The following is a 72,089-nucleotide window of genomic DNA, read 5'->3' as shown; positions in this document are numbered from 1 at the left end:
TTCCTGAAGGGCACCGGTTGCTGGAACTAGCATGTAGTTTGCAGATGATTTATTGTAATATTATTTTTATGTCTATTCAATTCTAAAGCTTCCTCTTCCTACCAGTAAAGTGCAACAGTGTATCTTGTACCCAGGCTGCTTTGTTGTAGGTCATTTCTATGTATTACAAAGGTTGCAGCTGAATACTTCAGTCCCAAGTTTTGAAGCTTTTAAACTGGCTTACATGGAAACTGTTTATGAAACACATGATTTTTTTGGCCTCTCTTCTAGCAGGAACGTTATATTCAAGAGGAAGGGAAAGTCTGTCACAGTATTCTAACTGTGACACAGGCTGTGGGTGACAGTATGTGAATGTCTTTTTTGGTTGAATCCTTTGCTAATGGGGACTTCTTTGACTACCCTACTGCAGAAGGAGGCTAACCCAAACAATATTGGAACCTTCACCCAAAGTCTCTGTTCTCAGACTGTAACTCATTGACTTGAATCAACTCCGAGGTTTACTTTACCAAGATCTGACCTTGAAGTGCAAGAAATGTATAAATATTTTGTTTTAATGAGTTTGTCAGTTTAATCACTGTACAATTAGAATCTGATTGCTTTCTGAAGCTGTTTGGGATCCTTCAGATGTAAAAAGGGATACCAGAAAATAACTTGGTAAGTACCACTTAATATTCATTTTCTTCAATAGCATTTCTCTCACTTCATAGCTATTTTTTACATTTACTGGCTACCCAGTTATACTGAGAAGATGTATAACCACATTATTAAAAAAAAAAAATAACCCCACCACTCTGTCTCAGGGTATTGATGTTTAATCATTCCCAGTTTTGCTTGTTGTTTTTAGGTCCTAATGAGCTTTCCTTGAGTTGAGAGTCTGATCTCCCTGTGTGCTGAAATTGCGTTGCTGATCTCTAAAATGTTGTAGATTCTCAAGTGGCCCATGCAAAACACCCTTTCCACACACCAACAGCAGAGTATTGTTGTTGTCGGATGTGCTGGAGAGCACAATGAGGCCTTCATTTTAGCCTCATGAAATAATTGTTTAGGTATACCCTTGAGCTACCAGCTGCAACTGGAAAAATTAATCTTTTGAAGAGGCTGTGGTAGTGAAGCTTTTACATGTGAATTCAGTAACTTTAAAATTTATCTTACCATACAGTCTTTAAAGATATAATTACTTACCTTCTCATTTGAAAAACAGCCTCATAAAACACTCTGACAGTTATCTGATTGTATGGGTGATTCTTGTGAGTAGGCCACAATATGATACTGAGGAAAAAAATGTGTGGAGTGATATTTCACTGCTTTGGAAATGCCATAATATCTTCAGTGAATGTAGAAGAACATTAAAAAGCTGGAGCTTGATCAATTTATGAAGGATTATAAATTGTGATAGCAGATGGGGGGGACTTGATAACCATGGAAATCTTTCAGCTCTTAGTCCCACAAAGGTCATGACACAGGGAAAAAACTTTTGAAAGCCAAAGTAATTGAAATACTTCTGTTCTGAAAACAGCTTAGCAACTTCAGCATAATTTTTTGCATTCATGAATCGCAAGGCAAAAACTTTATTTTGCTGTGATTAAAGAAGTAATGGTAGGTGTCATCCCAGGAACAGGTCAAAAGAGTATTATGCCTGAGAGGAACAACTTACTTTCCTGCTTCTCCCCTTATTTTAAGACTGTAACATTATCAATGTGTTTTCCCTCTCAAAACTCTGAGCTGTACAGTAAAGCGTATTTTAAGGTGGGAACTAAAGTTTTTTTGCTGAAGTCGTGGCAGATGCATTCTGGAGTCAGTTCCCTTCATACCAAGGATCTTTGAGGGTGGGATAGAATAGAAGAGGAAGTTGCTGTATCCTCTATTACTTTTCTTTGTGGACAGGTAGGGAGAGGCACAATCCTGCTCTGAGTTGCTGAGGTGGGCGAGATGCAAAAGAAACTGCTGGCCTCCAAGAGTTGTACTCAGCTTGGAATGGCCATTTGCCAAATGCAGAGTTGGATGTTTAATCTTGGAGAAATAAACCAGGAAAGCAATCTTTTGAGAAACCAGAATTCTTCCAGTTCCAGAGGAGGAAAGGATGTGAAAAGTTTATTTTAAGAAAACAAAGAATTCTTACTAATTTATTTGCAAAAAGAGATATGTTTCTGGGAACGTTTTGACTAGTGATCATGTTCAGTATGACTGTTGAGTTTTTGTCCACTTCTGCTAGCATTTTATGTTATGTTTCCATACATCTCCTTTATCAGTTTGTGTCCCTTATTGGAGCACAGTGGCTGTCAGGCCAGGGAATGTTTCTCTTACATTTGAAAGGAGGTTGTAGTGAGGTAGGTGTCAGACTCTTCTCCCAATGAACAAGTGATAAGACAAGAGGAAATAGCATCAAGTTGCACCAGAGGAGGTTTAAATTGGATATTAGGAAAAACTTCTTCACCAAAAGGGTTTATCAAGCATTGGAACAGGCTGCCCAGGGGAAGTGGCAGTCACTATCCCTGGGAGTATTTAAAAGACGTGTAGATGTGGTGCTTAGGGACATGGTTTAGTGGTGGACTTGGCAGTGTTAGGTTAATGGTTGGACCGTTCATTGATACCCATCTACCTTAATTTCACTGAAAGTCATCCTAGCATGCAACTGGAAGGAAAAATTCAGAATGTTTAATGAGAGACAGTTGAAGAAATCCAGTGAGACAAACTAAGATGAATGAACGTGTGGGAAACAACTACAGTCAAAGAGAATAATATGCTGCATTTTGAGAAATATAAACAAGTAGGATGGTAGTAATAAAGTGCTTGCACAGAGTAAGCCAATTGCCTAGAGCTGGGTGCCCAACAATAGTTAATTTGGGAGATGAAGCTATTGTCCCATTGCATTACTTTCTTAAAGGAGACAAGAAAAACTGGTCTGGCACTTTTGAAAGGCAAGGCAGGAGCTGAATCACTATCATGAATGACTCTGTTCAGAACTTCTCACTTTTCTTGAAACTGGAAGGGAATAACCAAACCTGAATGAAAAAATAACCCAACAAACCCTGAGCAGAGTTACTGATGCTCTTTCATGAATGCTTTGTTTTTTCTCTTATAATGGAAATTTTTTGGTTGGTTGTTTGCATGATTATCTTACAAACATGTACTCCAGAAAATCATCTGAACTGGTATAGGGTATTGTACCTTATAGCTGTCTTCTAAAATGCAAAATGGGAAGGCCATGTAAATGAATCTATTCTATGTTTTTAAAAGTGTGTATTCTTCTTTCAGATGTATTGACTAGCATGTTACTAATAACAAGACAACTGAGCTTGTATGTGCTCTGTGAGCATGTTTCAGTTTCCAAAAAAGTTCTTAAATGTTCTGAAACAATATGGGCTTTGAATCTAATTGAGATGAGCCCAGTGCTGGATACTTCTGGAGGAGGACATAGTTCCCCAAACCCCTTTTCCTATCAAACTGTAGGATTTATGTATTGTGTGATCTTTCTTTCTCTTTTACATCTCTTTTTTTAAACCTGTATGCTATACCCTCTTTCTTGAGCCTCTTAATAAAAAGTGCTACAGTAGCATGCACAAGCAGCAGGCATTTTATGATACAGAATAATTGTTTTAAGATTATCTGTAGGACAGTAGCTGGAACAATTGATGCCTTTGGATGGGATTCCCACTTAGGTAAGTCAGGAGTGAGATGATGCCACAATCTTTCTTCCCGTCAGCATGCTCACAGCCTGAGCAGAGAGTGCAAATATAGGATATTATTTGTGTAGGTGACCAGGTCACAACAACTGTGCCTCCAAACTGCTGCCCAGGTGGATGTTTAGCATTTAATACAAAGAGTAGCCCAATCCGTCATCTTCCAGTCACCCCCTTTTTACAGGAGATCAGTATGCACGTTTTCCATCTCCTAGAATGTTTAAGCAAACATTAATTACAGGCCTGCTTTTAAGAAGTTTTGAAAGACCAGTTTTGTATGAGTCAGGAGAACAGCGGTTAGGTAAATGCACGTCTGTTGTTGCTAATTTTTTTTATGTACCACGAGTTTTGACTCAGCATCCTTCCCCAACCCTGACTCTTGCACAGTTAATAGCAGGAGGGTGTTCACAGAAAAAGAATCTGTCCCTGGGGATGTGCTGTGTTTGTCTCTTGGCATATGGATAATTATTTTCTTGCTCATACACGTAAGTTTATACTCCAAGTACTCTTTAAAGCTTCTTGAACTCCTGAGTGTCACTATTTTTAATCTATCTCCATTCTATTTCCATTCATCCATCACCATCTATCTTCATGATGCATAGCATGGAGCCATGATAAAAAGATTGAAAATATATCTTGGGCTTATAGAAAGATTCCAGTATGATAAAAATAACTTCTGACTTACTATGCTTATAATAACTTCTCTATATATTTTGATTTTTTTTTTTCTTATTTATCAGTTATGGTAAGGAAAATTGCTCATAGCACATCCCACCTGTATCTGGGAATTCAAGGACTCGTGCACTTTACTTTTCATTGAACTGCATACATGATTCTGACTTGTGGATTAAAGGTGAAATGAAATGGCTACAGAGTTTTTAGAATGGAATAATTCCCCAGCCAAGTTACGCAGTTACTTCAAGTGAAAGTATGTTCGTATGTTTTAGGTATGGCACTTGTGGGGTTTGAACATGAGTTTAGAAATACCTGTTCAGTAAATCTACCTCTGTATTAAGTATGGAGCAGCTTGACTCCTAGCAGCAATGTGTATTGGCTTGTATGTGTACTGGTATGAGGGGCGGGGGTGGTAATAGGCTTTTTTAACATTGCTGTACATTACAGAATAGGCTGATTAGTGTTTTAATCAATGCAAATCATACAAGTCTATCTTTTGTTTTCCATCTATTGTTTTTCTTTATTTCTTCCCATCCCTTTTTGTCTGGGGGAAAAAGAAAAGGCAGCTTGGTTTTGTTTCCTTCAGTTCTGCTATTTCCATCTCCCTCCAATTACTCTGCTCTGGTAAACCAAACGCTGTTCTGCAGGAACGATACTGGAACTGGAGGGAGCGATGACAGACTCCAGTCTAAGTGGCCTTACTTAACGGCATCTATCCTTTTTCTCTGCACTTCTCTCTAATTTTTCTTTCCTCTTGCTTTGTCATCTCATTTATTTCTGTAGCTCTTCTTCCATTGTCAGACATGGAACATAGTGCTTTGTACTTCTAGTTCTTTTGAACTGGGCAATGACAACTACTAAAAGCAAATGGATGGTAGCAATTACTTTACTGTCTTAATTCTGCACTGCTTGGAGCACCTGCAGGATAAGTATCAATGAGAGCACAGCAGGCATCTGGATTGAGTATCTTGATACAAAACAATGATTACAGTTTTTGTTTTTCTGATGTTGGGAGAGAGAGAGAAATTTAAATTCTATGTAAGTGTGATCAGAAAATGGGAGGCTGAAAGCCTAAACCTTTATTTAATAATTGTAAGTGGTAAAGTCAACTTACTTTGAAATATGAAATGGCAGCAAAAAGCTACTCCTGTTTCAGGCCTGCCCTGGATCATGCATCTTCTCCAGATATTTACGTTCATTAGAAAATTATTCTACTGGAAGAAAAGAAAGCTTTAAGGACTAGGGTTAGCAAAGAAGAAAGCTGATAGGAGTTTTGCACTGTGTAAGTACTTACTATGAGAAAATGATGTGGTAAACTTGATAAAACTGTGTTTAAAATAGCCTTCTTAATAATCTAATTCTGGAGTGAAGAGGAGCCTTGTGTACATCCGCCTCCCTGCTTGGAATGCTTGCTCTACTCTTACCTCAGGTTAAGTAGAAGAGGTGGAAGGGAATTTGGGGTTGAATGGCACACAGGATTTTTTTTTTTTTTTAATAAGCAGAATTAGGAGGTAGGGTCTAGGTAAAGGTTATATTAGTTAGGCAGTCTGTTCAGGTCCTTATGGATTTGTCCACCCAATTTCTGCTTGCCTTTGTTAAATTGGAGACATCATGCTGTTTCTTCTGCTGTTGGTTGACTTTTGTTGTACTAAAACTTGTACAAATTCTGCGTTTATTGAATTCGTGTAAGACTTTCCATTGATGGTGTGTGAGTATCCATGGTGAGAGGGCCTCTCTTGATCTAACTGAAAAATTTTAGATAGCTGCTGCCCCTTACTTTACTGAGCTCTCTGGTATTGTCCCATCCCAGTGCCACTGGTGCCAACTGTGGCTTTAGTCATGGAACTTGAAATGTTTGTGGGTTTTTGTTGCTTGTTGTTTGGGGTTTTTTTGGGTGCAGATGCGGGGAGGGGGGCTGGAAAAAAACTTTGATTACTTCTGCTTGGTCTGTTCCTTTTTACACCTCTTGATTTTACCCATTTTATTTTTATCACATAATACCTTCAGCAATGTGGTGGATTGTCTGCAGGAGATCAGCTGACACCAAATGATCAAACAACTAAAAACATTATTCTAGATATAGAGAAAGAAAATTGTCCGGATCGTTGTTACAGGTAGTTTTGAAAGAGTGGGAGAAATACATATATACAAGTAATTGTGACTTAGAGGATCTTAGCTATGTGCAGAGTGCATCTGCATTACTCCTGTTTGGTGAGTCCAGACTGGAAGTTTCTGCCAGTTAAAGAACATGGCAAAGATACTTTTTCCTTGTGGAGGCAGGATGGAAATGGAAAACGGCGTAGTGCATTGTGCCAGGGAGTTGTTTGAGTTGTTGTGGTTCACAAAGTTGGAGAAGGCTTTATTGCTTTTAAAGTCCTGGGCTTGAGCTGACAATGCTGAGCTTTGCTCTACCTCTTCAGACTCCCTGCTATGTATAAAAGCATCTGCCAGCAGGAGAGAGGCTACTGGCTAAGCTAACTCTGACAAAGGGCTCTGTTCCCATCCTGGCTGAGAACAGAACGTGGAAGAAGGTTTTCTAGGTTAGTAAAAATAAAAGCAGCTACCACTCCTCACCTATTACTGTGGATTCTTTGCTCTGGTTGTTTCCTGTGGATTTTGGTGAGTCTTTTGAACACTTAAGATGTTCTCGTAAGTTGCATTTAGCCAGGTATGGCAACGCTTCAAAACCAAACAAAAACTTCTGTATCGACTCTTAACTCTGTTTTGTCTGAAGTGATTTGGTTCTTTGGCAAAGAGTTCTGCAGAACTAGGATTTTGGTACTTTCATTAAAATTAAATGATTGGAGGACTAAGGTAGAAATGAAGAGAAGTATTTGAGTTTTGGAGTCTTCTCTGCCCACTGACTCTGTCTTCACCTTTTGGATTCTGAACCACTAAGCAAAAAGTCTCTGGAGCTCTTCATGTTCAGTGACTTCTTTGAGCCTGCTTTGGCTTAAACAAATTACAACTTGACCAAATGTAGGCCAACCCTGTGTCAGTTAATGCTCTTTTATACCATATGGAAGGCCTGGATTTGATTCCTCTTTCCAGACTTCTTGCTCTTTTGGGGCTTAGCCCTGCAAAGTGCTGAGTTGGCCTTGGTCCAGCAAGACATTTAAACATGTTTACTTCTGCAGGCACGGAGATTCTACATCAGTTTGATGACAACGTTAAGCATGTGATTGCCTTTTCTTTGTTGGCTTGTCAGATTGCAGGACTTTGAAACAGTTAGCCTTAGAGTGTGTCCCTTGAAAAATTTAGTTTAAAGGAGGAGCCTGGAAGGAAGGGCAATAGTAACAAATAATAATAAAAACAAACCTTTAATAGTTTTTTTTATTCTGCTTTGAGAAAGGGAATCAAGTTGCTATTAAACTGAACAGGACACGTCATGCTGGGTGAGACCAAGACTCGTAACAGAATAATGCATGAGAGTAACAAAACACATCACTGGATTCTTGAATATGTTAAAAGTAAAAGCATTGTTGTAAGATACTGTATGGATACAGTCATTGATACTGTTAAAAATTAACTACTTGAGAGTGATGGTAGCACTGGAAATTATACATGCTGCTGTTGCCTGTGACTTTTTAGCTATCCAGATTAATTTACCTGTGGGTGTGCATGATAGGTGTATTTACAATCCAGGTTAGATTTTGAAAATCTGCAGAAAATCTGGCTTTAACGCTTCCAGAGTCAGTTTGTCTCTGGTAATGGTGCAACCAGTTTTGCCTGACACAGAACCAAAAGTAATAAATGGTTGCTGTACAGAGCCACCTTGGGCAAGTGTTCCTGGAATGGGAAGCACTGGGAGGCTCGGCACAGAGGCGTCCATTCTGCCCGAGCTCAGCTCAGCTTCATCTGCAGTCATTATTAGTTTTCGTTCTGCTGTATGTAAGCTACTGTCCTGTAAAGCTTGTGTAATATTAGGTTTTGAGAAATATTTGTTATAACATAATGTAGCACCATGCAAAAATGTGGGGTGGACTTGGTTTGGGAAGGGTACCACATCTGATAGGTAGAACACTACTGTTGGAGCAAAGTGTTTTGTGTTGCTGTTATTTGAATTGTTCTGCAGGAAACAGTTTGCATCCAGTAGTAGTAATGCTGAGCCAAATCTTGTAATTAAGCCAGTATTCCTGTGGACTGTTGTTAGTTTTTGGGTTCATGTAATCACTCTTGGCTTGAAAACACAAGTTTTGTGTTTAGAATTAACTGTGGTTTATGTAGCAGGACTGACTTCTCTAGTGCTTTCACTTACAAGCTTGAAAGATGGATGCTGCAGGAGAAAATTCAGCCTAAGTGGAATTTAAGGTTGGTGTTTGGATACCTCTTCTAATTGCTTAGTGTTTCTTATCTAGAATTGTCAAAGGCTTATCTCAACTACTTGAGCACACAGCTAAATTGTCATAGAACCATTTCAAGTATTAGTGCACACTTTAAATTACTGCAGTGAACCAGGCAGATACCTGAACTTGCACCATTGCAAATATGCTTTAAGATGCTGAATACTTGAAGCTGACTTCCTATTTCCAACTTGCACTTTATCAACAAGGTGATTTGTAACATGTAAATGTCATTGATACCTCTGCCTGGAATTTGGAGGCTTTGCATAATTCTGTTCCTTGCTGCTAACTAATTCACTAGTCAGTTGCTTCTCATCTGATCAATTTGTATTTCGACAGTCCTATCAGCAGTATTCGTCTTTGATAGACTAAGATATTTCTCTAAAACCGGCAGGCATTCTGTTAAACTCATGATCTGAAGTGGGATACTGAGCAGAGACTCTGTGTAAGAGGTTCACTGCCTAAATACTTTTGGAAGATGAACTGACTTCCATAAGCAGTCAACTTTTTGGCGTTCTTCACCACACCTGTGCTCTCCAGTATCAGTATTTGAGGCACCTGTCTCTAGTCTGAATATTGGGAAGTTGTCTGTATAGTCATGGCTAAGTGTGGCTTTTTATGGATGCTTTGTCTTTCTGTAGTTGTGCTGTGCATAGCTTTCAGAATTCTGTTTTGATCCTACATTTCTGTGATACTGCTTCAGAGGAATGGACAGAACATAGAGGTAAAGATACCCAATTCCAGCATTGTTTCCGTAGTAGAGAACTGTCAGCTCGCCTGGGGGGGCGGCAGGGTTGGTGTTTGGTGTTTGTTGTGTTTTGTGTTTTTTTTTGTTTTTTTTTTTTTAATTTTTCTTACTTCAAATCATTCAACTCTCCAAATCATTCAACTCTCTTGATATCTCGATACCTCTTGTCTGATTATGGCAATCTTGCAAATTAAGCTCCTGCAATAAATGTAGGATAGCAAGAAGCTTGGCTATAATTCCTAGTAACAGTAATGCTGATGTTCTAGTTAGCATTGGAAGATGCTTTAATGAATTCAAAGTGTGAAATCTTGTGTTCTCAGCTGTAAGAATTGTCAAGAGGTCAGGAAAATTATAAGCACAGATTGGTCCAGTATGATATGCCAGTACTATAATTCTATCTTCTTGGATGGATACAAGAGGACGCTAAATAACTGCATGAACTCTTTATATTGTCTAATGAAAAAAATGTCTATTTTTAGAAGTGATTCCTGTAGCAGATTCCAGCAGGAGAGAGGATCTTTGAGAGGACAAGCAGAATGAAGCTGGTTGTTAGCAGCATATTTCAAAATGATAATTTTATTAGTGTCATTTTCTAAAGATAATGGAATGAAAAATTTGTGGGGGTTTTATTGGGGTGGGATTTTTTGATTATTTTAATTTTTTTTTTCAGTTTGGTGGTTTGTTTGGTTTTTTTTAATCCTCTGTCTGGCAAAGAGGAAGTTTCAGTATTATTTTGGTATGATTATCTTGTTTTGTCTCAGAAGTAAGATGCAGCTGGTGAACACAGGGAAAGGTTGAGACTATACAGATGGAGCATTTAGGGAGGATTTCTTTCATGTGACAGTGAGATGTGCAATGTCACTCATTATTTGAATGACTTGAAAACAATAAATTATGTGTGCCACATTGTCTTAGAGTACGGAATATATTCCAAAGATCTAAAATACTTAGAGAGTGGAAAGTAATCTGGATTTTATCGATAGGTCCCATGAGGCTACATTCTAAAACTGCTTTCAAACCATGGTGCTGTTCTCCAAACTTTCCTGACATTCTTCTGTGGAGGATCAAGTCAGTTCTTGAATAACTCTTAATTAAAATAACTTGCTTAAGAAAAGCAGACCCAATGTTATTTAAGCAGTAGTCTCTCTGGAGAGCAGCATGGACTAAACACTGCAATGTTTTACAAAGCTGGTCTCAAGATCAAATTCTACATGAGTCTCTGTTATGGTAATCTGTTGTTTTGAGGTTAGATTTGATTATTGCTAGTACTATAAAAATATCTTCAAGTAAGACTTCATGGCGTTTCTGTGCAGGTGAATAATAATACAAGAATGAGGGTGGAGAAGGGTGTATGCCAGACTCATTTTCCATAAAAATTTAGTAGGATAAATTATTTAAAGCTTTGTCTTGCATTGAAATTCTGTAAATTGAGCCTATGAAGAATTAAAAAGATCAGAGAGAACAGGAGTTGGTTACAGCTGAGCTGGATTAGTTTTGTGCCTGGATCTTTGTGCTATGACTCTTAGGTTTCCTCTTGGTTGTTTTGAGTTGAGAGAGATGTGAAAAAACATGATATGTGCCCAACAAAAGAAGAGGCTACAGCTGCCAGAAATTAGGAAGAAATCCATCTGGTTGCAGAAGCTGACCTGAGCTGTCCCTTTGTTTTCTTGACCTGTCATTGATTCTGCTGTACATGATCAAGGGAAAATATCCATAGTGCAGAAAGTGCTTGAGGTTTCCAAACCGCCTTAATTCAGGTTGAGGATAGCGACTTACACAAACCATTCAGATCCCTGCCATCATCTACCGCTTGGAGGATGTGGCAAATGGTCACTCAGAATATTGCACATCTCTCCTAACTGTGTGTTGACTGTTGAAGAACTACGAATTTCTGAGAGCGTGTCATGGTTACTTCTGAATCTTTAATGTGCACTAGTGCTCTCAATCTCACAATGTAGAATACTATTTTGAGAACATAAGATGCATGTTAAACAACTTCAATGATTATCCTAAAAATGCAGGAAGTAACTTCTATCTCTGTCTGGCCACAGCGGGTCAGCCTCATGTCCCATAAGTGGGATTATATTTTGTGCTGCTTTGCACAGGAATGGGGATGTGGACATGTTTTTTAAATTAAAATTTTCAAGGTGTGTTGTTCTGCTACAGGCTGTATCCTTCCTCTATGCTTCTCAGCTGTTTTTTTCAATACTGGTGCCACTGGTTTTTTCATGGCAATAAATATAGTTGTCTAACATTCAGTTTTCAACATACTCTCTGCTCTTAATGAATGTGATCATTTACACAGTGTCACTGTAGTATTGGCATGCTAAATAATTTAGTGAGCTGTGGCAGGTAGATAGCTCTGCGGTGTCTGTGTTACTATGGCAATACATTTGCTTAATGTAAATATTAGTCATTCTGACCACATGAATCTCAGGGCTTCTGACATTATTAGCTGTGTTTAGGAGGTGGGAATCTGCGTATCTGAAATAAAAGTTGTTCTGGAAATATTAATAGTTTAAAGATTACTTTCCTTTTTCGTAATTCCTTCTGCTTTCTGACTGAGCTACATAATCTATTGATTGTAATGAACAGAGCAGAACATTTCTCCCATTTCTTTATCATAGTTGTAATGCAGCTCTATTATAAAGAAATATATAACTGTATTCTGATCCTTTACAAATTCAGCCGACTGAAATGAAAGGAAATAGGATCTTGAGGTCCATCAAATTTGCTCTCGGTCACAGAGTCCAGGCAGTTCTAGAAGCACAAGAAATAAAATCAGACTTGGAAGAAAAATTCCTGGGGTATTAGATCTAGTTCCATGGCATGAAAATGGAGCTAGATGTGGGAGGCTCTTCCATCCCCTTTATGGGTACCACTGTGTATAGAATTACTTAAGAAACCCCTCATTTGTCAAAAAATTAATGCATGAGCAATATATTAATGAAGCTTGTTTCTTATGTTTTTGTAGATGGTTTTCTAGTCCGTCTTTGTGGACCGTTTCCAGGGAAAAGGAATTACTTCCTACAAAGTCTTGTCTCAAAGGCCAGCTTATTCCTGATTGTATGAACTATTCTTTGTCTGTTATGATCTGCCAGCACTTTTGATGCAACTCTTGTGGTTTAGCTCAGCCTGCAACTAAACGCCACACAGCTGCTCATTCACTCACCCCCACCCCCAGGGAATGGGGAAGAGAATTAAAGGAAAAAAGGGAAAACGACTCATGGGTTGAGATAAGAACAATAATAATAATAATATAAAACTTAAAGTAATAATGATAAAAATTATATAATTGTATAATTGCTAACCACCCAGTGACCAATGCCTGTCCCGTCCCCGCAAATGATTCCGAAACAGGTAAGTCCTGACACCACAACCCCAGATAAGTGAGAGGCCCGAGAAGAGAACAAGAGCGAGATAACACTCCAAGAGTTCAAGAGAGCCCTTGGAAGAGAGTTCCCAGAAGAGCAAAAGCCCTTCTTCCCAGTCAACCCTCATCTATATGCTGGGCATGACTGCATAATATGGAATACTTCATTGGCCAATTTAGCCCTCAATCCTAAGTGTAAGTTCAAATCATAAAGAGAGTTGTGGGTCCTTTGTCCTGACTGTGCTCCCCCCCAGCCTGTTGTGTTCCTGCACACTGGCAAAACCTGGGAAGCTGAAAAGTCCTTGAGGTCTCTGTGCAACTATAAACATCAGTGCGCTACCAACATTCTTCTCATAATGAATCCCAGACTAAATCCAAAACACAGAGCTCTTCTAGCTGCTAAAAAGAGAAACTAACTCTCTCCCAGTCAAAACCAGGACAGCAACAAATACAAGAGGTAAAATAATTAGACATTCACCTTTTCTAAGTGTGATATGGCATCACAATTCATCAGCTGATAGTCCATATATAACTTCAGTCACTTCAAACTGCAAATATTGAATGTACACTAGTACTATTCATAACATTTTATGTACTGTTTTAAACTTTCTCTTGTTAAACTGCTAAACTTAAGATCAATGTTGAGAAGAAGATTTGGCTGGAACGTGCCCCACCCCATGTTTAGAATTGTCCCCAACCTTCCTGCCAGACCTCTGTAATGCAGGAGAAAGAATCACAGCAAGCAATGAGCAATGTCTTTAATTATTTGTAGGGTAGATGATACTGGAGGGTTCTTTGTGCTGCAGTCTGACATCAGTGCTCAGCACCTGTCTGTGTTTAACTGTCAAAAAAGAAAATAATAAAAAATGCAGTAGTAGCCAAGCACAGACTTCCGAGTTCTTTGTATTCCACCGAAAAGTCTTTGCTGGACTTGCGTAAGTGTTCTGTATTTTTTGTATCTCTGAGATGGAAAGACTTTTGCTGTCAGTGCTTACATGTGAGGTAGAGCTCCTTACTGTACAGGAATACAAACTAGAGTTGTTAGTTGCCTTTCCTTGGCACTATTACTCACTAATTCTAGTCTGGAATTCAGTTAACATAGGAAGATTAATTATTTACCATTTATATCTTTTCCTGACAAGACTGCCCATGGGAATACAGTGCTGCTGACTGTCTGTTTTTTAAAAATATAATGTGCTTTAGAGGCATCTCTTGTTTATAGATGAAGATAAATATTGAAGCATTTAGATTCAGAATACCTACCAAGTATTAGCATAGTTGAAAGAGTAATTGGAGCAGCTTCTCTGATTATTCCTTTAGTAAACAAACTGTACTCATAAAATGGCTTGGGAAAAGCTGTATCTACCGCAATGTATTGAAGGAAAAAGACTGCAAAGCCACTTTCTCCTCTGTGGGAAGAACCTGTGTAGAGAGAGGAGCTCCTGCGGGATCAGGCTGGCAGGATTTTCCCTTAGGGGAAGGAGCTTGATGGTTCTGATTTTCCAAAGTCACAAGTATCCATTTTCAAGAGAGATTGTAGGGAGGGATCCTCAACAAACACTCCTTTCTGGGTTTGGTTTCAGTACCTGATGGGTGGCATAGGGACCATATGAAGAGTACAGAAAGTTCTTTTGGCATAACTCACGCTACCAACACCCGAAAAGGTCTGATGGAGCTCATCTGGCTTGGTGGTTTTGTGGGACTAGAACCTACTACTGAAGTGGACCACTTTCAGGGTTTTTTTTTGTGTCTGGCTACAGCATGGACTTGTGGATACCAGTGTATACCCATGGATTCCTACAACCAGAGTTGCAGTGGAATGCTTCACATCAAGCCATATACCCAACCTTCTGTTTCTGAGCTCCCCTGCATTTCTTTGCACCTACTGCTGAAATACAGCATGCCTGTATTTTAAAGCTGGGCTGAAGAAAGTGGAATGGATTGTGTTGCAAGCTGAATGTTTAAATCGGGTGATAAATTGAAAGGAACAAAAGTGCATTCCAAAAACCAGTTGCATTTAATGCTTCATACATGATTTGCTTAGCTAGTTTCTGTTATTGTCACACTGTAAGCACCTTTTTGCTTTTCCCCGCAGAAGAAAAAGTTCTGGTAGGTCTGCTATGCCTTTTTTATGTGCGTAATGAATGTTTGCTTTTGAGTCTTATCTTATAAATAAGAAGTGGAGTTGGTTTATCTGTTGTGTTTTTATGCTTTTTGTTATCATTCTTTTTGTATGTTTTACTTTGAAAAGGTAATGATGGCTGCTGTGCAGTCCTGTACCTTTTGTGGCGTTCCTCATGGAAGGAAAGCTGGTGCTGCTCTTGTGTTGGGATGAGGAGCTCCCAGAGGAACCGTGCATCTTAAGCTTGTGCTTGCTGGAAATTCTTCTTGGAGTGGCACTTGTGAGTCCTGACACTGGTTACTGTTGATCCACGGATGGCTGGCACTTAATTGTCCCCTGTCTGGCCGCCTTTCCACTGCTGTCACAGGACAGATACATTGCGGAGATTAAAATGGAAAGGTTGTTATGGCTCTTGTCCTCTTATGTTATCCTTAAAAATGATCGTTGTCCATTTAAGCAACCGCATTAGACAGATGTGCATAAAAATATATAGTGTAAGGCCTAAATTGTATTTTCAATATCCTTTTCAGTAAATAGTGAGTGTTTTGTAGTAACGTGTAGTTTTGACACAAGATGGTAGAAAAAGGTGAGTGAAAACAAACAGATATAGTCTCCAGGCTTTTGTTGTTAATTTTGTCAGTATTTCAGTGCTTTTTCTGTTAGGGATTAGAGAGTGTATGCCAAGTGTAATGTAATATATTGTAGACACAAAAATACTTGTCACTTAATCCTTGCTGTTACTGCGATGTCAGACAGGCACTGCTGAAATCGTAGTAATGAGCAATGTTTACCTGCCTGTTGCACTGTTAGAACATGGCTTTGGGCTCTCAGAAGGCTCAGGAAAAGGGTGCAGAATGTTAGTGTTTCCTCACACCGTGAGCTCCACAGGTGCTTATTTCCAGCTGCAGAACACTTAACTTCAGAGCTACAGTAGTACTAAAAGATGTGATTCTAACATGCTGCTTGGTTATTATAGTTTAATGCCACTCAGCATTATAATTAGCTTTACTAGACATTAATAAGTAGGTTTAATATTCAAACCGTGGTGTTGGAGATAAGTGTGCCAATGAACCTTATCAGTGGAGCAAAATGTAAATTTTACTCGTTTATCTCATTAGTCTTTAATAAGGCTGTGCTTCACAAATCATGGCTGCATCATCTGCTGATTATATCCTCTGATCTGCTGAGCAAAACAGCACTCTAATAATAGCCACACATTGCAGGAAACCTTCCCATTGGTGTTCTGAAACACTTAATGTATATTTTTTTCATCATTTAGAGGGCCTTGATTGTGTCTTCTCTTTTTGTGTAATGACAAATTATAGAAGTGAAGGTAAGATGAGAATTCATTACTTGTAGGCTGTGGGCCTAGAAACGTTTTGCCAGGTAGGAGTTTCTGGTGGGGGCCACAAGTGTGTTGTCTGAGTGCGGTGCATAGGGACTCGGAGTTTTCTGGGCAGTTAACAACAGCCAGACTGTCAACTGAATACGATGACTTGATGCTTAATAATAATCGGAGCTCTCCAAGTCTGTTGCTCTCATCTCACGGGAGAAACTGTGCTGAGTGATTTGCCTTAGGCTCACAGAAAAGGGAGGAGAATTGGAGGAGAATGTTAAGTCTCCTGGCTTGAACTCTTACATGTAGGCAGTTACCACTGTGCTTGTGATGGTGATTGTGTCCCCAGTTGAAAGCAAGTAAGAGGGAATTTATCAGATCTGAGGGAATTCTTCTGGCAAGTTCAGTTAATACATTTTCCCACCGGATTGCTCATATAATCTGGTATAAGTCCAGAGAAACTTGTTCAGTCCATCTAGAAACTTTCAAGCTTGGAAGGTTTCCCAATAAATGTTATATTCAGTGACAGTGAGTGAACACAGTTGGTTCTGGTGTTTGAGGCAACAAAACTCAATCACTCCACTTGTAAGCTGATTTGGTTCATGTTTGCTTCTGTGTGGTCTTTATTTTGAAACATTTGCACTTATCTTCTCAGGTTGAGTTCTTCTAATGTTTGCACCTCTTTCTAGAGTAATGTTGGAATAATACTTCAGATATCTCTGAAATAGTCTATCATGAGAGAATGTGTTGTTTCAGTGGTTGCTAGAGGTGCAAGGTGAATCTCTTTTCTTACCATCCTATGTGAAATTGATACTTAAAACCCTTTGTAGTAGTACTCTGAGGGATGTGAGATGGGACAGCTGCTGTAGCAATAGCTGCAGCCCTCGTGGGTCCATAGAGTCCATTGACTGCTTTTGGTGATAGGTTTACTATGTTAGTAGTCATCCATCGCAGTACTGTGTTTTATTTTTTGCATTGGTCTTATTATGGTCAAGTTGGTAAGTAGACACACTGTTACAGAGCAAACTCAGTTTTTCCCTTGTCAGAGAAAACCACAGATCTTGGCTCCCAGTCCTGCTGAGTTAGAGGATGGAGCCACAACCCTATCAGTACATGTTGAATCTAGCAGGTTTTTATTTTCAAGTGTTGGCAACTTTGGGGACTGGTTCTTTCCAATTAGGTTGGTTGTTGTGGTATGCATAATAGCAGGTGGATGCGCTTTTGGTACCAGCACTCCTGAAAAGAAGTTTTCTACCATCCATCGTTAGTTTATCATTAGCCATATATGTTTGGTTTAGTGGTGACTTACTAATAACACTTATTTTCTGTTAATTTTTCAGCACAGACACTCGATTGTAGTGTAGTCCCATAAAGTCAGTGAAGGGCCTCCTGGGACATTCAGCACTGGAGGTTAATGTCCTTCAGAGCACGAGTATGCTTGAGAACAGCAGGGACAACTGAACGCTAACTAGCAGAGAGATGGCATATTCTGAAACATTGTTGAAATGCTTTATTGTTGGAGTGTCCATGTCATGAATTAAGATGCAAGTAAAAAATGTCTGTGGGGAGAAGTGAACTTCTAGATAGAACAGAACAAAATGTGAGAAAACCTAAAACAGGGTACATGGATGGCAATATATGTGGTGACAGTAGAAATAATATGTTTTGTTTCAGCAGAGGAATAACCAGTAGGCAATGTAATAGTTTTGCATGTCCTAAAGTACTTCGATAACTGATATATCAAAACAAAAAAATTAATTTGACATATGCTTTCTACTTCTCCTAGCCTATTTCCCCTTTTAAACGAGAGAAAAAAAATCATAAATTTGTAATTCACTGTCAAGAGCCACGTCCTCAGGAATAAAGTTGGAGGTCTTACTTCAAAGCATGCTGTGGTTACAACTAACTAATGTTCGAGGCCTGTCCACACAGCCAGACTTTCTCATGCCTCTTCAAACTGTTCCTGCTTTCAGCTTGCACTTCTCCTTTGGAGCTCTGTGAGAATTGATATGTTGTATGAGACTTTGCATAAGGCTCAGTTTGCAATTTTGGATAGAATGTCTATCACCAATTTTCAAGAAGATTGTAAAAGTAAATTGAAAAATTTGGCATGAGGGGAAATGGGAGAAGAGAGGTACTGGATTTCAGGCATAGGAGATAAGAGTATGCTCCAACTACTCAGAAAAAAAAAAAAAGTATTGGTGTACTGTCGCTTCCGCAGCTCTGACAGCCTCAGATGGAAGGACGGTAGTAGAGGTGAGAAGCAGCAAGGTTCCCAGAGACATACACGGACACTTCTCTCTTTTGGAGGTATTCAGGCAGGAATAAGAACAACCTGTTGATGGGTGGAACCTGTGCTTTCCCATGCCTGTGGAAGTCTCCTTAGGTGTTACAAAATTAGATGGGAGAGGTTGTGGTTTGACTTTTGGTTATCTGTACTGAGCAGCATTCCTGCCAGGGCTGACATCCAACTGTTTTCTTTACTGGGCTTTCAGTATTGATCATTCCAAGTATTAAGAAGTTTAAATAGTAATTAAATTTTATTTTTACTAGCTTCTGATATTTATCCCACCTTTTAGTAGATGATGTTCTCCCACAAAATTTGTGAGATTCCATGTTTTTCAGAGCACTCCCTTTATAAGATGTATAGTCTTCATTTGCAATTTGGCAGGGCTATTATTTACCTTCTTTCACCCTCCAGGGTGTGAAAGTTGCCAGTTTATCTTCATTCCTCCCTGGACTAAAAAGACACCTGTGTTTCTATTCATGTTTTCCCAAAGGTTCAAAGTCAAGACTGAAAAAAAAATTATACAGAGTTGTTATGAAAGTGTCAGGTTACCTGGATCTCTCTCTCTCTCTCTCTCTCTCTCTTTTTTTCTGAAGTGATTCCCTTTATTATTTAGCTGTTTCTTTTTTGCATACTGGCAACATGTCTGAGACAAGTGTTGTACAGACTATAAAGGTTTCTTTTCTGCCAGTGCATTCATATGTCTTATTATCCAGGCAAAGGTAGTCATGAGAATGGAAGATGCTGTAATATCATTCAGTTTCCAGTTGCAGAGGACTAGGCCGTGTAAGAGTGTAATGTATTTTCATAGTAGAGTAGACTTGTGTTATGAGATTAGAGGTGAAGAATTAATTTTTACTCTGCATAAGGAACAACTTAACACTGTTTACATGACACAAATAATTTTATTCCTAGGAAAGCTGGAAAAGCTTAGAGGAAAAACTTCTACCACCTGTATAAAATGCAATGAAACTAAACAGAAATGGAAATATAAATTCAATAACATGGATATTTTCTTTGATTTGTCTTTTTATGCACTAAACATAATAAAAATGCCAACAATCCACTTTGGATATTGCTGTTTACCACCATGTGTATTAAAAGCAGAAAATTCAACGTATATATAGAAAGCCATAATCTGTCAAAGTCCACTCGACTTGCTAATCTGTACTAATATTTTCAAATAAGGGTGTCACTGTGGGAGGAGAGGTTGTTTTTTCATGGATCTATGCTCACAGACGGAGGAAGTGTTATTTTGTTGAGGCTCTTGACTTTGCAATAGAAATTAATATAAAATGAGTCTTCAACTTCTGTTTCTCTGCTCTGAGTTGGAATAGAAAGAGAGGGAGAGCAGTGTTTCTGTGCAGCTTCCTATGAGACCAAATACGTGGGATTTTGTGCATTATGGGAATGGGGAGCTGGAGGGATGGATAGGACTTTGTAAGGAGTGCTTGTTTTGCTTTTTTTTTCCTTTTCTTCTTCCTTCTCCTCATCCTTGTTCTTCAGTGAACAGTGTGCTATAGTCATTTGTGGGTTTCATCTTAAACAGTAATGTTTATTCAGTAGCATTGCCCAAATTTGGTAACTGATAGTCATAAAAAGGAAATGAAAAAGGATTTTGCAAGTGCTTTTCTCTTTGCCAAGCTTGGAACATAATTTAGGACAAAGGGAATTTACTAGCTTCTGGAGCTTTCTCCATGCTAAATTGCAAACGTCTGATGCAAACAACGGTGGTCCACAGTGTCTTCTGTTTTTTCTGTTCTTTTTATTTTTAAGAGAAGGAAAAAAAGACCGCAAAAACTACATTTACATTCGAAAGTGTCAGTCCGCTAAATACATTTTCTCACAACGCCCTACCTAAGGTGAGATGATACATAGTACACGGGGTGAGATATGAAAATGACCTTTCAGGTTTTAGTAGCTCATTAAGTTTACTAGGTTGGATAAGTGATTTGTGATGGGCTTCTGCCGTCCTACAGGGCAATGAAACCGTTGTCCTGAAGCTGTGCAGCAAGATGCTTTTGCTCATTCCTCTTGTTCGTTAGTTCATCATGTCACTAACAGGTTATCACTTCAGAGTACAGGAAATGATGTTGACCTTGGTGGGTAAGTATCTTGGGGTGGTAATTATCTCTGAAATGAGTAGTTTCAGTTAATCATGTACAGAAAGATAAATGACAGGTTCAAGTCATCTAGTCAACTATTACAGTACGTGTACTATAATGAACATACTGAGAAGTATGAGAGTTTTATTGTGTGATAGCTACCTAAATTTATATACAGTTCTAAAATCATTGTTTTTCCAGGAAAAAAACAACTCTGTATTGTGAATGAAGCCCTGGGAGGAGAAATAAATATGCATCTAGAGTAACTATAACAACTATGCAATTTCCATGTTGCACCTTACAGTTTTGATTTTGTGGCATATTCTGTCCTCTTCTGGAGCTTTTAGTTTGAAAGAGACCGATAAAGAGAAGTAACGTGCATGTGGACAAGAGGAAGTAATTCCGTCTACAAAGTGGAAGTTCTTTTCTCAGTGAACACTTGGTGACAATCCTCTGGGGAAGTTTATTGGTTGGTTTATTGATCAAGTATTCAGGATAATCTTAATGGTGTTTTACTACTGATTCTTTTTTTTAAACTATATTTAGAACCTGCCGAATCATCTGAGAGTTTGGTAATTAAAAAAAAAAGTTTATGGCTTCTTTATCGTGAAACGTGGGATGTTTAGAATATATGCGTATTTGCATTTTGTTGTGGATTAGTGCTGAAAGCTTATGCGTTGTCTTTAATGTCACTTTGTAGACTTGAGAACATTATTCTTGGCCTTCTTATGCTTATTATAATGAGTAGTTTGACATGTTATATAAATCACCTGAAAAATTGTCTTACATATTATTGCTGTAGCCATAAAATATATAGCTTAATCTTGTTTTCTGTAATCTACATATGATAATTACAGTTATATTGATAACTTTTTTTTTTAGACCGCCTTTCTCTCAGGAAGGTAGTATTTCCTATTCTGTTTGCTAGTGTCCTGAAAATAGTTTTAAATCTTCAGAGTATAGAGTCTTCTACTGCTTTGCTGGTCTCATTCATCTTCCTGTCAGGAAGGTCTTCTAGATAGGCAACTTTATAATTTCCTGTGAATTCATTTTATAGTTTTAACTATAGATACTGTTTTACCTTTCTCAAAAAAAAACACCCACCCCACATTAAAAAAGAAAAGAATTCCATTCACTTCAGCGTCACAACTTCAAGAAGCATGTGGTTTTCCTAAATTATGAGCATGTTGGGGCCAAGTTTGTATGTCAAAGAGATGTCAGAATTATCTTGGAAAGCAAAATCGGTGCTGCAGATTGCATGGATCATTTTGATTTCCTTCTTCCACTAGCATAACCAGAACATAAAGCAGGTTTTGTTAAGTGTCTAGTTTCTGATGCGTTGCTCCCTCCCACTCCCAGATAGTGATAAATTTTGAAATAAACCCTGTACAAATTCTCAGCAGAGATGGGGGAGGTTGGTAACAACTATTTTTTTTCCAATAATTCACTTCAATTATGACAAAACAAAATTACTAGTGCACACACAGCAGCTGATATCTGCAATTCTCCTATAATCAAGGAGTGGAAGGTACCTTCATTCAGTGACATGTGCTATGCCCTTTGGGGTTGTTCTCTTTCTCTCTCACTCAGTACACCACCAAACACTTTGGTCTGTGGGCCTCAGACGTTCTGATGACTTGTTTTTTTATGGAAACATGCTTTTCTTGGGTCAGCAGTTTCGAGGGTGATGAACCAGCAAAGTTTAAAGCCTTTGAATTGATTTCAGTTTGATGACATCTGCCTTCTTCAGTATGTAGGTAGAAATGAACTTTGCTGAGCTGCTATTTTTAATTTTTATTTTTATTTTTTTTTCAGTCTAGTTTGAGGTTTTGATATCCCTTTTGCTGCAGTTGTCTGGTAGTAGCAGATAAGATACCTTAGTCATACTGAGCCTGAGTGCTGCTAAGAATAGAGAGATAGATCTATCTTGAATTTTAAGGACCCTAGCTGCTATTTTATTCTTAAGTCTTTAACCAACATAATCTGTGTTTTGAACTGCTAATAGTTACTGAATTGTTGCCTTTCTGTAGTAGGCCAAATGTGAGGAGATCAAATATAACAGAGAAACAGGTTTATTATATGTCTTATCTCTCCCTAAAAGGAACAAGTCATACCACTAGAATTGTCACCTTGTTTTTTCCCTCCCTAGCTTCAGATTTGTGACCTAGGGATATGAACGTGTAGTTCATTCCTCCTGGGACTTGCAAGAGTAACTTCAGTGATTGAGTGCTCTTGAGTTCCAGGGAAATTGCCTGTGTGCAAATGCATGTGGTTGATCAACATGCCCTGTGGTATATCAGGTAAATAGAGCCCTCCTTGAGGAGGTCAAGGTCTGTGTCAAGTATTGTGCTTTGTTTAATTATTGTTTTCTTGAGCAATCACTACCATTTCTCTAGCTTTGGTAATATGCCCTTTGATGAATCATCTTTGTTGGTTAGCTGTATGCCTTCCTAGACCCGCTGTGTATAATTTTAACCTAATCCATCAGTGTATTTCAGACCATTCTGCCTAACTGGCCTCTCTGTTCTTTCACTTCGGCTGACCCACGCAGCAGAAGTCTCTGAAGGCTTGGGATTTGGCTTAGGCTGTGTCCCAGAGCAGAGCCTGCCAGTGTGAGTTGATCCCATTGCTTGCCCTTGGAAGTGTCCATGTTTGTGCCACTGCAGCATTGCTGAACTGGGGCTGTCAGGTGGGCCTCTTGCCTGTCACTGTTGCTGTCCTTACTGTGAGGGAATTGCCCATTCATGTGTCTAGAGAACCATGTGTTTATTTAATGCTGTAACCTGGATCCCCTCACGTATAATACTGCAGGATTACACAGATCACATGAAGAGGTTAGTGGTACCTCGTTTGGTTGTCTGAGCTGATGTGAATCCACAACAAACATACGAGTAGCGTGGCTCCTCAGAGGTTTGAGAAAAGATTGTCGTTTTTAACTGCAGCAGGCTCACTGTAGATGGGACAGTAAGATTTTTGTCTCACTGTAAAACACAGTGTGAGTAGTTTCTCTCATGCGATAGCTTGTTAGACAGTCTCTGTGGGGACAAGTCGAAAGACGTTCTTACTTTCATGTTAGCAGGTTGGATTAAATTGTGCTTGATGAGAACAGATTGATACTTTGATTAACTACATTGCTTTACAATTTGTGGTGACTTGTTCTCTGTTAGGCTTTTAAGCAGATAGCTTTATCAGTGTAAAACATATCTTCTCCCGCCCACACGCAGAAGGCATGGTGTCTTTGCAGATACTGGGTAGAAAAGATAGATTGAAGGCAGCTGACTAAATGTGAAATGTTTGCTTGAGGTGGACAAAGGACAGGACAATTGGTGGACTGCAGCATTGAAACATGAAAGAACAAATGAAGGATGAGGATAATTAACAACTAAATTATATAGTGTAAACTTTCTTTTGTAATCTGCTGCAGCTTTCTTGCTGGTAGAGCTTCTTAAGGTGAGTAGTACTTAACTGAAAAGAGGGTCCTCTGATGCAGTGGCTTTTAACCACTGACATCTTCTCAGTTGCCTACCACTGACCTATTGCTCTCCAGTGAGCAAGCTGTAATCCTTTTGCGTTCTGGTAGTGAATGTATAGGATCATTAAGGATCGGGAAGTGACTGTTCTTCATAGACTTTGCTTAGAAAAGCAAAATTTAGTACGAGCAGGGTGAATCCTTTCCTTTGAAAGGATTCGTGTCTTCCTTTGAAACGCTCTTGTTAATAGAATTAAAATCCTCTCCCTGATCATAGTCCCTAAAGAAAAGCTGATAAATTTATGCAAAATGCCTTCTTTTCAATCAAAAATAAACAAACCCTGAACAAGGTCCCTTTTAAGCTGGAACTAAGTTGAGGCATGCGATAATTTGCCACCCATTTTTCTCCTACCCTCCCTCATCCACTTATCAGAGACTGCAGAGACATGATTGCACAGCTATGTATGAGACCATATAATTTCCCTCTGCTTCTTTGAAGTTGTCTAATTTCAAGCCCCTTTATGCCACACTGATCCATGAAAGTGTTTTGATGTATGTTGTTTCTTTCACTGCTGTCAAGGCTTCTTATCCATCTCCCCATTGTCTCTTGTGTACCTGGACTGACAGAGTGGAAAGCTTTGGCGGGGAGAGCAAAAAGCATATGGTATCTGATAACAGAGGTATACTTCTATTCAAGAACTGTTGGAGAACACAACATCTTAGCCTTTCAACAGAAGACAACCTTGATAATTAAATTGCAGAGCCTTGCAGCATATTTTGTGTCTACCTTGCTGTATTAGGCAGTGTATCTTTGTATGTCGTGCATTGCCTGGGAAACCCCAATCCTGCAACTTCTGTGCTACTTTTTTTGATTCAAAAGTGGAACTTTTGAAAAGAGACACTCCAGTGGGAGCAAACTTCACAAGGGATTCTCTGCTAGGCTGTTCTTCCAGTGTACTTTGCTGTGAAATAAGTACTGCTGTTGATTGGGGAGTTCAACCCTGTAATCAGCTGTGGGAAAAGGGTTGATGATTCAGACTTCTGAAGGAAAACTGAAAGCTGATAGTCTCCATGACTCCAATGACTGAGTCTCAATATCATCATTAATCTAAAGCTACTCAGTGCTGTGTGGACTGCTGCTTTTTTTAAAGCTGGAAGTAGGTTGAATTGTGCTAAGGTTTTCTGTTCTTTTCCTCCCATCCTGATTCACTTACCGGAGACTGCACAGACACGGTTATAGACCTGCGTATGTGACCTTATAACGTTCTCTGCTGCTGCTTTGGGAGAAACGGGTGCTTGTTAGCACGTTTGTATAAGCAATCATTGACCAGATTGCAGGAAAAAAATCCCAACCAACTAACCAAGCCTACATTGAAAGGTATTTAGTATGAAACCAACAAAGTTATGTAGGTGCAAATTAGTTGCCCGATTTCACAAAGCTGTTGTCCAGTTATGCAGAGAACGTAGGAAGATCTCAGGGTAGACAGTGACTTCTCTCTCTGAGTCTCAGTTCCTCATATCTATGATGTGTATGCTGGTGCTTCTTGTTCCGTGTGTTAAATGTATAAACGCTTGGTGGTAGGGGCAGGTACCTCATGTCAGAGAGGAGGGATTAGAGACAAAAGTGTTGTCAGTACGGGCAATTGAAATAGCTCTCGAAGGTGTATATATAAGTGGCCTTGGCCTTGTAATAGGGTTAAATAGCTGATAGATAAGATACGGTTGAATTGCAGAAAGATTTAGCTGCTAAAAAGGTTTCGTTTATTTTGTAGCAAGTTCGAAGTATTAAACTGAGCAGTGATTTTTGGAAGTAGAATTCTGAAAGGACTGCAGGAGAGGTGTATTTGCATTTCTCAAGACTATCAAATGGTGGAGTCATACCTCAATCAGGACTTAGCAGAGAGAAAAGGCTAAATTATTGTAAAATTTAACTATGAACTGATTAAAATAAACCATTACTTTTGTTCTTAGTGGCCCCCAAGTTCACTTCTATGTCTTCTTTCATGAATCAATGTTTATCAATTAATTTATTTTCTCACCTTTGGAGTCAATATGGTCAGGTTATTTCTCTTGTTTAATTGGAGTTAGTTTTAATTCATAGGGAATAATGTGATGTTGCAGGTACTGTGCCACATTTGGTCTTGCAAAATAATCAAGAAAACCTACTAATCTAGTAACAAAATCTGCTTACCACAAACGTAATGAATATATTCTTTCTACTACTGCTATAACTGGCGCATGCTAACTTTAGATTGATATGTATTTTAAAAGACAGTATCTCTTTCAATTCAATTACTTTCCTTTTTTAAATAGGTACATTGTTTTTAGGATCTACTCTGTGACCACTTCAGTTGTCAAAAGCTTTGTGTGCTTTTTGAAACACTATTACAGAGTTTGAAGTCTTTGAAACCTACACATCTATTAGTGGTTTTTATTAATAAGAAAATCCCAGTATCCCAAGATGCTTTCTAAACTGGAAATATTTGCTTCCTTAAGGAAACTGATTTGGCCTTAGACATATTATTGCACATCGCAGTCTGCTTGTTGCTGTCTTGTTACTTTTAAATTAGAGATGATTAAAAAGCCTTAAATTTTGCTGCTGTGAGGACAATGTCTGTGTTCTCTTACTACTCTTAAATTTCTGATCTGGTAGCTGGGCTAGATGCAAGTGAACTTACCCCTTGTCAACTTAATGTTTGCAGCAAGTTGTTTTCAGCTAATAATTTAAATTTGGGGTTTGTACTTCATTGATGCTTTGTACTGTGTTCATGATGACTTTGTGCAGTGGGAGTGAACATTCAGTTTTCTGTGGTTGATAACAGATATTTCTAGAGTTAGCAACACTGAAAGCCATTGCTATTCTGATCTAGTGTTGTCTAACTGTGAAAAAGATCTGATTTGAATCAAAATGCTGACAGTTGTTAATGATCTGTGTATCTGAGAACTCTGTGTTGTAATCTGAGTGTGCTCTTAAATATCTTGGATAAATAGGACCTTAAGGGACTTTATGCAGGAGATGAGGGGACACACCTGCTTGTGTTGAAGACTTTCGCAAGGGCTATATCTGTTCTTTATATGTGGAGACTACGCTTAGGGTATTCTTGTGTAGGCAAAGCTGCCCGTACTACAAGTGCCAACTGTAGCAGTCATCTGCTCAGGCAGTAAGCTGTTAACAGAGGCGAGGGACTCGAGTGTTCGGTAACATAGTGGTGGTTATAAATTCTTGCATAAATGTCAATAGCTAAGTAGCACTTTGTGGAAAGAGCTTTCCTACTGGACACAGAAATGTAACAGTGGCTCTCTCACTGGATCTCTGGGCATCTTGCTGTATTAATGTGCGGTGACAGATGGACCATCTCTGTTCACTTTAGGTCTTCTCATAGCTGCGGAGAAGCAGGGCAGTATTTCAGGAGTCTGGAATGACCGATGCGCCAGTATGGAACCTCTACCCCAAAAAAGTATGTTTACAAAGCTACAAGATAGAAGTATTTAAAGGAGGGCCTGATGAGGAGGGAATGAATACTCTCTTGAATCTTACGGAGTAGAGTCTAAGGCTGGGATAGGAAAGATGCATGAGGGAAAAAGAAAGTTGTGAAGGCTAGAGAGGACAAAGAATTAGAACAGATTAGAGGAGAAGAGAGGGTAACAGGTTAACTATTTTGGATTGCCTGTGTGTGATATGTCCTAGAGCTTTCCATGCATCTCAGGAGTCTTACATTGCTGGTCTTGATTTTTATCAGCATTCTTGAAGAAAACCATGATCTCCCTTATTGTCGTTTACCAGCTTAAATAGTGGAGGCTGATTTGAAGTTTCTGATTCTACTCTTGGTATCATACTGCTAACAGAATTTGTCATGTGATATCTGGATGTGTAATACCAGTTTCTTTTCTTTAAATTTGTAAATAACATGCAAAGTCTACATTGAAACAACCTCTAAGTTGTAAAGTCAAGCAACTCATAAATTCCAGAATTGAGCTTGCCTCTGCTTTGTTAATTAAGTTCTCTTGCTGCACCTTATGATACCATCTTTAATTACATGATCACATTATTTTTTCCAAAGCTGCTTGCTTCACTTGGTGCACAGGACAGATCTGCTCAAAGGGTGAATCAGGGCTGTGCAGTGAAGGACACTTTTGCCTGGAGGAGTCTGCTGAACTTATACTGAAATGGGAACGTTTCCGTTTGAAGGAGAGGGCTGGCAAAGAGGGAACTGGCAGGAAGTGGACAGGTTTGCATTGTTAGGTATGGTATTACACAAACTACTTAGAGCAGGCTTTTTCTAAGTGGTCTCTAAGCATGTGTTTGTTTCTGAGTGGTTTTTGGTAGAAATATTGAGCGCTCAGAACTGCAAGCAAAAGTCATCAGGAGCTGTGCACTGAGCATATAGTGGTACCTACTTCAGTCAGTAATGGTGAAAAATCCACCAGATCCTAGGCCTCTGAAGTTGTGATGTCAAATCCACTTGCTACTTTGATCTTCCCTGCCCCATACAGGAGCATCAGTAATGTAGAAATAGTGCTATTCATTTTTACAGGACTGTTTATGAAGTAGCAGTGTTCTGGTAGGTGCCTTCAAGTAAATGAGCATATGAACGGAAACTATTGGGAAGGAGAGTGCTTGGAAGTGTAAGGCCGGTGTCAGCACAGAAGAGGTAGACAGGTAGAAGTGTGAGTGGAGCTGTGGGGCAAGAAGTAAAGAGACATTGATAACATTTTATATGGGATTGCTTCTGTTCCCAGCATTGGCTGGCTCTCGTGAGCTAATTCTCACTGGTTTTGCATAATGCCCTCTAGTGTATCTGGTTCCAGGTGGTTTATTATCTGGAGAATAGCTTGCATGGAGTGCCAGCTTCATTCTGAAAGTAGTGTTTCTCAAACACATAAACTGTCCAGGATTTATGCTGGCTTCTCCACACACGGACTGTTTTATCTGCAAAAAGAAATCAACTAGATCATGTTAACTGTATTGCATAAGAGTGTTTAGAAAATGCACTGGAAATGCATCTTACATGCTGTAAGAAGCAAGAGTGGGGATTGAGAGGGGAGACCCCGATCTTGCAATTGAATCTTGTTGAACCTTGAACATGTGAATTATACATACATAGATACAGAGGAATGCATGACCATCTTTTGCTATTTGCTTGCTTCAGAAATCTTAAAGTTGTACTCTGTATGTTTTGGACGTTTTGAAATAGCAAAAATTGCTGCTATTTTTGAGACAGGCTGTATGCTTTGCTGTGCTAACAGTTTCAAGAATATAAGCAGAGCACATATGCAGGGAGCAGAGATGTCCACTGTAAAGAAAGATTTTTAAGATATACCCAGTGAAATACCTGCTATATGGGCTGTGGCAACTTATGGTACAGAAATTTCATGTATTCACTAAGCCAATGAACGTTCAGGGGCTCTAGGATCCTGATGAAGACTGAAGAAAAGGAGAACATTTCCAAGTGCAGTCTGTAATGGAAATAAAAATCTGCTATGATTTACATGAGCTGTTGGAATTTGTAGTGCATTTGTTGTCTTCCTAACTATTTGTTGGTGTTGTGGAGGTTTGGTTTGGGGTTGGTTTTGTGTGTGGGTTTTTTTTTTTTTGTTTTTGTTTGTTGTTGTTGTTGCTATGACCCAAAATGGAATTAAATTAATTAAAATCCTTGTTGGTTTGCAAAAAGGACAATAAAAATGTAAAGTTCATGGAGGGGGGAAAAGAAAAGGAGGGGGAAAGACTGTGTGAGTTAGATATTGGTGCTTGAGGGAATAATATGTTCTCTTAAGCCTCTCAAATATCTGGAAGATATCTGCCTTTGTTTCATTTGACTTTCCCCTGCAGGTGTGCAACTACTTGATATTTGGTTATCTAGGATATTAAATAATGGATGAAAAGAATGTTCCATGTTGGTCTCATTCTCATAGTTCTTTAATATGACATCTCAATTTATTTGACTTTGGATACATGGAGCTTTTATCTTTTATGTCATTTGGTTTTGGTTACAATTGGTACAGATGCATTCTTGAACTTGTATGTGATGTTGTACAGATGTTTTCAACCATTTGTGATATGCTTTTTGACAGAAAACTTAAAGTCTTTGTAACTATCTATTAATCGAAATACTGTTTGTTTGTTTGTTTTTTTTAAAGTAGAAATAACCTGTACTTGTTTTACCTGTGTAGCCTATGCAACATTAGTTACTAATTAACTCTGAAAGACACATGGTCAGATGGCAAAAATGTCATAATGAAAAACTAAAAATGGAGTGACATGCATAAAATGTTTACTGCATGAGCTTCTGTTATGCTTATTTATTCAGTAGCACCTTACTTCAGTTACTGATCTCAAAAGTTTGAGCATTAGAAACTATTATCAAGAGGAAATGTTTGAGAAGATGGTCCTATATAACATGCTTTAAAAAATTCCATCCTCAAACTGAGTTAAGAGGAAAAACGTTTTAGTGTTCTCTTTTAAGATCATTTTTCTTATACACTGTAATTTGATGTGCATATGTGTTGTGTTTTGTTTTGTTTTTCTTAAACAGATATCTGTGGATACCAAAGCTCAAAATGCAGTATCAGTCTCATCATGGTGCTTGAACGTCTGTAGCTACTACAGGATTTTCAAAAGAAATCCGGCATGGCCTAGTTGGCTTGAACTTTGGAACATTTAAAATGTCCTCTGGAACCAGTATCAGCAAAATCGGCAGGCTCCAAGCCTTCAGGGTGTTGACCCAGAAACATGCATGATAGTGTTTAGAACACACTGGGCACAGGTAATGTTAATTAGTTTATTGATTTGAAGTAGGCTACGTTAATAGGAATTTGCTTCATTGTACTTTTGGGAAAATCCTGAATTGCTCAGGAATCAACCCTCTTTCATGCAGAATATAGTAGATGACATTAAATCTTTTCAGGATACAAAGGTAATTGACCTTTTAAGGTATGGTTAGCCTTTAGTAATGACACTTCGAACTCCAACTTTGCATCTGAAAGGGAGTGGTAGGAACATGGTAATATCTTATGGAAGGCCTAGATCTTATTACTGGCTTTCCTAGTGATTCACTGTGACTTGGACCTTGTTGCAAGGCTTGTGTAGCTTTTGTAAAGTATATTGGATGCATGGTGCAAAGCTATATGCAGTGTGTATGTTATGGATAGATGTGTATCTCCACTGGTGTAGTGGAGGGTGTCCCTGCCCATGGCAGGGGGGTTGGAACTAGGTGATCTTTGAGGTCCCTTCCAGCCCAAACCATTCAATGATTCTATGTAGATTATGCTCTTCAGCATATTCTAAAAATTGTTTGCATGTCATCAGGATTATAATTGCTTTTAGGTGAAGATGTTTCGCTCTGATCACCATAATATAAGGTCTTATTTGCAGCAGTATACAAATAACTGAGTTCATGTAAAATTGAGTTCTTGTACTGCTGCTTTTGCTGTTTTTGGTGATCCCGAGAAGAAAGCCAGATGAATGCTAGTGTTTCTGAGATGTTCCAGTGTCAGAAGAGCCATCATTCAAGAGCCACCTTTTCCTCATTTAACTCTAGTGATGCTGCCCTGTTAGGGGAGCCACTGTTCCTTTATGTTTTGTGGCAATTATCCTCCACAAAAGGGCTAAAGACAGTGGTTGTTTCACAGACGAGGAGCGTTATTGATGCTTGGCAGAACAGAATTTAATCCAAGAGTATAAATGCTGGGATGGCATTGGTTACTTAATCATCTGTACATCAATTCATCTATATGATGTTGCAAGAGTATGTGGTCATCAGTGGCCAGCTGGTATCGTATCAGACGTGGCAAGGAAAGACCAGCTCTGTGAGTTTCTGCCGCTCTTACTACTGCAAGTCATCTCATGGTATTAATAATCATGAGCATAGTTACTTTGGCTGAAGAGCAAACTCTTTTGATTTCAGTCCTCTATGACAAACTTATTGAAGCATCATTGAAACTCATTTTCTGAAGCTAAGGGAACCTAGTTTATCCATACTTCAGAGATCCCAAAGTTTTCAGCAATAGGACAGTGGCAAATTTAGATGCTTATAAAAGCGAACAAAGGCATTACGTTTTGGCCTCATACATGCCAAATGTGAAACTTCTAAATTTAGGAAGCCTGACAAACAAAAACTAAAAGGCTTTGGGCAACCTGGTGCTGAGGCTTTGGGCAACCTGGTGTAGTGGAGGGTTTCCCTGCCATGGCAGGGGAGTTGGAACTAGATGATCTTTAAGGTCTCTTCCAACCCTAACCATTCTATGATTCTAAAAGCATAAAAAGAGTTTGGGCTTTTTGTGTTAAGAATTTGACCTTTGTTCTCCTTATAGGGACAGGTGCTATTTTTTGAAAATACATTCAAATACATGACCTGCGTTTGTTTCTCTTTAGGTTCTGAAAATCTAGAGAGGCATGATCCTTTGAAAAACACTCAGGCAAAGTACGGGGCCATTTCACCTGATGAGGCCAGCGCTGTTCAGAATTACGTGGAGCACATGCTTTTCTTATTAATTGAAGAGCAAGCAAAGGATGCCTCAATGGGGCCCATTCTGGAGTTGTAGTCTCAGAAAACATCATGGAGAAACTTTTCTTTGGAGCCTACGGCGAGAGTTCACCGATGAGACAAAAATCGAGCAACTCAAAATGTATGAAATGCTAGTAACCCAGTCTCATCAGCCTTTGCTACATCACAAGCCCATCTTGAAGCCTTTGATGATGTTGCTGAGTTCCTGCTCAGGACAGCCACTCCAACAGTGGAAACAGAGATGGTCGTCCTCTTGAACCAGCTCTGCTCTATAATAGCCAAAGATCCCTCCATTTTAGAACTGTTTTTCCACACCAGTGAGGACCAAGGAGCTGCCAATTTCCTCAGATTTTCCCTGCTGATTCTTTCATCCATCGAGAAGGAACAGTAGGCCAACAGGCTCGTGATGCACTGCTTTTCATAATGTCACTGTCTGCAGAAAACAATGTTGTTGCAAACCACATAGCAGAAAACACCTATTTCTGCCCAGTAAGTTGAGCTTGGTTTGACTGATCTTCAATGCTAAACCTGTCTCCCTGTATTCTTCTCATCCTTTCTGTCATTTTTGGTGAAGATGTGTTGTAACACATTTGTTGCTGCGAACAGCTATTTCACAAATTGTAATGCCATTTAAGCCAGCCCTACTGCATAACTCAGTCTTGCTTCTTGTTCCCGTGTCAGTGTCTTGTGCTTTTGGGCCAGCACAAGTATTTTGTAGTCACACAGTGAATTGAATTAGGAAACTGATGGAAGTTATAGCAGAACCTGGTGGGAGGGAATCCTGTTCTGTCTCACTGTGAGGCCCCTGTGAGATTCTGGGGGTGAAGGGAGTTAGAAATGGGAACAAGGTGTTCTGAGGCTGTCGTTTCTAATGACAGTGTAGCTTAGGTGGACTGTACTTGCCTCATTTTAACATCAGTTCAACAGTTCCAAAAATAAGTATGAAATACTGCGAGGGTTATAGAAACCTAATATTTTTGCAAGATAAAGGGCATACTTGCTCTTTGTCTCAGATTGAGTGTTTCTATTGCTGTCTCAGTCAAACCACCATCTTGCTATGTTGTAGTCTGTTGCAAAACTTGGTAGTAGTGTGCCTTGTTAGATCTGGCAAATTAATCTTACTGCATGAATAGAAACCTTTGCTGTTAACAAGTAAGTACTCTAATTTAACAAACAAAGCTGCCCTACTGCAGTTTTAAAGATAAGGAGAATGGACATGACAACACCTGCTTCTTCATGCCTTATGACAAAAACCAGTTTGACATCTGCATGGATGGGTTCAACACCAGGTATTGTTCTGTAGAAAAGTTGCTCTTGTGTGCCAGTTTAGGACTGATCCTTTCTCTTCTGCACAGCTTGCATTTTAGTTTAGTAAATGCCAGAAAAAAATGAAGTGGAGGGGAGCCTTGTGTACCTACTAAAGCAGAGAGCCTTAGAGCAGAAAACACTGGAGTCCCTGCCTTAAGGATTAGTGCATGCCAGCTATTTCCAGCCATAGGTTTCCATTTACACTGAGACTGCTATGTCCTTTGAGCAGTAGGGCAAGCCAGGTTCCAAAACAAAACTTCTAAATGGTTTCCTTGTCAGTTGTAAATATTGCATCAAATTTCTTGTGCTGAGAGACCTCAGTTCACCTTGTTTAATAGATGCTGCTAAAGAATGTGAACTTGATTCTCAAACTGTCCCTGATACAGATACCATTATTGGATCCATGCTGTATCTTTCATAATTACACCTTCCAATTAATTAAAAAAAAATAAAGAAAAGCAGCCTTTTTACACTGAAGATAAAAGGCCAGCTATATTACCTTCAAACAGCAGGGAGCCATGATTGACAATCATTCTAATTAGGAAGGCTTCTGTCAAAATGTGCTAAAATCAGACTTCTCTGAACAGTAATGAGACTGGCCTAAGTCTATAATAAAACTTCAATGCAGTGCCATAGACTTAGCTCACTAGCATGAAATCTTTTTTGAATTTGAGAGAGATGAGCTGAAAGAACAGGTTATGTCCTAGTGGAAGATTCTGTAGGTGTAAGTGGCATTGCTATATATCACCCAAACCAGTGCAGATAGGGCCTCAGTTACTCTGCAGAACAACTAGCATGGTCCTGTGCTGATAGGAGTGGCATTTGGGTGACACTGTGTTGATACTATTTCTGCCTCTGGGGCCGAGTTGGTTGGTAGCATATAGGTTTTTTTTTTACCATGCCTTAATACATAGCACAGACATGCCCTGGGATGAGGTCTGGCCATAAATCTCTGCTGCCTCATTGCCCAGCTGGCAACTAAATGCCACACAGCTGCTCACTCACCCTCCCCCACCCCCAGGGAATGGGGAAGACAATGAAAGGGGATAAGGGAAGAAGACTCATGAGTTGAGGTAAGTACAATTTAATAATAATAATAGAAACTTAAAACTACTAATATAATATATGAATATATAGATATATGTGTAATTATATTAATATATACAAACAACTGATGCGCAGTGTAATTGCTCACCACCCAGTGACCAATGCCTGTCCCGTCCCCGCAAATGATTCCGAAACAGGTAAGTCCCAACACTGCTGGATGAACGAGAGGTCCGAGAAGAGAACAAGAGTGAGATAACACTCCAAGAGTCCAAGAGAGCCCTTGGAAGAGAGTTCCCAGAAGAGCAAAAGCCCTTCTTCCCAGTCAGCCCTCATCTGTATACTGGGCATGGCTGCATAATACGGAATACTTCATTGGCTAATTTAGCCCTCAGTCCTAAGTGTGGGTTCAAACCATAAGGGGAGTTGTGGGTCCTTTGTCCTGACTATGCTCCCCCCCAGCCTGTTGTGCTCCTGCACACTGGCAAAACCTGGGAAGCTGAAAAGTCCCTGAGGTCTCTGTGCAACTATAAACATCAGTGCGCTACCAACATTCTTCTCATAATGAATCCCAGACTAAATCCAAAACACAGAGCTCGTCTAGCTGCTAAAAAGAGAAACTAACGCTATCCAGTCAAAACCAGGACACTCATACACCTGAATCTGTGCCGAAGTGAACTGAAAGGCTTTCCTGGTACTGTTTTTTGACCTAATTTTGGTTAGCAGGTTTTTAAAACTGTAGGTGAATAAACCATAAAGGAGGAACAGGACAGGCTGCAGTAAGATACATCACTAACAAATATTTTTAACACAGAATGTGTAGACAATCTGTTGGGCAAAGTTTTCTGATTTTACAGAGATTTTTCAGCCATATCATTTTTATAATGTTTTGACCTTGAAAGTTTTCTGAATCTAATTGAAGATATCATCTGTTCAGCATTATAATAAGAAAACAATGTTTCTACAGAATTTTGAGCAAGGTCGCATCTCAAAGTCTGCATAAAATTTTTTATTTGTAAATACCTCGCAGCTTAGGAAAGCAAGTATTAAAGCTGGAGGAGGTATGGCTCTGCAATGTCCTTGAACAGTTGAGGCTGCACAGAGATAGAAAGACTGCGGATGTGGGAGGAAAGGGAATTATTAAAGGGAAGGAAATGGCCAGATAGCAATTTATTATATATTAACAACGCATTTTAATCATATAATGTGTCTAGGATTACAAATCACGTAGTTAGTCAGTGTCTTCTGTGAGTCAAGAGAAAGTAAATAAATCAAGGAGAATGGTTTGCAGAGAGACTCATGACTTGGTTGTGAGAAAGAAACTGCCGAAGATGCTTGTAAAAGTATATGAGCATGTAGGGTTGACTTGATGCACGTTAAGAGAAGTTTAAAAGGACACTTCTCTGGGTAAACCAGAAAATAGAACCAGTCTTACCCTTCTAAGACTTGAATGCGTTCATTTATTTCCGCTCAAATTTGTTTTTCATTGATGTTTATAATTTTACTAATTGAAACTCCATAATGTAGTCTACATATGTGCATTATTTTATATGTCTGCTTATAGAATGTGAAGAGTTACTGTTACTGAAATTACTGTTAGTAATTTCAGTGGTAATCCTGTTTCTACCATATAATTCCATGAAAATTTTCAAATATTTTTTACCTAAAGAGATGAAATTGCTTCCAGTGGCTACTCTCTCAGTGCTTTAAAAACGTAATTTTGCACAGAGCTGTTTGTGTTGTACTTGATAGCAAAAATAAGAGCTTTTTAAACTTTACAGATTTTAGCTGCTACATCTGTTGCTTCTTACTTCAGTAAGTCAGACTAACTAAAGAATTCTTCACTTCAAGACATTGTGAGTTCAGTGCTCCTTGTAGTAGAGAGCAGTATGTTCGCTCAAGGTCAGTTTCTTGTGCTTAAGGACTAAACTTCCATATGAAGGAGAAATGTGGATAGTAAACAGCTCTGAAAATCAGATTGTTTACTGAGAAAGTAAGTATGCATTTATGAATAGCAATTAAATTTTAAGCAGACACTGGAAAACCAAGTGTGCATTAATCAACAGGTTGCAAAACAAAAGGAACTCAAATTTTCTCTTTAGAATTTTTTCTTTCCTGGAATCATATGAAGCCTGGGTTTGTGAGTAAGTGTGTGGTGTGGGGGTTACATATAGGTAGTTCTATAGGCCTAGTAAGATCTTCTGAACTTTTTGCTTTGAGCTCTTCTACCGTGAGAGAGAGAAAAAGCAAAAAAGATTCTGGTTATAGAAGAATGTGATTGTATAAATAAAGCTTTGCTTGATGGCTTTAGCTTCTTAGCTTTTTAATGTATCTCCAGTATCTTTATATATCTTTATATATACGTGTATTAAAAAGTAGCACGGTATGCTAAAGCAGTGAATTTTCCACACTATTTCCCCCTCATCCCCCTTAATATTTGACTTAATTACGTATGCCAGTGTACATCCATTTTCAAAATTATGTGATTTAGGAATGGAAAGCATTGGGAAAGACACCCTTTGTCTGACTGAATGGGTTGGCGATTATTATTGGTTGTGCTTGCATATGATCAAAACCTGAATCCCCTTTTGTGAACTCTTGATCTTTGACCTGCACATTGTCAACTGTTTATTTTCTAATAGATAAAATGGTTGTGTTTCATCTGAGCTTTGACTGCCTACCCCGTAGGTGCCAAGTAGCTCTTCGTAGAAAGAGGAAAAATTCTTACAAGAGTCTTAAATCTTAAAAAGATTTCCATCAGGCTGAGCCTTAGCAATCCCATTAAAATGAGGATCATCTTAAAAATTATCCTGAAGTTGTATAAAATCATGTCTGAAGGATAAGAGTTGTAAATAATACTAGAAAGCTTCCATCTTCAAATAAATTTATGAAAAACCTTGGTCTGAAATGACCAATAATCTAGATATATTCAGTAAAATTTGAAAAACCTTTTTGGAAATATGCTTTTTTAAATGGTAACTAAAAATACAATCTTCAGTGCTTGTGCTTCAGCGTCATATTTTACATAAATCATCTGTAAGCCTTAGTTAGTATCACTAGAAACAATGTCTATACAGTAACATATTTCAGGCTTTTTAATCTCTTTCCTTCCCCCTTCCAATAAGTAAGAATGGAAAATGAGAAAATGTGAGCAATTAGATTTTTTTTTTTAAAGTGGGTTCAGCTGAGTTCAAGTGCCTAGGAATGAATGTCTACATATATCTGTGGTCTACATAAGGCTGAACTTCATTTTTGTTGATGGAGGCACTTCCCCCTCCTTTTCTGATTTTTCCTGTTTCCAAGTGAAATCACTTCATATAGGCATGTGTAAGCCTATTCAAATCACCAATGAAAGACAAGCTGTAGGTATATGACAGTGATAACTTCTTCTGGAAGGGACTGAAAGAAGTGTAAAATGATTTTACAAGCATTTAAAAAGAAATTATAACTTTGCATTAAAAAAAAAAAAGAGAAACTGCTTTTCCTCATCACTTTTACCAGTTCTTGGAAGAAGGATATTATATGGGAGGCTCTTTAAAATATACATGTCTTTCTGCCACAGAACTCTCTTGAAAGGAAATTAAATTAATCTGAACACTCTCTTATATTGCTGAAACTAGTAAGAGAAATAATTTGTGGCATTGCCATTCCAGCAGGAGGGCAGTTGGAAAGTTACTTATTTCTCTTCTGTTTTTGTAATACAGGTGCTAGCAACAGGACTAAGTGGCCTCTATTCGTCTTTGCCTACAAAGCTGGAAGAAAAAGGAGAAGAGTGGCACTGTCTGCTGAAAGATGACTGGCTCTTGTCACCAGCCCTTGTGCAATTCATGAATTCCCTTGAATTTTGCAACGCTGTGATACAGGTAATGGAGCAGAATTGGCCTGTCCATCTGAAGTGGTAGTAGGTTTTTGTATTTTCTGCAGAAGTTTGTAAATTATGGAGTTTATTTACTTCTACTAATGGCTTCCATTAAAATGACTTTTTTATAAAATGAATGCTTTGTGCTGTTTGTCCTGGTTATAAGAATGAATTAATATGGTTTTGGTTTTCACGTGACAGATGTTTCAAATGAAAGCAGTAGATTTGTGTGGCAGCTTGGTATTTCATGATGTAATTGGGAGGATTTTTTGCTGGTTTTTTTTTTTTTTAAAGTTTATTACATTTTAATACCACCGTTGATACTAAAAGTAAATTGAATACCTTTACATGTGGGAAAATGTAGTCTTTGTATATTTAAGCACTGAAAAACATTGTGTTTGTCTAAGCTCTCATAATAGTGTACAAAAGAAAATAGTCTGTTTTGCCTGTTGGCAAGTATTGCATAACACAAGCTTTCCAAGCAGAATTCAAGTATCTTCCTAGAAATATAAATTCATTTTTGACTAGCCGGTTTTGAATCCACTCTTTATTCCTAGTGATTATTTCTTACAATTTTTTTTTTTGTGATTTTGATCCCTTACTATCTTTTTCCTCTGCTAGAAACATAAAATGGGATTTTTGTCTTTTTATATTGTTTTTAGGGCTAGAAAACCCTATAGAAACCTTGTCCAGTATTTTATTAAAACATTATATGAATTGTACAGAAACTGTGGATTTATGTGTTACTTGAAGAAATGTGCTGAATAGAATTGAAAATTCAGTCACGTTTACTGTTACATAAAAGATATGTTTTAGTGAGATGTGTGTGAAATACAGTAAAGCAACTGATTGACTATTAAAGCATTGAACAAGCAAAAATAATAGTAGCTGTCATTCTTTAAATGCAATATACAAGATTTTAACATGCTTGTTTAAACGTGAAAGGGAGACAATATTCATTTGGTGTCTAAATGGAATTTTTCTACAAAGCTGCATTTCCAGGAGGTTATATTAGATACCTTTTTTAAAAAAAAATGATATAAAGGTTACTGCAGACAAATTAAAGAAGAGCATATTATTTTAAAACCACTTTTCAAAGGAACTCAAAATGGTTAAGGATCTTCAGCTGACATGCAGGAAGAGCAATTTCTGACTGCTGCTTGATTGTGTCTTTATAGTCTTTTCTCAGCTGAAATGAAAGCTCAATTACTGCAGGAATTTTTGCTCTGTGCAGGAAATGGTTCTCGTGGTGTGGCTTGTTGTGTGTTGACTCAAAAACTTTGACCAGAGGTTAACAAGAGACGGTGTAGCCAAGACCTCTTGCCATTTACTACTTTTTCCCTGGATCACAGCATAGGAAGGGCAACCCTTTCTCTTCCCCTTTCCAAAGTATGGATTACAAATTAAAGGAAATCTGAGAAGAAGTGCAAGTGGTAGAATGTATTTGTGGCTGCATGTAGGCTGTGACATTCCAATCACTATGTGAACTCCAAACAGAATATATTAACTTAGAATACTTCTGAATGGAAATTTTTTTTTTGCTTTTATCAAATATGTTTTAAATACATGAATTGATAAGTTGTTTCCTTTATGAAAACAAAATGAATGCTTCATATAAAAGTCGATTTTTGGCTTCTAATAAAAGTTCAATTTTAAAGCTCCTAACCAACCTGTTGAATGAATAATGTAGGTATTGTTTTCATTTCTGTTTGGTTTACAGTGGTTGGGAGAAGGGCACGTGAACAGGATGTTCTTACCCCATAGCTAGATAGCCCTTTGATTTACCTACTCTTGAATCATAGGAAAGCAGCTGTTCTGCTTTTTGTTCCTATAAGATTAAAAGTTAACACTGGCAAATCCACCTTCAAGTGACCCTGACAAGGTTGCAGGAGCTAAATTTAGAATCATAGAATGGTTAGGGTTGGAAGGGATCTCAAAGATCATCTAGCTCCAACCCCCCTGCCATGGGCAGGGAAACCCTCCACTACACCAGGTTGCCCAAAGCCTCATCCAACCTGGCCTTGAACACTTCCAGGGATGGGGCATCTACAACATCCCTTTAAGTACTGGAAGGCTGCAATAAGATCACCCCGGAGCCTTCTCTTCTCCAGGCTGAACAGCCCCAACTCTCTCAGCCTGTCTTCATAGCAGAGGTGTTCCAGCCCTCGGATCATCTTTGTGGCCCTCCTCTGGACCCACTCCAGCAGCTCCATCTTCCTTTGATGCATGATATATTCACTTTTCTCTCCATCCATTTGTCCTTGTCAGCATGCAGGGAGATTGAAAAGCTCTGTTCTCTAAATTTGGCAGGCTTGCTGTAATTAAACATAGTTTGTGTATTTCTTTGAAGAAGGAAAAATCTTTTAGAGCCTGAATCACAGCAATGCTGGTGAGAAGGACAAATGAACGTGTCTTGTTAAATGGGAAAAGGTTTTGATAGTGGATAATAGTAGCTGGTGCCCCGTCTTGTCTCAAATCTCACTGGAATTGTTCTGTGTCTTTCTCTCCCCCATCCTCTTAGGTGGCACATCCCTTGATACGTAACCAGCTTGTGAATTACATTTACAATGGATTTTTGGTGCCAGTAATGGCTCCTGCGCTCCATAAGGTCAGTGGTGTATGCAAGCGTGACACGAAAGGATAACAGGCAAAAGCATCGTGGATGATCTCTGTGTAAAGATTCTATTAAATGTATTGTCAGTAGTGACTTCCATATAATTGAGTAAGTTTCTAGCCTGACTTTCCATTTCTTTATTCCATACTTCTATTTAAACTATACAGATTATTAAGCAAGATAAACATTTTCAGAAATACCTATAAAATTCTTAGGTGAAACGAAGAACCAAAATATTTTTGTTGTGCTAGGCTGACATATCATCAAAAAAGCAGTGACCTTTTAGACAGCATTTCATCATGGCAGACACATTTCCATGAGGAATTTTTTTTTTCCAGATAAACACTTTCCAACAGGAAAATGCCTGCAAGGAAAACGTTCAGTCAAGTAATATTATGCTCATTTTAGCAATGTTGATATTGTATTTTACTTCCTTATTGCAGTTGGTAGAGCTATTTTCATAAAGTGGAGAAGAAATGGAATTTGGTATCAATTTTCTAATGTCTTAGGGTGTGATTTATGTGACTTTGAAGAAAAAAAGTCAATTTGTCTTTGAATTTTAGGGGTTACCCTTTGGAAAATATGTCACTGATGTTTGTGAATTACTTAATTTTTTTTTTTTTGTTGGGCTGCAGGAAACTACATTTCTAACTGTTGCAGAATATTTCAATTAAGTCTTCATTGCCCTGTAGAAAGAACACTTTGTTTGAAGAGAAAAAGTAGGTATTGCTGAGAGTAAAAATCCACCAAAAACTGTCAGGAAAGGTCTAATAAATTACTTTTGAAAGTTTGCTTATTTTTACCAAGCCTACCAGGCAGAAAGCACTGCACCTGTTCCATTTTCTGAAAGGCCAGTGAAACACTCTACCCTGCTTTCTAGTGTAAGACTTGTCTTGGCAGTGCATGCAATCCCTCATGGTAAGGAGTCATTTACCAAGAAAGAAATAAGCAGCAAAGAATCTTGGGAAACTTAGCAAGGGGCTGAAATAAATTTGACTGCCATCCAGATAAAGGCTGTAGTATGTCGTTGAGATAGTTCACCTCCTTACCTGTTGGTAATTTTTCCTTTTTCTGTATCTTGGCTTAATCCCTTACCAAGACTGGGAATTAGAATCAGAAATGAAAAGTTAACCAGCTTTAGGTCAAGGTTATGGATAACAAGGGAGGTACCAGAATGTAGTTTTCTAGTGGAATTCTAGTCTTAGTGGGTACTGTTTATACTTCTGAAGTACTTAGACAAGTTTAAGCTTGTTTTGAATACTACTATGCCACTGAATGCCATTCTTATTGGTCAGTAAATCTGCTAACCCCCTATTGGGTTGATTATTTCCCTGTTGATGTTACTTAAATCCTTTAAAGCATGCTATTCTGATTAGTTTTTTTTTTTTTTTTCATGTGCTGGAAGTTTTGTTGAACGTTATTTATATACTTTGAAATTGGGCAAATCATATTTTTCTTGAAAACTGAGATGTTGGCTGCTAACATATGTGAGTTTCAAGCCTAGATCTTTTCTGAACCCCAACGTTCTGTTTGGTGCCTTGCTCTTCCAGTAACAAACCTTTCCATAATTAGTGTTAAGTTTGACTTTTTAATCTTTAAAAATTAACTATTTATGTGTATGAACTTCAAATGTGTTTAATGGAGAAGATGGATTGCACCACCTAGTGGATCTGATATAAGCCTCTCATACGTGAGACCAAAACTCCATAACAAAAGGAAACAAGTAGAGGCAAGTTTGACCTCTTCAGTCTTTCTGTGCTGTGCCTCAGATTAAGTTAACAGAAAATAAATATTTTACATCTTTGCTTTTGGACAGATGTCTGTGCACTGCGATAGATAACTGTGCTGTCAAGGCTCTTTCGTATATTGAAAGAATTTCTAGTTGCCTTTGGAAACATTCATGCTAAGTTGAAGAATAGGCTTTGAAAACTGTATCACCTATTTAGGAGCTTAAGTGTGTAATTAACCTTTAGGTTAAGAAAAAATTGTGAAGGGCCAAAATGAGAGAAAGGCCAGATGTACCATGGTGGTTTTCAGAAGAGAAGTTCTTTCATTTAACACAATACGAAACGAATCTTGATTTTTTTTTTTTTTTTTTTTTTCTTTTTTTCCTTTAAACTCAATGGAGTTGGTTCATATCCTGAAGTCTACTTGTGGCTGAAGATTGTAGTTTTTATTCAGTCATTCAGTTCAGGTTGTTCTGACTTAAGAGTTCAAATACAACGAAGGAGCATGGTAATAAATACCTGAATAGGAAGACAGATCTGTGGAAAGTTAAAGGGAGGAGTGGTAAGAAGAGATGATAATTATTGGTACATCTTCCTAAGGTGTTCCTAGAAATCTATTTCTAGAATTAACTGGTATGAAACAGCTGCTTCTGATAACTCTTGGTGATAGACATGAAAGGAAGGAAGGGAGTCCAGGCCTTGTGGCATTCAAGCCTTAACATCCCACATCCAGTCTGGCACCCATGGTTCTTACCTTAATGCAAAAATCAGAAGGGAGATGAGCTTCTGGCTCTGCTGTCGAAATGACTATTGGGTACGCACACTACTTCAGATCTGTTCTCTCTGTACGTATTCTAGTTTTTCTCAAGAAGTAATGTTTTAAGGAAAAAATTGCTCTGCAGCAAGACACAAACTCAAATTTATTGTTTTGCAAGGACAGCTCCAATCGAGTGTAGACATCTAGGAAAGAAGTCTGCAATCTTTTCTGTTGTCAGTGTGATAGAACTTGATTTCTGTTTAAAATAACAGCAGCAACATAAATCATGTTAAGGTGGCTTCCTGTCTGATCACCAATCAGATTTAGTTGATTCGACTATATAACATAAAATAAGCCAAACAGCTGTACAAGCCACTGTTAGATAAATTGGTAGCTAATAGCCATATAGCTTTTAATCCGTCATGAAAGAACAGCTGCATGAGTTCGCCTTTGCAACTGATGTATTCAGATATGAGCAAAATGCCTGGTACAAGGAGGGTTGCTCACTTTGGGTTAAAGCTAAGCCTATATTGTAGATATGAGGTGCTGGCCAGTCTCTTCCTTCCTCTGTCCTTTCACAGAATCGCAGAATGCTGAGGCTTGCAGGCACCTCTGGAAATTGTCCTGTCCAACCCCCTGCTCAGAGCAGGGTCAGCTAGAGCAGGTTGCTCAGGGAGGTGTCCACTTGGGTGCTGAATATGTCCAAAGCTGGAGATGGTGCACCTTTCTGGACAACACCGTTCCAGTGTTTGGCCACTCATACAGTAGAAAAGTATGTGGTCTTTGGTGGGTTTTTTTGTTTGTTTTTTTGTTTGTTTTCCCCGTGGTGTCCAGTTGGAACTTCTGGATTTCAGTTTGTGGCTTATTTCTTCTTGTCCTTTCACTGGGCACTACTGAGAAGAGTTTGGCTATGTCTTTTCTGCTCCTTCCCGGCAGATGTTAGCACACATGGATAAGACCCTGCCTGAGGCTTCTCTTCTGCAGATTGAACAGTCTCAGACACCTTAACCTCTCATCAGTACCTGTCTCAGTATGACAGATACTCTCATCCCATAATCATCTCCATGGCCTTTGCTGGACTTGATCCAGTGTGTCAGTATGTCTCTTGTACTGAGGAGCTGAGCACTCTACATGTGTCCTCACCAGTACTGAGTAAAGGGGAGGATGCCACCCACCGACCTGCTAGCAATACTCTTCTGAATGTAGCCTAGGAGGCTGCAAGTCATCTTTGTCACAAAGGTGCATCACTTGCTCATGGCCAATTTTTTTTTCCACAAGGACCTGCAAGTTCTTTCTTGCAAAGCTACTTTCCAGCTAGTCGGTCCCCAGTGTGTACTTCGTGCCTTTGTGTGCCTCCCCAGGCGCAGAGCTTTGTATTTGTGTTATTGAACTTCATGAGGTTCCCGTTTGCCTCTTTCTTCAGATGGTCAAGATCCCTCTGAATGGCAGCACAACCATCCAGTCTATCAACTACTCCTCCCAGTTTTGTCAGATCTACGAACTTGCTTGAGGGTGCACTCCATCTCATCATCTAGGTCATTAACGAAGATTATTAAACAGTATTGGCCCCCAGTGTAGACCATACATCACTGGCCTCCAGCTGGACTTTGCATTGCTGATCACATCATTGAGCCCAGCAGTTCATTCAGTTTTGATCCACCTCACTGTCCACTTATCCAGTGCATTCTTCATAATTTGTCTGTGAGGATGTTGTACAAGAGACAGTGTTGGAAGGCTTGTAAGATAAATAATATCATCTGGTCTCCATTTATGCATCAAGCCAGTCATTTTATTGTAGAAGGCTATCAGGTTGATCAGGCTTGATTCCTCTTTGTAAATCCATGCTGACTACTCCCAGTCCACCACCTTCTCCTTAATATGTGTTGGAATGGCCAGGAGGTTATACTGACCAGCCTGTAGTTCCCTGGATCATCCTTCTGGAAGAATGGAGTGGACATTTGCTTACTTCTGGTCCTCAGGAGCCTCCTCTGGTAGCCACAATCTTTCAAAAAACGAGAGTGGCCTCGACTGTCAGGGATGCAACCTATCAGGCCCCACGGACTCTTGAACATCCGGTTTGCTTAAGTGTTCCCTAACCTTATCCCCCTCCTCTAAGAGTAAGTCTTCCATGCTTCAGACTTTTACTCTCATCTTAGGGACCTGGGATTACCGAAGGTAAATCTTGCGAGTAAAGATCAAGGTGAGGAAGGCCTTGATTACTGTGGCTTTTTCTATGTATTTGTCACTAGATCTCCTTCAGCAGCCGGGCACACTTTTTTCATAGTCTTCCTTTTGCTATTGAAGCCCTTCCTCAACTCCAGCTGGCCTTTGGCTTTCCTAATCCTTTACCTGCACACTCAGACAATTTTTCCATATTTCTCCTGGGTCACCTGTCTCTGCTTTCATCTCTTCCTTTTTATGTTTCAGTTTTGTTACGAGCTCCTAGTTCATCCATGCAGACCTTCTGTCTCCTTTGCTTAAACTCCTTCTCCCAACTTAAAACATGGGACTATCAAGCAAGACTTTTGATAAAAGTAGCATCAGAATATCAGGAATTAGAATTTCAGTAGCAGTAGTTCAGAATTTCAGTGTGTGGTCCAAAGCTTTGAGATGTGTATATGTGTGATCTTGAAATGTCTGTAACATTTATGGAACTATGTAGTAAGCGCTGCCTTTATTAATTTTTGCAGATTGTCTCCATATACGTACTCACTGTGTACCCGTTCACTGTGAATGAAGCAGTACAAGAGTGTTGAGGATAGAGATGTGTTTTTATGAAAAACTCAGGGGGTGGAGAGACCAACATATTTGCTTGGTGTAATTTTTTATAGTTTTTATCTCAGTAAGCTGGCTTGGAGTTGAAAAAAGAATTCACTACTACGTTTTTTTTTCCAGTTAAGGAAGTTTCAAATTGATTGGGCTACCTAGCTGAAATAACCTGTTTTTCACAGTGAGCTCTGTGAAGGTTATTATTTAGCAGATTAACTGCAATGTGCTTAAATAACCCAAACATTCTCAAGTTTGTGACTCCCTAACTTGATTTCTTAAAGATAAGTATCCTAAATATAGCATGTTCTTGTCGCCTGATTTACACCTGATCTGTACTACTCTGTTGTCACTTTGTGTGGGTTATCCCACCTACACATGTAATAAGCAACTGACAAATGTGTTCATATCTCAGAAGCTGCACAGTGCTGAATGGGTAGACAGAGCCCAGACTTGTGTTATGTAGCTTGGGATATGCATTAACAGGCTGTGCTGGATAGCCCTGTCTTGACCTTTGGTTGTCTGGATTTTATTGTACATTTACAAAAGAGTTCCCTCCCTTACTTCTGACATCCAAGTTTCTTGAGACATTGAAGAAAGTGATTCAATGCCATTGTTCAGGGGGTTAGTCTTTATGCAAGGACAGAAATTCCTGTGCGAAGTTAAAAACAGAAGGAATAAAATATTTTGTCCATAAAGATACAGATCTGAAGAAAACGTTAATTTGGTAGTTTTCTTTTTGTAGTAACAATCCATGATTTAAATTTGTGCCCAAACCATCTTTTATTCTTTCTAGTATAAGCGTCTGGGATTTGAGAAAATTAAGACTATCTTAGGCAGAATCTGTTCTTAAATTAAGACTGATATTTTTTGATGGCATGTCAGTTACGACTTGAAATTATGCAATTTTGTACGTTCTTCCCTAGGTTTTCGTACTTATGAAAAAATACTTGTGAGGAAGCATAATCCTGCTCAGGCACAGAGCCATACCATTACATTTCTGTGACATATCTCATGTCTTGCTTCACTTTCAAAACTAACTTTTTGGACCTCTATCAAAAAAAATATAAGGTCATCTGGGGCCAAATTCTACAAGGGTCCAAGTAATTAAATCAGGTTCATTTCTCTTCAGTTAAAACCTAGTTGAAATTCCAGGGTGGATCCAGAATAACTCTATTGAAGTCTTAAGTTTTACCGGTTCTTCTAGAGGCCATATTGCCTTGTTTTAGTCTTTATATGAAAGCGTTTATTTACCTTATTCTTTTAGGTAGTTGCAGCGCTTTTGTAGAAATCTGATCAGTGAATTCCTTTTCAGAAGGTCTGTAATATGCGTGTATTTTGCAGTCAAAACCGTGCGCTGGATAATTAGGAGCCTCACTGTGGTATACATAAATATTATGCTACTTTTGATACAACTCAGATTGGTTATATACATTTCTTTCCTGTAAGTGCATATGATTTAATTTTAATTTGGCATTCAGAGAATTTGGGTGACAAAGATAGCTATTCAGAACATCTTGAGTGTTTATGTAATTTGTGTTATTTCAATTTATTGAAGATAGCACTAAAAAATTGACAAATTATACGATAAGAGCAAATTCTTAATGTTTTAGCATTTACTGCTATACTACATGGCATTAACTGCTAACTATGATATAATTATTTTTCTACTTGGAATGCGTATTTTAATCTGACGTAAATGGAAAATTGTGCCATCTTTTTAGTGTAAAACGTTGCTGTCAGCCAAGGGAACAGAACTGCGCTGTGGAAGTGCTGGCATGGTCCTGCAAATGGACCTGTTATATTGCCCGCTAACCGATCCAAGGAAAACCTCTAGCTCAGTATGCTACTGCGCTAATTCCGTAATACTTGTTCGATGATTACACAGCTCAGCTGGGGGAAATGACCTGTAAACTATACTGTGCAGATTAGAAGGAGCATCTTTATAAATACCCCACAAGATCATCAGTGCCCATTTAGAAATATTAATTAAGATCTTCACCTTACTGAAAAGCATTTGGACAGCTGCTGTAAAAAGGCATAAACCAGGTGTTACTGGAAAACTTTGAGTAGTCTTCTGCTTTGGAGAAGCCCATCAATAGGTACAAAACTTAATTTTACTGGCTACGAAGTGAATGCATGTTAAAGGTGTCATTCGCTTTTTGCATCAATCACTGCAGTTTGGTTTATGCTAGGTTAAAATTTGACTCAAGTAGTTTGTGAATATAAGCTGAGGGAAGTCGAAACAGTTCTAGTTTTCTGGTTCTCCTGGTGTGCAAACTTTCTCTGTCCCTGATCCCACTTGTCCCCCATCTCTTTTGTCAGGACAAGCGTTCACATGGGAAACTGATTGAGGTTAAATCTCACCTTTATTTCCTGGGTAGGTTAACCTTGAATCAATTACCTGAGACAATTCACTGTGTGTGGAGTGAAACATGAACCCTTCTGCCAGTAATAAGCAGGGGGCAAGAAGTTGAAAATGACTAGAAAGGAGAAGAGAATCGGAATGGTTAGATTTTTTTTTTTTATCAGGCAGATGGGCTTATTCAGGTTTAAGCTGCTTGTGGATCTAGAGGATATTTGGATGAGGACATTCATGGACTCTTCATAGGCAATATGAAATCCTTGTAGGAAAGGAAACGTGAAGGAAAGGAGGAATCATGATAGCCGCATTCCTCTAAGAGGGCATGAAGCTGTAAATTAGAAAATGTATTGTGTGGATCCCAAGGAAAATAGCCAGTAATAAAGAATCAGTGCAATTGGTCTAACACAGTGAGTGCAATATATTAACTGAACTCACAAAGACAGTAATTTCTGGCTCTTCGCTATTACTTGGCACAGTGACTTGTAAAGCTGGATCTCTTTACAGTGTTCTGCCTCACCATCTAATCAGTCATGAGAGGAGGCGAGAAAAGATTTGCCAAAAATTATTGCATAATTAGAGAGGAGTATTACAAGGCTAAAAGTGGCTTTCTTTTTTCAATAATCTCTAATCCAAAATATTCTGTCTGGCTATGAAGACTCAGAGTAGTACCTTTTGTAGCACATTACGTCTTCAAAAATATCTATAACAACTGATTGTTGTACAGAAAAATACGTGGATGAGTGTTTTAAATTGTGTCTTTAGATAGACACTTTATATGTCTATTGAAAAAAAAATCCAGCAACTTTTAATTTTTACAACTGTGGATAATGAGAATAAAAATGGTAGAATACTGGTCCGAAAAATGCAATGGATATGGATTTTTCTTGGTTTTCTTTTTCAATCCTAAAGTTTTATCTTAGGAACAGGGATATCCTGGTCTTTACCATTAGTAGAAAAGATCTAATGCAAGGGATGCTGCTGGTGGGTTTTTATTTTTGCTCTTGTGGCAGTGGTGAATATTAATATTGCTGAAATATCTTTGTCAAAAACATAGCTTGAAATTTACTTACTTAACAAAGGGCTTTTCTAGAAAACTAACATATCTTAATTTTTATTCATCTCCCTTTAGTAGGGTATTTTTCTTGATGAGTGAATTATCAGAGGTGAAAAATTTTCAAATTAAATATCAGATTTGTGGATGTGTGGAAATTTTGGCTTGTTTTTTATCATCCTTTCAAAGATGTTCAATTCTGAGGGCTAGCTAAAAGCTTACGTGGACAAATTACACTGCAATCTATGTAACAACCACAAAAGTTTTGTAAGCTGCCCCAGGATTTGACTGTAGTGGCTGTGCTTGGCACGGGTAGTAAATGTTTTGTTCTCTGGGAACATTTCTTCTTGATTTGTTTACCTAAGTATCAATTTGAATGTATTAGAAAGGATTTTCCTACTTTGCCCAAATCTGTCTCGGGAGACACTAGTTTAAGGAGAGACAACCAGCAGGTAGTCTGAATGAAGCATAATAGCATGGCTTTGCTATCTTAGAAAACAGAGATCTTCAATAACAACTGCTCAAACTGAATGAGTCTCACTTTCAGTACTCAATGTGTTATGTATAATGCGATCTGTAGAAAAGGTTTACGGAGTTAAAAGGGTTTTTGCCAAGGCCAGATTTGCCTAGTGATTTTTTCCATCCTTCTCTAGTTAATTACAAAAAAAAAAAGAAGAGTTCTCTAGAGTCTTGTTCAGAGCACGCTAATGTATCCCATTGAGTAAAAGGAAAATTAGCCTCATGGAGCTAAACTTAGCCTTTTCGGATACTTCTCTAGGTGCCTCAAATTTTCAGAAATTATACTTACTGTCAATACGGTAAAAGGGAGAAGCAAACTCAGAATGCAAGGTGGCAAAGCAAGATATAATTGTAAAAGCACAGATGTCTGCTTGCCAGGGTAATTGATCTTTTTCATAAGCTATGTACATGGCTTTCGTTTCAAATGCTGAAAAGCAATATTTTTGTTTTATTTGCTCTTGTGAGGAAGCAGAATGATGGTCTCTGTGCTGGTTCATGTAGACAAGTTGCACACAAAGGTGCACTGAGAGAACACTGGAACTTTCAGAACGTGATAGCGTTAAAATCGCTTGTACAGTGTTAACTTTCCTGCTTTGAGTGTTGCACAGTGAGTTGCAAAGTAGATCCTAGCTTTGTTTATTACGGAAGTTTGAAGGAGTATTGAGGATAAGACAGTGCGTTTTCACTGAAATGTGAAAAAAAAATTTTTACAAATCCATTTAGAGCTTGACAAAGCTTAGTCGTCTTCCCTCTTTCTCAGAAAACGGTTAAGCAGATTCAGCAGCTTCTTCCCAAGAAGAACTTAAAATTAAGTGTAATGTGGCACCCTGCACAGAAAACCTCAGTTCAAACAATTAAGATTTAACAGGTTATAAGTAACTCCTTTGTGAACTATTTGGGCTTCATTAATCATTGGTTGGTGCTTCTAGCTCTGTTTAGTGGTGTCAGTGAAGTGTTGGCTATGGTAAACGTGATTTCTTTTTTTTGTCTAGTCCCCAAGCTGTTAGGAGCACTGAACACGCTCTCAGAATTGAACATTTCTTTTGTAAAGTAGTCTCTAGCTGGCTTTCTTCTGCTCTTTGTTTCATTCATGATACGCACTCTGAAAAGCATATGAGTTTCTCTCACCATACAAATGTAAGATGGGTTGTCCAAAGAGCATTGGTTTCTGAAAAGGGTCACTGCCCTTGTGAATCTGCTGGCTTTTCTTGCTTTCATTTATGGCTTCAGTATTTTATACATATGCATAGGCCCATTCGTCTGCTGTCAGTGAACATCTGCGAAACCTGCAGGCCAAGAATGCACTTCCTTTTCCCCACGAAGGATGAAGAAGTGACACAGAGACGTAACGATGTATTACTTCTGTCTGGCCTTTCCTTGGCAGCGGGTTTAAACTCTTCGATGAACTGTAGGCTATCATAATGATGTCACATGATGGGTCTCTTGGGCTTTGCTTTTTACAGTTTGCTGCTATAAAAAGGTAAAATAAAAAAGCCAGTTCTCAGGGCAACAGTCAACAGCTTTCATCAGAAAGCCATTCTTTTTTACCACGCAAGTCCCCACACTTTTGGCTATTTGGGGGGCGGGGGGGTGGAGGGAATCTCAGCTTCAACCAGAAACAATTTCCTTTGTTTCACAACCCTGGCTCATTTCCTGAGCAGGTTTTTTGGTGGTTGAAATGTGGCAGTGGTCCTGTGAATTTGTTTTATTGTATTTACAGTAATACAGAATTTGAGTTAGGGCTGTAGCCACAGCACTAATTCTGGTAATTTGTAACTCTGGGATGCTCAACCTAGTAACTGATTTATTTTTTTTTTTCACTTGACACTTGTGGAGGAAGGTGGAGGAATGAATTCATAAACTGTATTCTGAGTTGGAGTATATGATAATAGATACTATTTTGTGAAAGAAATTCTCATTTCTGGTTTTGGTAGCACCGAACATGCAACTACAGATCTAGAAAACATGTCTAACTGTTGCTTACTTAGCCTTACAAAGTGCACAGATCCTGTGAAAGTGTGCCTCATTCCTTTCCTTTTCCTGTTAGATTTTAATGCTAATGACCATGTTAATGGTTGATTTTGACCAACCTTACTGCAATAAACCAAGAAGACGAACTTATTTCCCATCCTGGTGAAAAATTCAACTCTTGATACGTCATTGGTGCTTTGTTTCTAATGCCAAAATGAGCTGGTATTAAGGATGGTGTACCTGAGAATTAGAATAAAGCCTCAGAATGAGAGTGAATCGATTACCTTAATTTTAGAGCTACTGTCTGCACTCTCCTCCTCAGTGCCCACTCTCCATAAGGTCTGCAGGCTGCACACTGCATTCCTATGTTCTGTGTAACCAACCAGAAGCAGCTTGTGATCTTAAATGCTTTAAAGAGAACGCTTGCAGCATGGCATTCCTGTGTACGTGGCTAACATGCAGCATAATGGAACAGGGATTTTAATATTTACAGTGTGTTACGTAAATGCTGCCCTTCTGAGTATTTTCTAAATCCTCTTAGCTCTTAAGTGACAGCTTTGATTCTTTTTTTTTTTAATAAAATCAGTCTTTTCATTTATCCAGCTAAGTTTGGTAAACAAAAGATATTTAATACTTCCTTTCATATTGACAGATTCTTGTATTTAAGGGTTTATCTTTGTGCACTTAAGCTTATTAGGTTCCTGGGTAACTATTTTTAAAAAGCTGAGTTTGCAACAGCAGTGCATGGTGCAGAGGTGGCCTTTGGAATTTTCTGTGCCTTGCCAGTGCATACTGTGAATAGATAAGCCCCAAAGGATTTCCATAAGCAGAGCAGTGTGGGTTATGGTATGCAAATGTCACATGGATATTTGAATTGTACTTTGATATACAAATAGTCACTAGTGAAGATTTTGGTCTTTCATTGGGGGGGGTGTGTGTGTATGTATATACATACTCCTTTTAAAATTTGAGTGAGATGAGGAATTGAGCTGTGGGAATATAAAAAGAAGGAAAACAGTGGCAAAATTTTGGATAGCTATGGGGATTGTTTCTTTTGAGCTCTAGAACCGTGAGTTTGTACTGTGCTTTGATTGTGTTCTGTCATTTATTTTTAATAAAGTGATAGATGTAGGTGTTCACAACATCTGAAAATGCTTCTGAAGGATGACAGCAGTGTGATGCAAAAGAGCTGACATGGGCAGAAAGGTGGTGGGAAGCTTCTAGCATGATTTGGCTCTTTGTATTTCAGCATGTGTGAGATTTGGGGTGTCAGTTTGGGGGAGATTTTTTTTTTCTTTTTCTGGGGAAGCAAGACAGAGAAGAAGTTGGTTCAAAATGCTTGTAATTAAAAAGCATGCTGCTTTGCAAGTTTGAAAGCAAAGGCCTTGCTGTTTTTGTGGCAATGTTCTGTAGCGATAGCTTAGGGTGTTTGCCAGGTATGGTACAGTCACAGAGGATGGGTGGATATTTTGTGTGCGCAGTGTGTTTGCATTTACATTATTTTTGCTTGTAGGTGACTGTGGAAGAAGTGATGACTACTACTGCATACCTGGATCTCTTTCTGCGTAGTGTCTCAGAGCCAGCCCTCCTTAAGATTTTCCTCCGTTTTATTTTGCTTCACCGACATGAGAATGTGCATATCCTAGACACACTTACTAGCCGAATCAACACGCCATTCCGGGTAAGACAAGCAGCAAGTAAGCTCAGGTACTCAGCATGGATGTAGGTTAAATATTCAAATGAGAGATCCCCTATATTCAGTAGTTATCTGTTTAACTAGGAATTTTCTCCCCTCACCCAAATGTGTGATTTTTCCACTTCCTCAATTTTTTTTTTTTTGTGTGTGATGACATCTAGCTACCACTATACTAGGTTGATAAATGTGTGAGATGGTTTCACACATGCAAGAAATGGGATAGAGGGAGATGAGGGCTTCTGCAAGTCTAGACTCTGTTAGAAGACTAAAGGTACATTTGGAAGCGTTTTTATTCTGGATACTGCTGAATTAGTGCTGCCATAGATAACTCACCCTGGGACTTATAAATGTACTTGTGGTGAGGAGCATTTTGATCTTTGGAGTTTGCCAAGCAACAAGCATTTTCAAATAGTCCTTGTGGGAGATAATGGGAGCCCTATAAGGATGTCTCCAAATGGATCCAAGTCGTGTATTGCAGTATTGCCAATATATTTCTCAGGAATCAAGCCTGTATTGTTGTAACGTGTTTGCTTAACTGTGATGTTGCCTGCTTTCTTCTTTAATTAAAGGAAAGCGCTTTCTTGCTCAAGTGATCAGATCACTGGCTCCTTTTCTTTGCCTTCACTCCCCTGTGTAGTAAGGTTTATCTCAAATTTGCAGTGAGCCCCTTCTCAGCCTCGGCACAATGCACCAGAGTGGCTGGAGAGCTAGCTGACACAGACAGATAGTAGAGTTACCTTTGCTAACAGTTGAATCTTCTGGCAGAGAAAATGACTACTTGTTGCACTGGTCTACCCTTCTGAGCCTTGCTTGGCTGGCCGTCTTGGCTGAATCTTGTGTGATGCACAGCTTCATGGATGAAATAAAGAATAACGTTTTAGTGCAGATAGAAGAGAAGCCAGAGCACCAGCATGTGCATTAATTTTGTGTATTAGGGACAGTAGCTTAACGAGGAACGTGAGTGCATGCACATACAGATGCGTGCTGCTGTTACTGCGTGTCTAAGATGGATTAACTCTGAAAACTGAAACAGCGTCTGTCAACAAAAATGCAAATGCTGTTGTCTCTGCTAATCATTAATTACTGTTCCATAGGCAATCGAGATGAGAATTGTAAAGAATTCTGCAGCCCTGAGCAACTCAGGATCTCAGCCAAAATGGTTCTGTGATGCTAAATGAGTTTTCTGCAGTAGAGCTTGGCCAAGTGCGAAAGCCAGGACTGCAGCCTTCTGTGTGTTTCTGTAGCACAAAAGCTGCATGCATTATTATTGATGAAATACTTATTAATAATTCACAGGGTTAAACTTATGTACAGACAGATGGCCAAAAGGACTTGTAAAAATACTATCCTCTTTGTCTTCTGAGCATATTTTAAGTCTTTTCTTTTTACAAAATACAGAAATAGACTAGTTTTGCTTATTCAGATGATTCCTCATTTGCAATGTGGTTGCAAAGATAAATGAGTAATGTTTCCTTATAAACAAAAATTTCCTGAATACAGGAAAATTTAAGGTAGTAGCAGTTTGTTGGAACTTTCACAGTATGAAGAAAAGTTAGACTTGCCTCCCAGTAAATTTCACAGAGGAATAGAGAATTCCTGTTTTTCCCCCATGTCCCCTGGCTAAAACACACCTTTCGTGCAAGGATCTGACTTCTTCCAGAAGCTTCTTGTGAAGCTCTTCAACTCTGCCCCCATGTTGCTATTAAGAACTCCACTTCTGGTTATTTCTTCCTCTCTTGCCCTTTTGCTTTCTTCATCTCTTTCTGTAGCTATGAGCTCTTGGACTAACTGGTGACTCCTAGTACAAGCAGTGGTCAGCGGTGGCAAGGCAGCAAGTTTGAGCTCTGCTTTGCCTCACAGTAGGCCAGTCCATGAGCGTTCCCCGTTTCTCTTCTCTCTGCTTATTCCCTTTCCTTTGTTCTTCTGTAGGTGTTAGTTCAATGATCAGACCAGGGAAGGCAATCAAAGAAACTTTTACTTTTCAGATGCTATAAAGTGAGGTTCACTTAAACTTTATTTAACTGTTCCACAGATATACCTACCAAGTAAGGGGAGAATACACATATGTATATATTTTTTTTTCAAGAAACCTATGCATTCATCTGGTCTTGGTCACCATGGACAGCTGATCATATTGTAGGAGAGCTGAGTCACTTATCTGAAAGAGGGAACTGGAAATGGTGAAACAAAGAGTCTGTAAGTTGACATTCTTGAGAAAGCATGGGCTGAAGAGAGGAACATAGCGATGTACTGTTGCCGAGCTAGAACAGAACGTTTTAATAGTGGGAGCAAGGGGAATGACTGCAGAAAAGAGGAGGAAATTCCACAGTGTGGAAGAGAAGCCATGCTCAGGCAGGATGCTGGATTTAACCCTGAATGAATTACAAAGGATCTTCAGTGACTGAAAAAATGAGGTAGAGAAAGGTCCGTAGCTTTTTCCTTATTTTGTCCTAATGTGTTTCTTTTGTTAGCTACTGAAAAATGCAATTAATTTCATATATTAGTTATTTGAGTTTACATAATTAATATAGGGAGAGGCAAGATTTAAACACCAACTTGAAACTTTAGGAAAGGGTCAGCTTATGCTAAATAATTCTCACAAGAGTCAGCCTGATCCTGGAGTCTAAGCCAGCCGTGACATATCGTTTCCAGGAGAGAGAAGCACAGGAGAATGTGCCTAAGGAAATGTGCAGGTAGATAATCGTGCTGTGGTCTGTGGAAACCAGTGAAAGCTTACAGCTCATGCTTCTACCATTTTGGTCTGGCAGGTAGAAGTGTACTGTATGAAAGCTTTGAAAGTGGTGCATGTCTAATTAGTGACTAAAAAAGCCTGTAGGAGTCCATGTTTCAAGCCTGTCCTTAAGCTAGCGTGGCATTGGGATTCCTGTCACAGAATGGGTATGATTTTCTTGTCTCTGCAGAGTGTGACTACTGAAATACATAGTTCTGGGTATATTTGATCAGACCTTTGCCAAAAAGGCAAGCATGCAATTCCAATGATGAAGCCTATTTTTCTTTCCTTTCTCCTGGTCTCACAGAAAGGATCATCATGCCTTGCCACTGTCCCTGATTGTTCAAGTGACCTGTAACGGAGGGATTGTGAACCCTCCATATGGAGTAGATTCTACTACATAATAGTAGTATGGATGAAAATTACTTGTTTAGTCCTGGTCTATGTCAGTGCATTAAGCTGCATGTATAGAAGCATTCAGCTGCTTAATTTGCAGAACACTAATAATTCCTTATACTTAAAGCAACAGAAACTTGAGATGGTTTATAACCTTTCTTTCAGAAAAGATCTTTAGTTGGTTCAAATTCTATGTCAGAGGTAAAAACTAACACACTATCTTGGAAGTTAGAGTTCACTTCATGCTGAGTTAAGTTAAATTAATAAATTTGAATAATATTAAAGACCAGTAAATTACTGCTTTTTAAAAAATAGCTTATTTGAAGGAAAATTCTGGATTGTATTTCGTTAAAATGTAACATGTTATGTGTATGGTTCAAGACAACTTCAAAAAAAAAAAAATCCCATAGAGGTGTTGACAAAATGAAATATCGCATTAGTAGTGTCTTATAAAGCATGATATTCTGTCAGAGCTGTTTTATAATGTCATATGCAGTAAGGTTTGGAAAGGTACAATTTCAAAATCAAAAACTGACACCATTTATCATTTTCCAGCTCTGTGTGGTCTCCTTGGCATTGTTCAGAACACTTATTGGCTTACATTGTGAAGATGTGATGTTACAGCTAGTTTTAAGGTAAAACCCAAACTCCTTTTTCCACTCTTCACCCTAATTCTGGGACATACAGTTTCTGCCTATGGATGCAGAGCTGGATGAGAGTTCTCCAAGAGAACAGAAATCCAAGCAACCACAGAGATAAGAATATTTATGATCCTGACAAAAGTCTACCAGACCTGAAGAAGTGTGATTTACGTCCTGTGATCTTCAAGAGCAAGAGGTTTTTCTTGTGATTTATGCCTATAAAAGTGAGAGAAGAGAAGCTAAGAACATATTTATCACCTCCGAACTGCTTATTCCCTGCTTCTAAATGTATAATTCTTCTCTCCTGCATGTTTTCTCTAGTGTATTATATACACTGTGATACAGAGCTATATACTTATTTGCAGCTTCCACTTTCTCTCCTGTTGGTTTTCCACCTTTTTGGTTACTCTCTCACTGAGAATACTTCAGGTTCCTGAACTGTTGTAGGTAGACTGTTATGTAATGTACTAAATGCGTTGATTATTTTTGCTTTTAACTGATGATTCTATGCGTTGCTTCAGAATGCTCACTTATAATTTTGGTGTGTGTATTAGACGAGAATTGATTATTTATTTGGAAATACTACTGTAACTAAATTGTGCTTTTAGCACTGTAGATCACAAGACCGTTTCAGATACTGTTTCTCCCTCCACCCACAGGCATTAAGGTGAAGTTCCCTATAGCTCTGGTTGTTGTGCCTGGGAATGCTGTTAGGACCTCTGTGAACTGAAGTGTGTTGCCACTCTAACAGCAGTAGAGTGCTATATTTAAAATTCTCTTTGCTTATTTAGAGAATCCTTTAGAATTTGTTTGCGTTTTAAATGGCAAAACATCGGCCCAGTTAACACTGAGTCTCTTAATAAAGTGCTCTTAAAAAGTTGAACGAAAGTGCTCTAAAGAAGTTCAACACGAGACTGTGCTTCCTCTATTCCGTGTACTCCCCATAGCTTATTCTCTCCTCTGCCTGAGAGCTCAATCTTGATCTAGTGCAGTAGAACACCTTGGTAACCTTTCCCTCCTTTTTGCTGGCTGCTTGCCTGGCACACATAAACTGGCTGTCTCTGGATTTCCCAGGAAAACAAATAAATTAAGGATTTTGAGACAGAACTCATTCATAGCAGAACCAAACCACCCTGCTGGCCTTTGACATCTGCCCATCCCATCCTTCTCCATCCATTCTTACAGCAAGTTTGCTCTGACCTGCAAAGGATTGTTCACTTCCCTGTTCTGATGCAACTGATCTCCTGTCTCTACTCGTCTTGGCAGCTCCTCATCAAACTGTAGTTTCTCAATATAAAGAGTCAAGGTATCATGCTCCGGAGAGGTTTAGAATATGGATCACTGTCAAGACTGTTATTACTGTTTCTTTTGATTTGTAGAGGTCAGGAAGGTGGGGAGGGATTTTTTGAGTGTTGTTGCTTCCTCTAACATGAAAGGATGATCCGAGGGCTGGAGCACATCTCCTATGAAGACAGGCTGAGAGAGTTGGGGCCGTTCAGCCTGCAGAAGAGAAGGCTTTGTGGAGACCTTCTAGTAGTCTTCCAATACCAAATGGGGCCTACAAGAAAGCTGGAGAGGGACTTTTACAAGGGCATGTAGTGATAGGACAAGGGGCAACGGCTTTAAACTGAAAGAGTGGAGATTTAGATGAGAGCTAAGGAGGAAATTCTTCACTCTGAGGGTGGTGATGAAACAGGTTGCCCAGAGGAGTTGTGGATACTTCATCCCTGGAAGTGTTCAAGGCCAGGTTGATTGAGGCTTTGAGCAACCTGATGTAGTGGAAGGTGTCCCTGCCCGTGGCAGGGGGCTTGGAACTAGGTGATCTTTAAGATCCCTTCCAACCCAAACCGTTCTTTGATGAAATAACTCTGGACACTGTTGTTGCAGGTATCTAATCCCATGTAACCACATGATGCTGAGCCAGCGGTGGGCTGTGAAAGAGAGAGACTGTTACTCTGTATCTGCTGCAAAACTGCTTGCCCTGACACCAGTCTGCTGTTCCACTGCCATCACCTTGACACTTGAAAGCCAAGGAAAAGATTATATTCTATGGACAAAAGCAGCACAAACTAAAGGTAATTGGTGCTCAGGGGAAGATCACATCATGAATTGAGTTTGATTTGGTAGCAGCTCATGGGAGGAGGTTGGTGAAGGCTGGGAGGGGGAGGAAACGTGGAGAACAAGAAACTGGGCAAGCCTGGTCTGGAAAGCTTATTTAGTTCCTTCCACATGTCCAGATCTATTGAAACCTTATTTTAACAGCTATCCAACTTGAATATGCATTCATGAAAGTAACATACGTATACATGACTGCAACTCTTGCTACTTCTGAGTGGTTGCTGTTGTTTTAAGGTTTGAATGTAGGCTGGTCTCAGAAATCTTGAGTTACAGCTCTGTCTTTGCAATAGGAAGAAGTCATGTATGTTTATGAGCAAATCTTTTAATCTTTATGCTTTGATCTCCCTGCCTTATTGGATGGTTGGGACTAAAGACTCTAGCTGCCTTGCCTTAATGGCTGCCTTGCTAGAGAACTTTTGGGTTGTTTTATTATGTCATCGTACGAGTAGTCTTCTTTACTTTCAGATTCTGCTAGGCAGTCTTCTGAATCTACTTGCATTGTGGAATATGGAAGAGCTGTGGACATCAGCTACTTGCAGTACCTGGGGGAAGCTGAAGAAGCCATCCTCCAGTGTCTGAAAGATTGTAAGGTTTGGTCTGCCTTGTATGATGGAGTAAACCCTGATCCAGACACCTTTATCCAAACACTTGCTGAGGAGAACAGTACAGATGTGGAACACCCCATATTCTGGCTCCAGCAAAGAACACCTAGCGTGTGTAGCTCCTCTCGAGTAACTCCACTCGGTGAGAAGATGCAGTTGGAGCTAGAGTGGGATGATAGCTATGACACAGGGATTTCTCCTGGTTCTGATGTCAGCTCACCACAACGGTATGATGATCTGGGAAGCACAGAGATGCAGGCACCTGCAGAGCCACCAAAACACATTCAAGAAATGAAAAAAAATGCCATCATGCTCATCAAAGGATCTTACGTAGAGGAATCAGACTTTCAGGATGATGTTATGGTTTACAGGTTATGTGCCCAGAAGGATACTCAAGATGATGACAACTCCAAGGAGAAGACTTTAAACGTAGCAAGAGAACACGATGTCCAAAGCCAGACTGTAGTCAATGGGCCTCTTGCAAAGAGCCAGCTGGAAACGAACTTGGATGAGCACAGTAAGAGAAATTCAAGCTTGACTCAAGGTGTAATGAAAGAACAAATAAACCAGAAAATGATTGAGATTGATCCACAGCCAGACTTAGAGTCGAAGCTTTCCCCTCAGGAGGCAGATCGTAACTTAAGTGTAAGACTGCTGAGCACAGATGGTGAGGATTTCATTGCACAGTATGACAAAATTATTAAAGAACTGGATCCAAACAGTGCAAGCTTGAAGGAGCAGAAGTTGGATACTCCTGACCCTATCTCTCCTGCAGAGGAGGAGGAGGACTTTGAGAATTTCTCAGCAGACACCCCTTCTGTGGAGAGCATGTCATCTCCCTTCGGACCAAAGGAGGATGTCTCTCCCAAGCATGCTGCGAGGAGCCAGAGCGCGCCATTTACAGGTGGAATGTCCTATTAATTATGTACATAACAAATACGGGAAGGCATGGTTATTAAAGGTGGTGAAATGAGATCATGCTGTGCAGTGCACAGCATAGAGCAAGGAGCAGTCCTGGCACTAAAGAGGGTATCGCCCAAATAGCTGAGACCGGCCCAAGGAGAGTGAAAGAGATGTAACGGGAAAGCAGGGCAGAGCAATCAGAGTGGTGACAGCAAATGGTGGTTGCTCCGGGGTTCGTTTGGCTGCTTTTTTTTGGTAATTGGTTAAAATCTTGAGCAGGGGTTATGTTGTTTATATGTCCGAGCTCCATCATTCTAGAGGAAGCTTTTGCAGTTGAAATGAGACTGAAGTAACTGTTCTAATATACAGAACCCATGTAAGTAATTTGTTTTTCTGGTGGCTTGCATCTCTGATGCTGTGGATGTGGTTATCACGTTGCCATTTGTCCTCTCTGCTATTTCAGATTTTAGCACGAGGTGGCAGCACTGTTGCCATGTCGGTACGTGCCTGTCTCCATGCTCTGCCCTGGCATCCTGTTCCTCCAGTGCTAGGTCTGCCCTCGCTGTTGGTATGCTTTTCTGTCTTGTGCCAGGCAGCAATTTAAGCTTGATCTCTGCAGACTGTCCAAGCCATGCAGGAATGACAGTGCCACGGGAGGTTAGAGTGGGCTTTTGATCCGTATTTGTGCAGCTTCTTGCACTGCCGGCTCCTGGTCTTTAATTAGGTCTCCTAGATACCACAGTAATGCAAATAATAAAAAATAATAATGTATCTAGGTTTCCTCGTCCAAAACAAAACCTCTACAAGCTGAGTTCTCATTCATTTGAAAGGAGGAGGAAAACATTCATTTGTGTCTGTTGAAATGCAACCCTTCCTGGTCAGCTGTGGCCAGCATGCCTGGCGCTGTCTCTTAATTGAAAAATTCAGCCTGTTTTCCAATAAATTTGCTATTTTTGCTGTGGTGGCAATTTCCTTGTACCAGAAACTAATCACATTCAAACCTTTCTGTTTCTCATTACCTGATGTCAAATGTAGTTCAAAAATGTTGTCCCTGTCTCTCATTCTTCATCCAGTCCCTCCCTCCATTTGTTCCTTTAAAAAAAAACCCTCACCAAAAAAACAAACACCACCCCCACCCCCCAAAAAAAACCAACCTCCACTGAACAAATCAAACAAGCAAACAAACAAAAGGCAAAAGCCTTGCTGTTTGCTCCCCATCCACAACATGTTTTACTCTTAGGCTGCTTACCTTACTTTAATGGAGATGTTAGTGATTGCAAGTAAGGAGATGCTCCTAACAATACCTCAGAAATGTTGAGGTTGCAGTGTCTTTCAAATACAAGAACATATTTAATTTAGAATGCTATATTAGGCTTGTAGATGTGTATGGTAAGGATTTTTGGTTGCTTTCACTGTTTTGGGATGCCGTCATGCAGTGGGGCTGTCTACAGAATCAAATAACTAGACAGATGTTCCCACACCCAGTAAGTGTCAGCAGTGCAAAGATGCCCTCTTCAGGCGTATGGATCTATGAAGAAAATGTCCTATTGGTGTCTACGTCCAATTTAAAAGCATTAAACACTATCATCCCTATTTTTCTCTGAGCAAGAAAGAACATAGTGTTCAAGAACAGGAATTTATATTCCCTGCCCCAAACCCTTCTCGCTTCAGCTTTACCTACTCAGCTTTGAAGTCTGACCTAGAGGAGACAAACAGCAATATATCTCAACTCCTTCTCCTGCAATCCCTCTTGAAGCAGTAGAGCTCCCACTACACCGTGGTCCTTAGGAGCTCTGTGAAAATGTTTCTGTGAACATGAGAGGGAAAGCAGTAGGTTATGTTGGGACAGGGGAAACTGTATTTCAACAGAAGGTTTTGGGGCTGCTCTGTTGGGTACCCAGGCTGGGGTGGGGATTTCCTGCAGGATGTAATACCAGCCTTCACTCTAATGGCTGTGACATGGTGGTTGAAAGGTAGCAGCCACAAACAGCCTTATCAACACTGGCCCTCCTACCTTTTCTGTGGTGAGTGGAGCTGTGCTGGCATTAGCCGTGACAGATGAGTCTCAAGGGAGTGCTTGCTCTGCACTCGCAGTCGCTATAAAACATGACAGACTTCAACCTTCGGCGCTGCTCTGTTGGGTGAAGTGGCAATGTAGGCGCTTATGATTTGACCCTTACTGCTGCGCTGGCCCAGAAAACTGCTTCGGCCTCTGCTGCGCTTTACAGCAGGCCTGTTAAACTGGGATAAACTATGCCCAGGTCGCTCACACAGTAGCTGTTTGCTAGCTGAGAGGAGCTGGAATGAGGTTGGGTTATAGCCACCTTCTTGACTCTAGAAATGCCCGTGGCATGTGTCTTGTGCCAGGGACTAGGGTGGAATATTCAAAGATAGCAGTGCTGTAACTTCATCACCCAGGGATTCTCCTGCTTGTTTTCCCTGGCTTTTACACAGCCGGAATAGTGTGGCGGGACTGGGTGTGGGATGGGGGCTGTTTCTAAGACTTCACTGGTGATCAGGTTGCTCTTACAGACTGCCTCAAGCATCTCACCGGCCGTATTGGCCGTTGTTGTGTGGTATTGGGCTAAAGTCATGCTCAGCCTTGCCAAGGTTTCGTAGGCTTGAGCACTAGGGGTTTATGTACTTCCATGGTGGATGCTTCTGTATTTCAGTGGTTATCCTGCAGCATGAATACACAAACTAAAGCTATTATTTATTGGTGACGTTTAAATGATAAAGCCTATGTCTAACCAAGAATTTTGCTTATAAATCTATTTTAATGACTTCCCTGCTTTTGTAGGACTGTTTGCAGTACTGAAAACGCCTTTTCTTGTGATGTGAACTATCACAGGTCTTGATTTTTATGTTTGGAGTAGCATTTTCATATTTTCTTTAGAACACCACAGTTTTTTGATAAGACAGGAACACTACCAATAATTTACTTTGCCAGTCCTTACATAGAAACAAACCACAACAAGAGTAAAAAGGGTAGATTCTGTTTTCATTGAAGCTAGAGGTATCATTCCAACTAACTTCAAGGGAAATGGAACAGTAGACCACAACATACTGGGCTAAATCTGTATTGGCACATGTGAAGTAGAATAGTTAGGAATGTTAAATATGCCATTAATGTAAACTCATTGGCTAGCAAGTGAAAGTGCTTCTGCTCACAAAAGGTTTAACACCTCTGTTAAGTCTATTTTGTCTCTTGAGGTACAGTTTGGGTTTTCTCCCTGCTGGCTTTAATTCGCATGTGGGAGATCTAATTTGGTTGGTTATGATGATCAAAATTCCTTTAAATGCCTGTTTCCTGGGTCTTAGGATTTTTATTCTGTGAAAACAAAAGCATTGGTTCCTTCTTTTCTTGCAGGACCATTCATCAGCGTAGTGTTGTCGAAGCTGGAGAACATGCTGGACAATTCCCTGCATGTAAATTTGCTTCTGATTGGGATTATTACTCAGCTGGCCAGTTATCCACAGCCTCTTCTTCGCTCCTTTCTACTCAACACCAACATGGTGTTTCAGCCTAGTGTGCGGTCACTTTATCAGGTATTTGAGCACACGCGTTAGTCATGCCTATTGGAACAGTATTTCTGGTGTCTCATTAAACCTTGCGTTAGCTCTTTTCAGTTCCACGTGTTGCTTTCCCACCTGTCTGAGAGCCTCTCATCTCATCTCGATGTTTTAATTACATTTGTGCAAAGAACTGGAAATTCTGTATGACCAGAACTTTTGTCATAGCTCTATTCTAATGTAGCTAGAGAAAGCCTGAATATTCAGTCTGTGGCTCCGCTGCGAGCAAGGGAGGAAGAAGTAATGGTTACTGTTGTTTTGGCAGGTGCTGGCATCTGTGAAAAATAAAATTGAACATTTTGCTTCCATTGAAAAAGACTTCCCAGGTCTTCTCCTGGAGGCCCAACAGTACTTGCTTTTTCGTGCGGACATGTCTGACGCCACGGAAGAATTGCTAACCAAAGGTGAGTGTTAACCGCGCTCGGAGTAGTGCTGGGTGGAATGATTCACCAGCTACCTCTCTCATTTTCTTCAGAATGATTAAAAGTAGGGGTGGTGCATTGTGACTATCATTAACCAGGTGCACCTTTCTGACTTCAAACTGATGATGCTCAGCAGGCCACAGTACATGGATCTATTTGGATATTCTTTCTTCTTTAGAAGCTTTCATTTGCTGCAGAAAATGTCTGTTTAAAGGAGTAACAAAATCAGCTCTTGGCTCGCTGTCAGTTTGGCCGTAAACAAACTTGCTTTCAAGGCATGAGGTGAGAAGGCATATGTGCATGATTTCATTTTATTTTTAGCCTGACCTTCAGCTAGTCATTGGTTCTTTTTTTGATAAATGTTAGGGAGGATAGAAGTCCAGAATGAATTGGTTTCTGCAACAATTGAATAAGGCTTCGTATCACGTTTTGGGCTACTACTGAACGAGACAGATATTAGCCAGAAAACTTTTGAATGTGCTTTCTTGAATGAAAAACAAAACCAAACAAAAAAAGGGATGGGTGGGGGGTGTAAAAGCCAGGACACTTCAAGAGCAGCAGGGAGTTAAGAAGGCATCATCCTGACAAGCCAGCTTTCCAGGGACTTCTGAAACACATGCTGTTTCTCAAGCACAGTGCCTGCTACGCCTGTCTTGACAGTTAGCAGGGGAAGCCATGGGGGAAGCTAGTAAAAATAAGCAAAATGAAGAATCTTACGTTCTAACTAAGAACTTTCCAGAAGCAGACAGGCAACTGGTAGAGTTGGGGTCCTGCCCTGAGGACATGCTCGTTCTCAGCTTGCTGCTGAGCAAGCAATGTTGGGTGCAGGTTTCCCTTAAAAGCCAGCTTCCCATGTGATGGGGATGTGTCAAATTTAGTGAGAGCAGTGACCTCCGTGATTAAGAGCTAACTCAGCAACGGGGTTCAAGAGAGGCTGCATTTCCAGGGGCGTGCACGCTCATCCCTGGGAGTCATTAATACTCACCCGCCCTGCCTATAGCTCTGTGAAGATGTTGATACTTTTCTTGGATTTCCATAGGTGTGCAAAGTGGGACTTTTTATGTGCCATTTTAATTGTGTTTCCCTTTTTTGAGGCTCTGAATAACAATTTACCTAATCTCTAGTCAGCATGGTTTGCATTTCTAAGGCTTGCAGTACATCTAGTCTGCAAAATTATGATCTTGCTAAGGCTGCTTCTGCAAGACTTAGTCTGTGGAAGGTGCCTGCTGTAAAGGAACTGTGTACTGCAAATGTCAGTAATGTTTTAGGCTTCTACATTCTGGTGCCATAGATTAGAAAGCCTTACAATTAGATGGTATTGTAGCTAGCATGTGGGGGAAAAGATTAGGAGGCAACATTTAGTGTCCTTTTTTTTCAGGTGCTGGCAATAAGAACTTTAATATAAATAAATGCCATGGGGAATGTATTATACTTCCTATTTTACATCCGTTTTCTTCTGCGGGCTTCAGAATTTGCCAGGTTGACTCATGCTGGTCATTATTTAGGAATTTGAAACCAGGTGCTTAGCCACTCTGTTGGTACATTTTCTTCTGTGTTGTGGCAACTCCTGTAAAGAAGGCACCTCTTGACAAATAGATGGAGAGTAAACAAATGTCTAGGTAACTGCAGACTTGGTTCCCAACAAGACTGGTGATGCAAGCAATCAAGTTGTAATTCTTGGGGCAAGTTGGCCCACTAGTCCATCAACCCACAGTAGTTCATTACATTGATTAAGAAGTGCAAGGTAGGAACTGATACACTAATGGTAAATGGAAAAAAGAAAAAAAAAAAGAGTATCTCCTGTAGGATTTCTTTGCATTAACTTGAATGCCACCTTTGAGGGTCAAGTGATTTAGCTGCTCTCTGAGGGTTGTTTCCCCAAATGGTAGTGGTGAATAACCTCACAGTTTTCTCTACAGGTCTGAGCATAACTGGCATCCTACAGAATTGACATCTGAAAAACGGCAGCCAGACTTAGTGGGGATCACGAATGTAAAACTGAAATATTCCAGAGCATTTCCTTTCTCTTAACAGTGATAGTCTCTGAAGGTGTTCAAGTGGACATGTGCAATTTGTTATTTTCTGCTTGCAGTAGTATGTGGTTTCCTTACCCACTAGCTTGGGTTAGGGTTAGATGTGTAGGCCTGTCATGGTGTAGATCCCATATGAAATGCTGCCCTTCTTTCACTGCGTTGATACCAACATCTCCAGAGTACTCATGTTCTCAGTTTCTCAATGGTATGATTCAGTTTGCATCCTGGCCCTAGATAGAAGTGGACAAGCCTGGTCAAAGAAAAAAAAAACAAAAAATCTCTTTTCCCTAGACCAGCTTTCTGTGCTTTTTTCCTTCCCCTTCACCTCCCTCAATAAACAGTTAAATCTAAATCAAAATGTTTAGGGAAATGTATCAATTTCTGTGCTTTTTAAAGAGCAGAGTTTAAAAAAAAAAAAAGAAACGCTTTGACAGTATACTAGCATTCTGGTTATATTGGTTAAACTATTTAAAAAACTTGAAATATTAATTATGACACTTTTTGATGTTAGAAAAGAGTAAAAAAAAAAATCTTCAAGGGAAGCTCAAAACTTTATCTTATTGTAATTCATAATTTAAGTTGTTTTTCCTCCCAGTCAGAATTTTCCACAGAACAGAAATTCCTGTATGCTGTCTCTAGTAGATAAAAATTTGTAGAATAACAATATGAATGATTGATAAGTCTGGAGTTGGAAAGGTTTTTCGAAACTCAAGGAAAGTACAACTCTGTTAGATGATTAAGACAAACATTTCTTTCGCGTATTTGGAAGCCTACAGGTAATTCCACGGGTGCCTTAGGAGAAGTACAGGGAAAGAACCAAAGTGCAGAGCTGTTGAACAGAGGGATTGCTCTGCTGCGCCGAGCGAGGCATTCATCTGCCGGTCCTTGCGTAGCTGCTGGCAGAGGTTTCAGAAAAAACGGTGGTGCAACCTGAGGCCAAGTTGTTTTAACATAAACTGCATGCACTTCAAGGGAAACCTCTTCTTGATGCAGCAATGTAGCATTGAGCTTATCTGCAGTTATGTTTAGTTAATATGGCAATCCTTTATTATTTTTATTTTTTTAAATGATTTACTTACACAGCTCCTGAGAACATCTAGTTGTGAGTTAGACAGGATTTTGTCTGTCTCCACTTCTGACCTCAATGACATCTTGTGGCAGAGAGTTCTGCAGGTTAATTTTTCTTTGTAAAGTATTTATTTCCATCAGTGTTACATTTTGTCACCTTTTAGTTTCACTAAATTAATTATCATCTAATTAAAGTGCAATTCTGCTTCAGGTTGAGACAAGGAGCGATTGATTGAAATTTAAGTGCTGCTGTCGCTGTAATTCCATGCGTTCCGATGCTTGAGCCCTGATCCTCTGAACTCTAGCAGCAGAGATCATATAGCAGAGCACACGGTGGTTTTCACTTGCTCTTTTTTTTTAATGTTTAGTTGCTTTACAGGGAGTTAAAGGTAAGCGTAGCTAGTGAGGCCTACAGCTGTAGAAAAATCAAATTTTCAAGTGTTTTTTCCCTTAGTTTCTAGCATGCTTCAGACTCCCATGGCGATGTGATAGCTCGGCCTCAAACCCATTTACATCATGATTCATGGGGAGAGGCTAGAGAAGGAGAGAGAGAAGTAAAGTCCAAATGATATTTTGATCTGGTGAAGGGCTAGAGCACAGTATCATTTAAATTGAGATAACCATGCTGGGTCTAGATGGGTAGATACTATCTGCTATTTCGTAAGGTAAATCCATATTGCTCTTTCCCTTGACTACTCTTCTGCCCACATATTTCTCTCATCAGAGCTGGAACTGAATAATACATAACCTGGGGAAAGAGAGCTAATAAAAAATGCAATAGAATCAGACCACGCAGAACTTTAAAATGTTGGATGAGTGGAGTGTCTCCCTGCACGGTCTGGGTACTGCAAACCACAGCTCTGAACACCATCCTTGTAAACTGGGTTTGGACACTGCACAAATACTGTGTGTGCTCAATATACTGAGTCTTTTGTTTTTCCTTTTTCTTTCCTCTCCTCTTCTCCTCTCTTCCTGGATTTAGGTAATGTCTGGCACAGCAGCAACGCAGGGAAAGGAAGGAACCTCTCCGAAGCTTACCCGACTGTACTCCAGCCTTTCCTGGGAAATAAAGGAAAGAAAGGCCTGGCTCATCCCGGCCTTCCTGCGCACGTGAGGAATGCCGTACTCGCAGCTGCCCTTTTCCCAGAATTCCTGAAGGAGCTGGCAGCTCTTACCCAGGAACATTCCGTTTTATGTTACAAAATACTGGGAGATTTAGAGGATTATTATTAGTGGGTTTTTTAGATGTATTTTTAAAAAGCTTTTGGAGTTTAAAAAGATTTTTAATGCAAAGCTGCTTACAAAAGAAGGTTGTACTTCAATATTTCCTGAAAATACTTGATTTGGAGGGGGCAGAAGGAAGCAAAATGTTATTCCATGTTACCTTATATTAGGCCTTATAATTTCCCTCTGTGCTACATAACTTATTTGAGAGATTTCTGATACTGCTCTTACTGCAGCTTCCTACTTCATCTCCTCCTCTTTACACAGCCACCATTCTTCAGTGTCACTGATTCCTGTTGAATTTCTGCAGTAGACACTTGTAGGTTGGCTACGAGAGGCACACATTGCAGCTTTTCCTGTTCCAGAAATACTCTTCTGCATAACTTGTTAGAAGACTGTTTGGAAAAACCTCGCCCCATGGGGACAGTTCAGCGTATAAAATCATACACAAAATTTGCACAAAACCTCTTGATGGGAAGGGTTGTGCTTCTTCATGTCTTTGTCCTCTTCCCCCCTTCCCTTCCTTTTCCCTGAAACAGGGAAATTTCTTACCAATCCACATCTGAAGCCCTCTTTTTAACTATCGGCTCAGGTTTTGTGAATTCAAGTGATCTTATGTGTATTAAGCCCCTGACTAGCCAAAAGCAGGTGCTGGACCCTACACATACCATATTGCCTTATGTTGCAGACAGATCTGCAGCTATCAGCTGTTGGTCTTTGAAGTCAAATGAACTGTGTAAGTGGATGTGGATTGCAGACTGCCTGGAATTTTCCTTGCAGTTTCTCAGCATTCTTTGATAACTACTGCATTGCTACCTAAGCTCTCAAGCATGCCTTATTTAGTAAGATTTGCACAAAGTACAAACCAAAATGTTTCTATGCAAGCTGTAATTAGCATGTATTTTGGTTTTATGCTTATTTTAATAAGCTAAAGAAAGGTATTCAATATCTTTCAGTAGTATTAAAAGGACAGCAGGCTATTTTTGTCGTCTTTTTTTTTTAATGGAAAAGGTTAGCTTGCTCCTGAAAGCTGTTCTGTTTTATTGTTAATTATTTTGGTTAAGGGAAAGTTAAATGCTGTTTGTTTACTTTTAATTTAGGTGTTGACTTTTCCTAATATTGCACTTTTGGGATGGCGAGGGAAGGACCAGACTATTCACCAGCTGTAGAAAAGGAAGGAGTAACAGGGAAAGCTGTCTGCTGGTGACTAACTGCTTGAGAAAATTCTCTTCTGTGAGTAATAGGCTTCATTAGAAGAACCCAAACATGATGAATTGGTGCATCACTACTGCATTTCATCTTATCTTAGTAGAATAATTGTGCTTCCAGTGTGCTGCAGTTCGCTACGCTTAGGGGCTTAGTTCAAGAAAGCCTTGAAACCCCTTTGTCCAGGAAAGAAACTAACAGTGACTCCAGGAAATCTGAAGAAACAGAGATCGGAAATCACACTTGCATATATTAGTTTTCCTGTTCATTGTAATTCTGTAACGTGGGATGCTCCAGTTAATCGCATTCTGATTTTGAAACATGCTTTCTCAGATACTGCAAGGGAAAAGGACTTAAAAAAACAAAGATGCTCTAGAAGAGTTTAATTAATTACAGGTCAAATTCCTGTGGAATTTGCAGTGCAATTTAAGCGCCTAAATCCTTTAGATGCTTCAGAAAAGTTGTACGTTTAATCTACAAACTGAGACGCATTTGTTGTGTTGGACTGCTGTAGGCTATTCCAAGGAAAACAAAAATCCCAAAGTGTACCTCTAACAAAATCACCTCAAGAACTTCTCTGGGTTGGTCTTTGCTTGTTTGTTGTACAGTCTTCACTTCCCTGATGGCTGGGGGTCACGCTGCTTCCTAGCTGACTCTCTGGTTTGCTTTCACTTCTAACTTGTTTATTTTTTGAGGGCACCATTGCATCACCCTCCTGTAAGTCACCTACTGACCTCCACACCACCCTGTTTCGCCTCAAAAGCTTCCTTGGAATCTGAAGCTGAGGCTGTGGGTATTTTCTTAAATCTTAGTTATCGAGGTTTAAGAGAGCTCTGCCTTTTCCTTCTTTCTG

At 39.4% G+C, this 72,089-nt stretch overlaps 1 protein-coding gene across 1 annotated transcript; it reads left to right on the top strand.

The window, feature by feature from the left end:
• The first annotated feature begins 30,801 nt into the window (after positions 1-30,801).
• On the top strand, positions 30,802-70,039 carry FHIP1A (FHF complex subunit HOOK interacting protein 1A). Its single transcript, XM_086612503.1, is given in 16 exon segments — positions 30,802-30,823; positions 30,826-30,915; positions 32,510-32,671; positions 32,674-32,700; positions 32,703-32,855; positions 32,858-33,004; positions 33,007-33,131; positions 38,699-38,857; positions 41,375-41,461; positions 54,137-54,304; positions 58,002-58,081; positions 59,975-60,162; positions 60,671-61,711; positions 65,081-65,259; positions 65,549-65,687; positions 69,789-70,039. Coding segments are annotated over 16 exon segments (3,018 nt in total).
• The last annotated feature ends 2,050 nt before the right edge of the window (positions 70,040-72,089 follow it).

Source organism: Tauraco erythrolophus, chromosome 5 (genome assembly GCF_009769465.1).
Source record: "Tauraco erythrolophus isolate bTauEry1 chromosome 5, bTauEry1.pri, whole genome shotgun sequence".
Classification (NCBI taxonomy): Eukaryota; Metazoa; Chordata; class Aves; order Musophagiformes; family Musophagidae; genus Tauraco; species Tauraco erythrolophus.
This window is presented reverse-complemented; position numbering and strand designations above follow the sequence as displayed.